This window comes from Pseudoliparis swirei, chromosome 8 (genome assembly GCF_029220125.1).
Source record: "Pseudoliparis swirei isolate HS2019 ecotype Mariana Trench chromosome 8, NWPU_hadal_v1, whole genome shotgun sequence".
Taxonomy (NCBI): domain Eukaryota; kingdom Metazoa; phylum Chordata; class Actinopteri; order Perciformes; family Liparidae; genus Pseudoliparis; species Pseudoliparis swirei.
Window position 1 is genome coordinate 11,034,755 of NC_079395.1, and position 54,040 is coordinate 11,088,794.

Below are 54,040 nucleotides of genomic sequence, written 5' to 3' on the forward strand. Positions count from 1 at the left end.
CCGAGCCGCGACGTCAGTCGCTGCGTGCTGCCGGTTGACGCTGCGTTCAGGACCAACCACAAAATGGAATTTTGAGCATTTGCTTAAAACACGGTTAACCTGCTTTCACCCCTAACTTTTAGGTCATGAATTAGTAGTACAATACGTATGCCAAATAGGATGCATTATCGTGTAACAAAAACAAGTATACAGGTATTTTAGTAAACTAGTGCACAACTAGATGCACCGTTTGAGTTTAATATTGGATTTGGGATTTCATATAGGACAGTGACTTAAATGTATTGATTCAATATTCAAGCAATTGTAGTGAAATAATAAAATGTGCCTACAAGTGCGGAATTTAAACAAATGCAAACACATCTCAAGACCTCCATCGTGTTTTATCTGACTGACCCTGAACGCATCTTTAGTCCGGACCAGGGGGCGTAGGTTTGACCGGCTTCTCCGAGGCTCAGACACAATGAACCGACAGACGGTGAGGGACACGCACGTTGGCCTGGAGGCATTGGCACGTTTTTAGCATATCATTCTTCTAATTTGTATCTTTTTTTTGATGAAATTAGTCTCTTTTAAACTACCGACACGGTGTATGGCTTTAACTAGGCTCGGCTGGAAACGGTTGGTTCGTCGAGTTTAATGAAAACGAGGTCAGTCTCAGACTACCGTTAGACCCTCCTGGCGGACTTTTTTTTCTCGTTTATTTTTTTTGTAGATAAAGCCACCGAACAAGACCGATAACAATGTCGTTGACTGCTTCGTCTGATTATTTTGCCGCCGAGTGTCTCGTGTCGATATCCAGCGGTCCTGTCCTCCACAGACCCACCCCGGTCGCCCCCGCCAGTCAGCGGGCCCCGATGGGCCTGCTCCCCGGGGAGCCCGAGGTGTCGTGTGAGGACAGGGAAGTGCGGGAGGCTCTGAGGCTGGAGGGGGCCAACATGATGGCGGTGGCCGGTATCCTCACCGACCTATACGGAAAGTTCCGCCCCATGTCGGCCTACTCGGAGAGCAGCAACTCCTCGTGTGGTGGGGAGAGCGGTTACACCACGTTGTCCGATCCCACCACCCCTACCATGACCCCCTCTGCCACCCCTGTCCCCGGACAGCAGCAGCTCAGGGGGGGAGGAGGCGTGGGGCCCCCGCGGTCCCCGGTGAAGCGACATCAGTGTACTTTTGATGGATGCGACAGAGTTTACGGGAAATCGTCCCACCTGAAGGCACATATCCGGACACACACAGGTATGGAGACACAATTACCCTTTGGTCGCATCAGCAGTTCACATGTTGTGGAGCTGCCTCCGTAAAGTAAGCTCGCGAACCCCGAAATACAAACGTTGTGCCCAACTTGTGCTATGTCGGTGGTAAGCGAGTTATTACAGGACTGTTCTGGAGAAATGTGGGAAGTGTTGTGCTCTTTTTTGGATTAGCTAATGGTAGTGTGGTGGTAGAAAATGTTTTTCGATTCCCCTCGACTTGGTAAAATAACGTGGCCAAACAAAGAGGGAAAGACAGAACAACTCCCCTCAGAGACTGACAAAGAAGTAAACTAACAAAAGAACTGGGCTGGACGTTAAAATCGGTGACGATGGTCTTCCTCCCGCCCGCATTTGCATATGAAATGAACGTAAGATGAAACCTTAACGTCGAGAGCGGAGAGTTTATTGTCGGGCAAAGTTGGCCCTGTTGACGCCAGCAGCAAGTTTAACTGCTGGCCGTTTGGGCTCTTGAGTTTTTTTTTCTTTGGGCATCAACTCCTTTTCCTCGCGTCTGCTAACGAGTTTAAATCGATTGTGTTCTCTGCGACGTGTAAATTATTGATAAATCGTCGGAAGAGAAGCTGCAGAGGGCGCGTCCGATATTGGTTGCGTCACCCCGATGTCTGGATGAACACGCGTTTTAATTTCTTTTTGAATGTTTAGCTGAGGGAAATCCCTGCGCGTGTGGTTGCACCGCACCACGATGCCCGACAGTGCGTTTGCCACGATGCACTAGTTAGGCGTTGTTGGAACTAGATCAACCTGTCCAGATTCAAACGGGTTGAAACGTTAATGTGAATTTCCACGAAAATAAATCGGTGTGTTCAGGGTCAGTGAGAAAGCGCAAACGGATTAAGGGCAGGAAACGGATCAGAGAAACGTTGGTGGGAACGCCCACAAAGAACTGCAACAACAACGTGGCTGGCTTTGTGATCTTGAAAATGGCACCGAGCATCCTCCTCGCTTATCCTGGTTGTGCTCATGTTGCCTGCAAGAGATTAAGGCTAGTAGTAGTTTAGCAAGACTAATCTGGAGAATCTAAAGCCTGGACATGTTTTGTCACGTATTTATTAACAATGTAGAGATTTTTTTGTCTCCACCACATTTTATAAAAGTAATGCCAGGCCTTAGATTTGTGAACCTAATTGGTATTACATAAACTCAGTTACACTTTACTCGTAGTCACACATTTCTGACTGATATTTTAATCACGGTACATTTATTAAAGGAAGAAAACAAACCTGTTTTGCTACACGTTGGGGGTAGAAAGAAAATTATGATTTGATCTTGAAGGAACAAAATATAACAATACAGTGACTATAAAAGCACAAATGTAATTTGTATTGAGTATATGATGTATTAAATAATACAAATAAATGCACAATTGAGAAATTAATTAGATGTGGAAAAAAATGTGTCAAATATTTATAATCGATTATAGTTTGATAATTTGCAATCATTCCTGTTTCATTGGGAGGATTTACTGCTTTTCTTATTTTTCTGTGTTAGTGAATTGAATAGTTTGTGGGTTTGAACTGTTGGTTCGACAATCATCTAATTGAAGACATTACCATGTGCTTTATGACATTGCAATGGGCCATTTCACTATCTTTTGAAATTTTAAAGACCCAATGATTTAATCAATGTTTGTAGAATTCTGCAGATTTCCGTTAATGGGAATGGGAATATATATATATATATATGTATATATGGCTGCTATTTCACCGATGAACTGCATTGGTGCGACACATGTTAGTTTTAACAGTTGTACAGAATGGGAATAGGTGATGGTCTCCCAACGGTTAGTAACATATCTTAGCAATCAAAAATACAATCTGATGCATTCTTGTGTTGTAAAGCTAAGCTAGCTATGATACATGATATGGTGGTAAATGGTTGTGCCCTCTCTTCTCTGCCTCCACGCTGCAGGTGAGAGGCCTTTCCCATGCTCCTGGCCCGACTGTGAAAAGAAGTTTGCCCGCTCTGATGAGCTCGCCCGCCACACCCGCACCCACACGGGGGAAAAACGCTTTCTGTGCCCACTATGCGATAAGCGCTTCATGCGCAGCGACCACCTGATCAAGCATGCCCGTCGCCATCCTGACTTCAAGCCCTCCATGTTGGGCCGTAACAAGGGCACGTCCTCCTCTCCCAGCTCGGTCCTGCACCATTAGAATGGCTTGCGTTGGGTTTCCAGAAGGTCACAGTGGTTTCATGTTAACCAGCTACAATCAGATCCACTGATTAGGCTTTAGCATCGCTGTGTTGTACTCAAAATTGCACATTACACACACATACACACCACACACACACACACGCACACAGACAGACAGAGGGCTGGATGCGAGGTTGAAGCCTTTTCCTCCCTCCATCAACATTGATGATTCATGTAACCACTATCCATCTGCTTAACAGAACGAGGGTTGGGTACCTGGAATGCTCCAAATCCATAGAGGTGGGGATTCGTTGAGAAATGTGCTTTTTGATTCCACTTATCGTTTCCTGAAAACTGAGTTTGGACCTAAGCTCTTCATTTACATTTCCGGTTACACGTGTCTCAAAGTACGTGTATAATGTTTACAAAATGACGGACTGGAGCTAGTTTATAAAAGTGCGGCTACGCTTCAGACAAGACCATAATTATGCACGGAAATTGAATCACTAAATGAAAATACATTCATGCGAGGGTAAACAGTCTGCCTAATATGACAACTCATTTATGACGGAATGGTTTGAGAATCAAACATTTTAGATGTCCTGTATCATGACAGTTAAACTAAATGAAACATTTTTTATTGATCACATAACCAGTCGTTTGTTTCCTTAGTCCACTCAGTTACTTACAGGAAAAATCAATTTACTTCATCACATTGATGCAAAACTCCTGTAAACCTAATTATACCATAAAGCCGTCGTGCTCATTGATTGCCTCACAATGTTTTCGGGCTTTATTGCTTCATAGAGCAAAATCAAATGGAAAACCATTAAACTTGGCTCAATTAAGATTATTTATAAATTTTCATTTTTTAACCAAGAACAAATTGCTAAAACGTTGTCATTTATTACTTGCATATGGCAGACTAGACCTACAAATAAATGTGTTTTCCACTTTCAACATTTTGGTTTCTTTTCTTACTCAGGATTCGATTAGAAAGGGAATCATTAAGCAGATTTGAATCGATGAACCCAACCCTAACAATAACTACATTTTCTCAAAAACTCACAACTTGCAGGGATTTTTCAAATTTTCTGTAACAATCTTCACACTCATCAAAAGCCAAAACTCCTCGGTTTTCATGTGGTTCATTTGTAGATTGTTGTTCTGCTCTTCAGTTCCATTTATTTACCATGAGTAGCACAATGTTGTGATGTTAGGTAGCGAGGCAGTGACTAGGAGCCTTTTAGATAATTTTTTTTAGCTTTGCTCATTCCATATAAAAGTTTTAGTTGTGACATATTCTTTCATTTCTTTCTTGCATTGGTAACCATCATTGAATGAATTTTATAATATTTTCTATACATCCAATTTAGTGATCAAATGTTGATTTTTGCCAGAAAGTGGATCAAACTACAGGAGCAGTTTGCACGCCATCCTTAAGTCTAGATCAGTTATCACTCATGAAAGGCTGGCACATAATACACAGTAGTATTATGTCTAATACTGATGCAAATGTACATAAGCTTTAAGCTTCTAAAGTAGATAAATGCTAATGCTACTAGCAGCAGAATTAACATGTGATGAATTGTAGTCCTTATATTAGGGGTAACGGTATACTCTTGATAGGATGGCATTGCCTGTGAGTGTCGGTGTGTATGTATTTTTTTATTTACATTTTTGTTAGCGACAGAACTGGGAAAAGTATACTATGATGTCAAACTATTTTTTGTGGGGAAAAAGATGACATGTTGAGCTTGACTTTCAGCCTGCTGCCTTCAAAGTAAAAGTCTTCATCCCACTCGTCAGGGATGTGAAGCCAGGCGGCAGAACGCATTTTAGGATCAGGTGTGCCAGGTTGTTCTCTATGGTTTAAGTTTCAGCAGCAAAATAACCAGAAGTCTAACCTGACCTTTATTAAAATGCACATTTTGACTTGTAGGTGTCATTGAGCCAGCAGGCACGTGTGTACGGAATATAGCCAATGTTGTTATTGGTTACGCCTGTGCTTGACAAGTCAAAATATCCAATGCAATAAAGACGCGTTTCACTGTTGGAAAAACAGTTGAAGATGTGTGGAGAACCTGTTCATTCTATTTTAGGGAAACTGACACCTAAATATTCCTATATGCCAAAAAAAGTCAATCAGCCATGTAATTCAGGAAAAATAACATTCATCAGCAGAACTCAAGTAATTTAGATATTTCAAATCTATTCAATGACTTCCAGTATCCTGGTCTGATTATAGAGGTAGAATCATTTATTTCTTTTTTTGGTGATGTTTCCACACTGTTTGTCCAGCGCATGGACATCTTCCTTTATCTCAGTGAACAACACTTAAAGCCTTAAACTGTCATAACTACTTCGCACCATGTTTACAGTTGGATCCTTGGAGAGGTATATATGCCCGCATGTGGGCTCATCACAGATACTCATTATGCAATATGGCACTTTTTTCTTACAGGTGTATTTGGCTGAATAGTGTAATGGCTTGCACTGTTACTATCTACGAGCAAGCGCTGTGGAACTCGTGTGTCGATAACCAATGGTTTGTAAAACCGCCTTTTTGTCCGAGTTCTTCAGAAAGCGTGATACAATAAGTTTGTGGTAGTTTTCATTTGTGTGGCGTAGTCATCCAGACCATCTCTTGTGATTGAATATGTCTTTTTTTATTTTCTATATACAGTAGATCTTTTGACTTGGACTCCTCCACATTCAGACTTCTGCCGTCTTCCTCATTCATGTGTCAAACCCTCTTTGCCGTTTCACTGTTGATCTCATTTCCATGGGAGCTGAACTCTGGAGTGAATGTGATGCTTTGAAGTTTTGTACACATTTCTTTTTCGGAAGTTTGATCTGTTGACAGTTTTCGGTTGCTGCTGGCAGTAACGACACATGGACTGTTTAAGGAACACACACAATATATTCAAAGCTATAATATCACAATAACAACATACCTCACTGATTATTTTTTTTCTATCGGTGTCTTTACAAAATCCATCCCGACTCTTTCAGAAAGTCCTGAATAGCCATCAAACCTTGGATTTCAGAAATGAGTTGGCATCAGCTCGATGGTGTGCTATGTACCGTGCCCTTATCTTGTCTTTATATGCAACATCACTACTACCTGTACAGCAGCAGAATTTCATTTTTCCTGCCTCAATGAACTTCTGTTGTTAAGTCAGTAGCAAATTAATCTCTGGGATAAATCAAGCCCAGCCGGAGTCTTGGTGGTCCAGGGAAAGACTCGCTGCTGCTGCTCAAAGGGTATTCAAATGTAGAGAACAAATATCTAAACTGTCACTTCACTGCAGATGGAAAAAGCTCAGTCCAAATCCTTTAGTTCATATCGCTGAATGTGGCTTGATGACAGACGAGCGTTGTCCACTTTGGATTTCATTTTTTGCTGATGGGCTGAGAAAGAAGATGCCATGATTTTGCTCGTCACCACACTAATTCAGATATGCACATTGTACAAAAATGGATGTTTTTTTAAATTGATGCCTACTTTTTACATTAATGTAATTTTTAATAACTTGTCAAAGCTTTAGTTAAGGTAAAGAGGAGGAACTGTGGAACTAAATAACTGCTGCAACAAGTCGTTTTGATATTTATATTCTCAGGTGTCTTACATTTTGAGCATTGGGAGTTTCAATATTTCCTGTGCAACACCTAAGTACAAGCATGTTTTACTTCTTTTGTTGTGCTGATTAATTTATTCCAAAAATGTGTGTGGTTTAAATATTCTTTTCATTAGTCATTTTGTGATTTGGAACAGTGCTAATATAAAATGTTCCATTGTTTGCTTGACATGATAATACCAGTGCTTTTTTAAGAATTAAAACATTTAAGTTGATTTCTGCTCATCTGTTTTTTCCCCCCTTCTGCTCAATGAGGTATAATATACTAAATCTATATTATTTATTTGCCTGATCAGACCAACACAGAATGGAGTTGTGTTCAGGAGTTTACGGTGTCAGCTGACTTGCTGTTCGGTCCTATTTTCTAAACAAATTGGTCACGTGGCGTCACCATCGTTGAAATGACATGTCGGTGACATATTGACCCAGATCTGCATTTAAGGCGGGTTTTGAACTTCAATATTAGTGGCAGCAGGGTTGTATTATTTTATCCAAGTGCTTTCCAAAGTTTGTATTCATACGTTATATTTGTGTATTTCTGCCACAATAGCAAGAAAAGTTCCCGGTTTCTTTTTACAATGTCCTCATTTTAACAAAATGTGCGACATGTTCAAACAACATTTTATTGGGTTTAGCAAATTATGTTTTTCCAGGGAGCCTTTCTTTCTCACAATATATACTTTTATGTAGTTATCTCACACAACCTAGATATTTATTCAGCCCATTATTAAACAAAATGTCCTGTTAAACACATCACACCGGACTCATTAGAACAAAACATGTATCACTTTATTAATAACATGATAACGTGATAACGATGGCCAAAGAGCAAAACCTCCTATCTGAAGAATTCACTTTTTTGAGAATACAAAAAAAGCTTGTTTTCTTGCAGAATGCTATTTATTAAAGATACCCAATACATAATACACAGAGTGCAGATAAGAGGTTTTTCCTGGATCATTTTGCAGACAGTAGGTTTTTTACTTTGCCCATGGATATGTTTTATGACTTCCATCTCATTAGTATGTCAGCAAGAGTTGTTAACATGAGAGACCGTCTTAACTGGGAACTAGATACACAAATGCAGATCAGAAACTGGTTTATTTTTAGCCTATCACCAAAACTACGTCTGATGTCAAAGAGTTAAATAGTTATTACATGTCAACTATTAACCTTGAATAGATTTTACTTTTGGAAAGACACTTTTATTTGCCTTGGTCTCGACAGGTGGTCCTGATGTGGGGAAGGCTGGGTAACCATCAGACGGCTCTCTGGGGCCCAGAAGCTCCAAACCAATTTGAATGAAAATTGGTTGAAATATACCACCATATAGTAATACCCAATATCAACTGAGAAGATTAGGGTCGGGCTTGAAAGGCAGTTTTTATACCATCATTTCAGTTTTGTACACAAGTTTTTCAGATGAACACAGAACATCTGCTCCATTTTAGAACAACTGTTCACATTGCATCGAGAAGGGGAGGAGTTGTGTTTAATAGGGGCGCAGTTGCTAATTTGTACCCCTGAGGATGTCCAAGTCCCCCCAGAGTCTGTCTTTGTTTCCACTGACAGGAGAGTCACAAGTAGAGAACCTTCTGTCTCCGTTTCACCGTCGGTTTCCTCAGCCACGTCGTCCAAGATGGTGGAGGTCTCTGTCGGCGAGCCGGTGTAGGTGTAGTGTGTCGGGAAGAGCACCAGATGCTCCACTGGAAAGGCTCTCAGGTCCCTCTGCTCATAATACTGCATGTATCGGTCTCTGAAGAGGCGGGAGGTTGACATAAAGACAGACTGAAGACAAAAGGCTCAAACTAGAATTCAAAGCATGACATTGTGATACACACACGGTGGCTGAGACTCACTTGGGGTGCTTGTTGAACATGACGGGTAGGAACTCATCAACAGGCAGCATTTTGTTCGGGGGCTTTCCTTTCAGGAGGATCTGGGCCCCATTCAGTGCAACATGCACAACGTCCCTGACATGAGGAGCCGCTCAAGGCCCAGCCTCTGTACGTTTCCCATGATAGTCACCAGCCTGCTGCAAAACCTGGGCTCAACTCTCACGTCACCCTCCAGCAGCAGTTCCTGCTGCACCACCTAGGGGGAGACACGGAGCAGCAATCTGCGCTGGAAGGCCGAAACCTCTTGTACTGTCACGCTTCATCAAACCGCCACACCAGCTTCCTGCGCTAAGCTAGGTCTGGCTTGACACGTCTACAGAGCTTCCTGTTTCCAGATGTTGTAGTGGCCGAGGAAACATGGGTCTCGGTACCCGTGCAGCATGGTGATACCCATGGCCTGCAGCTGGGAGGAGTTCAGAGCTCTGTGGACAACACAAGGAAACATATTTCCTCACTGTCAGTCAGCTGTAATGCCTTTAATATGTTCTGACGGGTGAAGCCTCATTTTAACTGTTCTACAACAATAAAACGAAAGACACTAATTCAAATGTCAGCATTAAAAGGTGCTTGAAGGTGTGGTTTTTAGTTTGGGTTACCTAATATCTTTGATAAGGTTGCCTATTATCAGCCATCAACTGGGCTCTCATTACAAAATGCATTCAGCTGTCCATTAATACTTGTATCACCTTATTTAGGTGTTTTCACAAGCTCCAGTACCTCATACCTTTGTTGACCCATCAGTGGTGTATCACTTCCTGCTGGTTGAGCTTCAGGGCCTTTTATTGCTGACCACATTAATCTGACCGGTTGTTGGTTGTCTTTTCTTGACAGTAACACCATGTTGTCAGCTGTGTGAATAACTTCCTGAAATCACTTTATTTTTCTAGAAAACCAAAAATTCAACGAAGCAACTGAACACAACAACATAACACTGGTGAGCGAGATGCACAATAAAACTTGTGATGTGGTGAAGCAGAGTCCACCCTGGAGGTTCATACTGTGTCTTGGAATGCAGGAAGTGTCCAACATGTTGACTCTTCAGGGAGGCATTTAAGAATGAAATAGTCAAAATAATGCAGATCTTCATAATCTTCATAATTGTGATTACCCGTCCCTTCCACTAGGGGTCTGGGTCCTGTTTGCTGATGAGCCACACCTGAGCCTGGAGGCTGCTATAAAAACACCTGAAGACAGAGGTCGCTCCCTTGATTGGCTACTTTTGTTTGTTCAAGCTAGTTGTGTTATTCTTTAAATAATTGTCTATCTATCGTTTATAACTTGTCTCAAATCCCATCCATGTTGCAGGTGAGCTGGGTTTTTAACATAATTCAGGCTACTAATACATCTGTATGTCCCAATATGCATTAGAAGGTATTTTGTTGTATCGAAAGAGCTTTATGTGAGTGGTAAAAAGTAATGTATCCGTTTAATATGGTCAAAAGCTACAGAACAAGCGGGTAACTAGGCCTTGAGTTACAATTGTTTTGTGTGCTGCTGTTACAACACAGACACGAGTGTTAATATAATCGAAAAATATGATATGAATAACTCCTTCAAAGGGATATCAGTATTTTGTATACTTTTTACATTTTGAGAATACCTTATGGCGCTAACAACTTTGATTGCTGGACCTTTACTTGTCATAGAGTATGGTTGCAGTTGGTGATGATATTCCACCATTGCCTAATGACAACTCTCACTGCATCATACTTGCCGTGCACGGCTTCTGTGGGTGTGGTGCTGATGCAGAGGACCGCCAACCAACTCAACAACTGGTCCCCGTGGCCTGAGCGGCGCTTCAGATTGATCAGAAAGATCTGGAAGTGGAGGAGAATGAAATATCCTTTCACTCTATCAGCTCTCCTTCACCAGAAGATATCTCTTTAGCTATAACACATGTATTTGTACCTCATCGAATCCCCTCTTTCCTGGCCCTTTAGCACAGTGTGCACACACTGAGACGGCTCCACACTGTAGGCAACTAGAAAGTAAAGTTACACATTCACATTTCACAGGAAGTTCAGCAAATGTGTCTTTTCCCATACAGACTTTTAGTTAAAAGGGGATTTGTTGGATCAGTTCAACATCGAACTGATATGAACGGTCAACTAAGAAGGAAGAACAGGAAGTGAGAGGCAGTGGGCTTTCACAGAGGAGTGTGGCATGTGTCAGCACTGTGAGACACAAAGACCAAAAGCAAAGTGAGCAAAGACAAAGAAAGAGAGGTTTGCAATTCCTCCTGTTATTTAGAATGAATGATCAATGATATAGTTACTACATGATATGCACATTTAGTGGAAGTGCCCTATGTCAGTGTGTGGGTAAAATTCTCTTCTTCTTCTTCTTCTTCTTCTTCTTCTTCTTCTTCTTCTTCTTCGTGAAGAAAACGAAGTAGTCACAACTGCATATTGTCTGTCTACACGTCATTAAGTTAAATTCCATTATTGTTAAGGAGAATGATAATAAAGTTCATCTTGTTTACGTTCTATAGTGATTCTAATTACCAAGAGTACCATGTTATATGGTACTTTAACTATCACTATGCTTTATTGAAGATGTCTAAGAAATGAGGTGTACTCCAATTAGATGGGAACAAAATTATCAAATGTTTCCTCTTTGTTGCACTTTGAAATACATCTCCCTAAATGTAGTGTAGTTTGTTTGATTTGTTTTAGGATTAACATAGGTGTAAACAGAGTATATAGTATATACTATGAATATACACAGACACTAAAACCAAACAATCAGAAACATTTTAGAAAAGAATAAAACGTGAAGAAATGCATAATTGTAATGCCACCTCTGGCCTTGCCCTTGTTTGTGTCAGGATACTTCCAAAAAGGGACTCTGGATCAGTAATATGTTAAATTGGCACAAAATAGGCTCCATCTTTAATATCATTTACATTGCCAATGATTTATATCTATTTGAGTAGGGATACATATAGTGTCTATCTATCTATTTATTTATCTATGTATCTATCTATTTATTTGGGTTGTATTTTATATACAAGCACACACGCACAATAAAAAAAACAATGACATCATAATCTATAAAAACGATATTATAACAAAATAATACCATAAAAGGAAAGCATTTGAATCAATTTACCATTAATGGAAACTAAATAATTGGTGTGCCCTTCCCCACTCTCGCTTAAAAATAAAAGAGTAATATTTTCCACCCGGACGATTTACACTGTAGCACAGCAGCAGACCTGAAAACACAGCTCTCTGCGGCTCGTGCCGGCGGCAGCACGTGTTTCATGAGACGCTCTTTGAGTCTTTTCGTTCACTAAATAAAATGTCGGGAGCGTCAAACAGAGCAGACGTGACGGAGAAACATCCGAACTGGATCCTCCAGCATCCGGCAGTGAGTGTTGGTGGATCCCGGGGCAGCGTTCAGAGTGCTGTTGCTAAATCATGCAAACACACACACACACACACACACACACACGCACGCACACACACACGCAACAAATCAATCTGTATTTTCTTCTTGTTTTAGTATCAACACATGAAGAGTCTGGAGCTCGAGGACAGTGCACAACTACACGCAGCTTTCCTCGTGCACATGGATCTGACTGAGGGTCAGTTTGACACGATGTTTGAAGAGTTTAGCAGGAGCTATTGTTTTGTTGTGTCAACAGAGAGGAACTCATCAACAGGGTGATATTATTTCTTGAATATGAATTTTTTTCTCACACATAAATCTACTGGGCTTTAACAAGTTGTGTGTTCACTGTAAATTGTATCTCCCATCATTGTGGTTAAAATGCTGCTTCAGCATAACACGACATAATCACGATGAATAAATGAAAAACCCATTCACTATATTTTTCCTTAATTCCTTTAATTTGTCTAAGACATTGAGGGAGAAGAAGCAGTGGAATAAGCCTCAATGTGTAGTAGATTGTGAACTCCTCGGGTTATTAACACGTCCCAATTTCCCCAAAACAATACTAAGTGGTGTCTTTGTGCTCTCACTCTAATCGTGTGGTTCTTGTCCTCCGCAGTGCGTCAGTGGAAAGAGGTGTCTTGTGTCAAGAGTCCCGAGCTGCAGCTGATTTTGCTGGAAGGGAGGGAGAAAGAAGGAGCACCCATGCAGACGGTTCTTCCACTGCCTGCTCACCGATCTCTGAGCCACAGAAGGTAACACGACACCGGGGAAGCTCTCCGGCGTACTGCCCCGTCCTCCTTTCGGTCTCGACACTTATACCATCCCAACGTGTCTCCTCTCTGCTGTGCAGCATCCGTCACGTGCTGGACCGAGGCTTCCCCATGCTGCTGTGTGCCGTGGCTTCTGACTCCACCCTGGTCTACCAGAGGATGACCGATGGGTTGGTAACACCCGACCCTCCCGCCGGCCCCTTCCAGGATTTGGGACGTCGGCAGCACCGGAAGAGACAGAAGAAGCACTGACCAGCTGGAGTGTGGCGGCATCTTGATGTTGTTGGTGAAACATGGGACAGCAGAGTGGACGGGCCGTCGGTCAGTTGGTCTGTCAGTCCGTCTGTGTAAGCTCCTCCTGAAGGTGGACAGAGAGCAACATGGCAGCAGGTGCAAATGGACCAAACCACAGGGCCCGTATAGGTGCTCTTAGTAAGAAACGGCTATTTTCAACCCGCGATGTCGAGTTCAGGGGTTTGCAACTTTTTGGTTTGTTATTTGTTAAAACCGTTGACCCATTGTCAGAGGTCAGATGTTGACTAATTGCAAACCTGTAACGTTTCAGAGACGTGTTGTTGATGTGCTCACACAACCGCCCACCGGGCAGCATGAGGTTACCTGCCTTCCTCAAAACATTCAGGTGGGACCTGATGAGTCTGAGCTCCACGAAACCTTTCAGAAAAAGACCCTTGACCGACGTGAAGAACCTAAATGGTGGTGTCTACGGTTACGGCTGTGACTAACACCAGAAAAGTGAACATTAAATAAATGCAGTAAGTGCCATTTAAGTTGTCTCTTGTCGACGGTGGCAACAAGTTTATTCTAAAGTTTATTTTCATGCATTCACTTTTTGTTGCCTTTAACTAGCTGACTGATCTAGAGTCATGGCCAATTTGATTTCTAATGTATTTCCTGTTTGTTGAACATACTCGTCTTCCTGGCTGGTGGTCCAGTGCTGGAGAGACACACGATGTCACGGTGGCACCCTGACTCAAGATATTCATGTTTACTGCCCATTTTCCAGAAGAGACTATATTCCTACTGTTTACATGCTCATGGACCTGAATACTCCTTGAGTTGTCCTCATAGTATGCCGTGTTAGATGATTCATTTAAATCACTCCGTCATAATGTTTGAGCAGGTGTGTTTGCCTGTCGACCAGAAATGTGGGCTTTTATTTTTGGCTTGCCTCTCTGCTCCAGACGTACAAACGAGTGAGTTTTTAATGTTGGTTTGTGGACAGTTTGTTTACAACAGACGACATTAACCCCCAATTAAGACGTAAGTTATATTCCAAATGTGTCATTTTAGTTCACGTCTTAATTAGAAAAGGCGTCATTCAAAATGATATCCTGAATTTTTCGGTCCTTTTCATTCGTGTTACTTATTATCTTTATGATAAAGTTGCCTGTTATCAGCCATCAACTGGGCTCTCATTACAAAATGCATTGAGCTGTCCATTAATACTTGTATCACCTTATTTAGGTGTTTTCACAAGCTCCAGTACCTCATCAGTGGTGTATCACTTCCTGCTGGTTGAGCTTCAGGGCCTTTTATTGCTGACCACATTAATCTGACCGGTTGTTGGTTGTCTTTTCTTGACAGTAACACCATGTTGTCAGCTGTGTGAATAACTTACTGAAATCACTTTATTTTTCTAGAAAACCAAAAATTCAACTGAACACAACAACATAACACTGGTGAGCGAGATGCACAATAAAACTTGTTATGTGGCGAAGCAGAGTCCACCCTGGAGGTGCAACACGGGACAGATAGTGGAGCAGTGGATGCCATGACCCCGCTGTGTGAGTGTGAGGACGTTAATGGTGCAACATGTCCGAACCAAAGGAGGGACTGGGCGACATGAGACGGATTACAACACTTCAACCCTGAGCCTTATTCAACATAATACTCTACGTCATAGCAGAAACAGACATGGACAGACAGGCGGACACTGGACTGGCCAGCGGACTGTAGAAAAGAGGTTCATACTGTGTCTTGGAATGCAGGAAGTGTCCAACATGTTGACTCTTCAGGGAGGCATTTAAGAATGAAAGTCAAAATAATGCAGATCTTCATAATCTTCACGTTGAGAGTCCACGAGAGCGCAGGTTGCTTCTGTTGTTGTAAATGTTTATGTGCAACAGTTTGAATGTTTCAAAGGTTTATAGGACGACTGGATAGCAGTCATGTCGACTGACCTTCCAGGACTTATCCAAAGAGGGAAAGAAACACACGTGTTACTCCCAACCCCAAACTCTGTCATCCTGTAATGGCTTCATTAAGGAAGTAAAACCTCAATAACTTAAAAATATTAAACCATCTTTGATTTGTGTTCCTTTCCCATTTGGTTGATGTTTTAGCAGGAACTACTGTGGTGAGCAGGAGGGCAAAAAGGTGCTTGATTCAAGTTGCTAATCCATTCTTCTCAGGCGCGTACAGACAAGGGGCGGTCCATCAGGAACACTGCGATGACACTTCTTTCACACCAGCGCCGATGGGTACTCGACCACGGAGCAGCGCCAGGTCCTCCTACTCAGAGCAGTAGTCCTGGCCCTGTAAACAAAACAGATGTCAGTCTACGTTAGATTTTCAGTCTTAGTTGATGTATTGCATATGCCGAAGGCTCACACACCCTACAAAACAATAAAAGTGAGAAAACTGTGTGTCTGGGAACAGAGGAGCGACTGAGGGTCAGCAATGTACTCAGCTGTGTTATCACTAGCAACTTCTACTGGCTGGGGGCCTTGAAGAGTAGTGAGTGAGCAGTCAGCTGGCAGATTAAAACACAATAAACGGGGCTTTGAGAACAGGTGGTAATGTATGCAGCAACCTGGATCATGTGATCAAAAGATAAGTATAATAGTGGAGGCCTTATACTCCGATAGCCATGATATCATTTTCCACTTAACATTTCTGCCACAAAACAACGTGACTCATTAAGAGGCCCAGTTTACCCAAACCAATCCTCCGGTTGACCAGATCCAATCGCAGAGCAGCACTCAGTGCAACATGTTTCCAACAACAGTGGAACAGGACACGACAGATTGAGGCTTTTAAAAAAAAAAAAATTTAAGTATGGCATCTGCTGTGTCCCCACTTGCTACAGATGTGATGCAGTGATAGGATTAATCTCCATTATGTAATTTAACAGAAGCTTTTTGTGAAAATATGGAAACTAAAAAAGGACTCCAATGATGGTTTGTCATTTCTTACTTTTTCTATTTTCTCATCCAACATCCTGAAGAATTCCTGCTGACTCTCTGAGGAATGGATGCTCCTGCAAAGCAAAACGGTACAGCGGGTTAGAGCCTTGCTGTATTACTAGAACAAAACAGACAAACCACTAATACACACCATATAAATACATTTAAATGATATTGTAACCGCGCCATCAGTCGGTGACACTTACAAAATCTTCCCATTTCCATTTGACCCCGTTTCATCCATATGTTGACCTTTACCAAGGAGAGCACTTTTCTCCTGCAAGCACACACACAATCAACCATAAGTTGTCTTATGATCCCATTATTCAGCAGAATAGAAAACAGCATGAGACACAGCACACAATTAACTAAATACATGTACAAATTAGTCATCAAAAAGGATTAACATGACAAATGTGTGGTGTTAATACAAAAGTTTTTCCTCAACATGCAGATGTGTGATTACAATGTTTATGCTATTAATTATTTAAATTAAAATGGTACTATTTTTACAGATGCACATCATTCTGTATAGTAGATGTCTCATTATAGACATGATAAAAGACATAAAAAGAGTAAGTTAGCACCACGCACTGTGCTGTCCTGGCCGCCCATGCTGCCCTCTTCTCCACTGATGTACTTAACTTTCTCCACTCCTTTCATCTTGTACTCATCTGTGGCAGAAAGGAGCACAACTCTTATTAATACGTGACAGCAGAGGACGACACATTCACAGGACAATCCTCCGGGCCAACAGTTCTCACACTTGGCAAAGTAATTCTGTGCTTGAGTTCTCACGCTGCAGACTAAATCCTCTCCTAACAATGGCTGGCAAACACACATGAGCTGGCAGCCGGATTCTCCTCTTTTCTCTTTTTCCTCACACATGCACGGCCCCCTCCTCTAGAAGGAAATGGAAATATGGTAACGATGCGTGGTGCCTGATGGACTGATACAGTTATAACACATTATTATTTTAGCTAACAGAAAGACAGCTCGCCAGTTAGTCGTTTGAAAGCTCTTTGAATCATGGCAAAGCATTGTGCAAGTCTTTGTCAAATTAAGTTTGCATTTACACTATTTTATTATTAACATGCACACTAACATTATTATCATTTTTAATATTATTATTATAAGGAGTAGTTGTAATATTAGATTTTTGAAATCGAAACTTTTCTTGACAGTTGAGTGTTTTACCAAAACATATACAATATATACTGTTTGTATAGTAATATAATTACAAGGAGAGCTGGAATAATTTGATGTGCTTAATAAACCAAAAAACAACTGAAAATGAAATGGCAATAACCTGTTGCAGCTTCTACAATGTGAGAATTAATAGCTTTTAAATATAATTGTAAACTGAATACCTATCCAACTAATCAATAGGCCCTCCATTATCTTGAGAGTATGAGAATCATTATTCAATACTGATAAAAAGGTCTTAACCCTTGTGTTGCCTTCGGGTCAATTTGACCCGATTCAATGTTTCACCCTCCTGTCGCCTTCGGGTCAATATGACCCGATTCAATGTTTAACCCTCCTGTTACCTTTATATTTACTAACATATTTTACCCTTGAGGTCAATATGACCCCAGCTATTGAAATCTCCAGAAAATTATTAGAATTAATATTGTTTTCCAAGTTTAAGTGTGAGGTACTTTATGTTTGTTTGTTGACTCCCGAAAGAACACCGACATTAAACATTGAATCGGGTCAAATTGACCCGAAGGCGACAGGAGGGTTAAATATTGAATCGGGTCAAAATGACCCGAAGGCAACACAAGGGTTAAACTATTGAAAGAAGAATCATCCACACAGTAGATTATTATCATTGTATTGAGCATAGCCATATCCATATCTATATATAAATGTGGCTGAATAATAAGGGAACATACATTTCATGATATTGATTAATTTTGGCAAATACCTCATATTCATCAAACAGTCATTCTGACTCCAAATTAAAGCAAGAATATCAAGGAAGTGGAATATCAAGTGTTAATGGCGGTGCATTGGAAATGTGATCAAAAGTGAACAGACTGACCCGAGAGGAGGTCCCCGTTGCTGTGGGCTCTATTCTGGCCCTCTTCTCCGTTGGGCACCGCAGACACTTGCTTGGTGGAGGTGCAGCCCATCTCCTCCTCCTCAGCTGCTCTCCTTCTCACCCCTGAGCATTACAGGCACACCTGGGGGACGCAGGTATGAGGCAGTGACACAGTGTGGTTGTGTGCGTGTGCGCGCGTGTGTGTGTGTGTGTGTGTGTGTGTGGGTGTAGATCAAGACCCCACAAGCTGACCAGCCTCTGATCACAGACAGGCCCCTTGATCACGGGTTGGTCCGTGGGGGGAATCATCTGAGGAGCATGTGTCCACACAGAGACATCCAGTGGAGAGTGGGCTCTCTAGAATTAGCATTAGCTCTCAAAGGACAAGAAGTAAACTAGTGTCCATTTCGCAGGAACTCCAGCTTGGGAATCATTCTTTTTACTTTCTTTTTTTTAACAATAAATTAGTTATGAAGAGCCCCACCCCAACGTTCAAACACGCAGGCATCCCCAACCTCTTCTGGGAAAGACCGTAAAATAGCCAGTGTAGTCGGGTGTGAATCACTCACACACACACGCACACACACTGGTCTGGGGAAACCAGTAATCAGAACGTGCGCGTGCTTCTGTCAGCTGCAGCGCAACAATGAGGCCTTTCAAGCTGGAAGGACACCACTGTGCCAAGCGAGCCGCCGGCTCATTTCTGCTCGTGAATAGGGGTTTCTGTGGCGCTCAAGTGGATTAAAGTGTGGTCCCATCTCCACCGGTATATGGACCTGGAAGAGCCGCAGCAATGGCTAACATTACGATGTCTTTAACCAAGTCACTAGGTAGTTATTTGCATCAGCTCTGGAAAATGCAGAGTGATTAAAATCCATATGATATGATCTTAAACGCACTTACTACTCAGCCGAGTCCAACCGAACCGCACACAGCACTACCTCCTCACATGTGAACATGGAGAGACACAGGCTGCACTATAAACGGTGTTTTACTGGGCTAACTCGTACAATGATAGGCAAGCCAATAAGACACGAGCGGGCAGAGGAAAATGCATTCCCTTTAAACTAAGTAATATAAACCTTCGTCTCATTTCACAACATCAGAGAGACGGGACAGCGATCAGGGTTCCTTAAACAATAATAACAAAAGAAGGTGCGAAAAGAGCAGCCATTCTACGGCCAGCAGGAAGCGCCGAGGCGGTCTTGGCATGTAGGGAACAAACGAACAATAGCTAAATGAAAGGGACAACAACGGGGCATAATTACCTCTCCGGTTTGTCCATGGTTCCTCTGGTGTTAGTTCAGAGAGGCTTCACTCCTGAGGCAGGACGCAGACCGCATCTGCACCTCTCGGCTCAATACAGACATCAGCAGTCGAGATGCAGTCAGTACGTCTGCCAGCTGTCTGGCCGGGGCTCATGGCCCGATACTCTGGTAAAGTGATACATTAGTGGCAACCTATTAGAAAATAGGGAAGCCAGTCAGATATTTCCCAAATAAAAAGAAATAGTTTTAATGCTATTATTTGTCGGTGCAAAAAACTGTTTTCATACGATTTTTGGAAGCATCCTACCTCCGGGCGATGGAAAATTGACTAAGAAGTTGAATTTCCCTTGTTGCCACACGGACCGAATTAACCGGCGCACCAGGAACTTCGTCCAGCTCATTCCTACGCATCATCAAAGTTGACAGCGGAAACACAGCAAGGTTTTTTCTCAAGTTTCAGTGTCTCAGAGAAGAACTGACAGTGGACGTCTGCGGTTATTGTCCTCCGTAAATATGACTTCACTCACGATCATCACGCGGCTCACGGACGGACTTCCGCTCGCGGCGTCCATACAGGAGGATGAAAAGGTTTGAAGCCTGTCTGGAGAGCACTCACCAGACTCCATTCAGAAAGAGGGATAACGACTGCTAGCTTCGTTGCATTGACTCAAAGAGAGTTAAGACGTTAATGTATTGGGGCGTTTGTCATATCATATGGTCATCGATGGAGCATTAAGAAATCAGCTAACAACGAAAGTTACATTTCTACCGTCCCTATGGAACAGTATTGAACTCAAAACAGCTGTTGAAGTCAAAAGAACCAATTCAAACTTTAGCTAAATATAACTAGAATGGGCACTCTGTAGAGCGCATACCTTCGCATATCACAAGATTGGGCATTGAATTATGAACATTTTGGCATTAGTTGCATGCCAATTGGATATAAATTGACCGCACTATGGTAAAAAGAAGATGTTGACCTTTTCATGACTTTGACCCGATCGATTCCAAAATCTAATCAGATTGTTCCCGGATAATAACCAATCATCCCACCAAATTTCATGCGATTCAAGAAGATGTTGACCTTTTCATGACCTTGACCTTTGACCCGATCGATTCCAAAATCTAATCAAATGGTCCCTGGATAATAACCAATCATCCCACCAAATTTCATGCGATTCGGTTTAATACTTTTTGAGTTATGCGAGGAACACGCATACAAATAAATAAATAAATACACGGTGATCAAAACATAACCTTCCGCATTTTCAATGCGAAGGTAATAAAAGTGTTTATAGTCTGTTTGGATTGGATTAAATGTATTGTCATTGCTAGAGTACAGGTACAGAGGCAACGAAATGGCAAGATTTGAATGTTGAGACGTGTATCCATGTATTGTAATTAATGTAATGTTGATTCTAACGTAATGTACAACTTTACTTAATCCAGTTCTGACTACAACCTGTTTTTCTTATCAGTCAGGAAGAGACCTCCAGCACTACCAGAGCCAGGCCAAGCAGCTGTGCCGCAAGCTGAATGCTCAGAGTCCGGACCGCTGCACCCTGGAGGCTGGAGACATGAACTTCCAGTGAGTTACCATAAGCTCAAAGTACTAATGATCGTGAGTGATATTGCATATCATAAAAAACAATAACCACTGAATTGGACTGAACTTGTTGTGCTTTCAGCTACTTAATAGCACAGGGTGTGTGCTACCTGTTCCTCTGTGAGGCTTCATTTCCCAAAAAAATGGCCTTTGCATACCTTGGAGAACTCCACAATGAATTCTATGAGCAGTATGGAAAGAAAGTAGCCACAGTGACAAGGCCATACTCTTTCATTGAGTTTGGTAAGACGATTTGAGATCCGGCACATTCAAGAAAATGTTTGGTCTTAAACTTTATGCAAAAAGAACAGAATCCTTAACTAAGCTTATGTCATGCATGTATTGTTCCAGACACGTACATCCAGAAAACAAAGAAGTCCTTCATCGACGGCAGGGCCAGGAGGAACTTTGGCAGTATCAACACAGAGCTGCAGGATGTCCAGAGAATTATGGTGGCAAATATTGAGGAAGTTCTGCAAAGAGGAGAATCTCTTTCTGGTAAGTAGAGTAATACAAAGTACACCTGCACGAAACACAACGGACAAATCACCAAGAACACAGAAATCAATAAATGTTGTTACCTCTTTGTGAAACATTTAGTTCAGTGTATCTCTGAGGTGTTGATTGTACTTAAGTCAATATGATTGACAATGTGTAAGTGTCCCTGTAAATCGTTCCCTACTTTACTCAGTGTTACATCAGCACTGTGACGTAACTCGATGTAATGTACATTATTTGCTTGGTAAATATCAAGTTCATCTTTATTTCCCTAAGCTCTAGATACAAAAGCCAGCAATCTGTCCAGCCTGTCGAAGAAGTACCGCAGCGATGCCAAATATCTCAACACCCGCTCCACGTACGCCAAGGTGGCTGCTGTGTCCGTGTTCTTCATCACACTCATCATCTATGTGCGTTTCTGGTGGCTCTGATGGACTATCAACGAGGACTTTGTGGGTGCTTCTTTTTGGAAAAGCAAGAGCATAAACTGATCCGGTTCAACTTGTTAAATACCCGGGTGCCTTAAAGGGTTCGAATACGGACGTTCCCCATTGAAGGTTAAAATGACTTCTATGCTTTACTCAGCTTTGACTCATGCCGTGTAGAGTATAAACTGAGCCACAGGTCTGTGATGGACATCTCTATGTATTGGAGCAAATGCTTCGTGGTGAGTTCATGTTTACTGGAATATTGAGACCAGGGCGTTGATAAATTAACAAACTGGAAATATGAGTTTCAGTATTTGGGGAAACAAATGTATGACTATGCAGAAGTTCTGTGAAAGTCTTAATACTGTGATAAAAGAATGTTTAATGTAAAAGTTTACATTGTAGCAAGTCTGTGGAAAATATTATTTATCAAATTGTATTTCACAGCTGTACTTATGACATGCTATGTTAATATCATGAAGAGGAAACGGTCCTCTTTATGCTATGAACCAGCATTTCCATGATCACAAACATACATACTATGTGAAGCCAGCTCATGTTCACACAAATAACACAATATGAAAAAAGGGTGTGTGTGTAGTCACCTACACAACACTGAAAGCTGCTCTGTACAGGGAGATGACTGACAATGCTCAAGTAAACTGAGACTTAAATAGAGAAAACTACTGTATGCAGGTGATGGTGTCAGTCACAAATGAGTCTTGGATGAATCCACATATTTTGGCTGGTTATTAGATCCGTACATTTTTACAACAAAGAGGTGTTTGGTGCCGAAAGTAAAGCCTTGAAGGTTCTTCAGATAAAACTCAAGTTATTGACAGGTATTTTCGTCTCAGTTTCCGAGTTGAACTGTTGCCTCTGAGTAATTCACTGTGAGCCTGACAGTGTGCAGAGCTCCTCTGTGCCCTGCAGCAAAGTTTTGTTGTTGTCTTGCACCCGAGTCTCTGACCCTGGATGTGCGCACACTTGGTCCATCCTCTTGTAATTATTCATGCCACCGCCACAGGAGCAAAGTGCGTGTCCCTTTCCTGACCTCCAGGGTGACGGATGGATGATAAACAGGCTTATGCCACCAGATCAAAGTCGTCCCTCTGCAAAAGAAACACAGTGGTTGCTAAACATCAGCTCAAGACACGTGGAGCTTTCATCACAGATTCAAACATGTTGGTAATTTGCATTGAAACAAAAGACGTGTAGCAGATGCCAGAGCAGGAAACTCACCTCCTCATTATAATTCATGACATGCTGCTTGATCTTGGAAGAGTCCACCCAAGTGACAAAATCTTCCATATTTCTGGAAAAGGTGGCAGTGTTTAGTTAGTATTTGACCACTTGAGACGCCTTGGCACATGCATCTATTCTGCTCTTTCGGTTTCTGCAGAATGCATTAAGTTCTGCATTAAGTTGTTCAGCACAAATTATGAGAAGACCAAACTAAATGTGGTCACTGACCTTGTGACGAGGAATGCTGGGTCTGTGACGATGTCTGTGCCAACACGCACATCTGAGACCGAGTCAAGGTCAAAACTAGTTTTCCCCTCGGACATAGACAAAACTAACCAATCATTCAAAGGAAATTCAAGACGTAAAACTTGACTTCCAAAATATAAACTCTTGCAACAAGGAAACAATGAAGGATACGTCCTTGTTCGATGAAGGTGACGGCGGTCTTTAGGTTCTGAGCCATACGGAGCTTCATCACGATGGTCGGCAGCCTCCTCCTGCAGGAGCCAGGAAGGTGAAGTGAATGACAGACCACCGCAGTAGAGATGAATGTTCTGGTTTTGTTGTTGTTGCTTGTACGACATTTTATGTTTTGATCCATATGTGTGTGTACTCTGTGTGCCTGTAGTAGTTGGGAGGGGGCGGGGTTAAAGGGTTAGGGGAGGGGCCGTCCAACTCCTCATCTCAGAGGAGCCTACAGACCTCGGTCTTTGGACGGTCCTCCATTCGTACATTTTTTCTGTTGTTAATGTCTGTCAGTATGTACACGTTATGTATGTACTTATGGAAAATAAATTACTTACTTACATTAAAAGGAATCTATTTAAATGTTCGTGGGATGATTTACCTGCAGAATGAAGACGCTGTGACTTTCTCTGTGAGGGACAGATTCTGTCTGGTGGGCAAGAGACCAACACCGTACCTTGTGTGAAGAAAGAAGAATATTATCAGGTTTGTTCTTGTGATTTTAAACACATAAAGACTGCCCCAAACAGCAAAGGAACACTAACACCACTGTGTGTCTGCTAGGAGCCCCGTTCCATGAAGCAGCATTAGTGATCCAGGAGGACTCACAAAGCTGATTATCAACTGGCTAATTCCACTCTGGGTCTTCCTGTTCATGGTGATCTCCACTCGTTAAAGTGACCCATCTTCTCGTTACAGGGAAAATCCAAGTGAAAGGGATCAAAGCCCAAAAGAGGAGATGGATAACCCACTGATTCTGCTTCCCGATTCAGACGCGGTAGGTGTCGACTGAAAAGTTAGAAGATGGATGATGTTGTCGTGGGTCACAATATCCCACCGGGAAACTCACAGTTTTTCTAGCAGTTGGTGTGTGCACTGAGCTCTGAAGCCATCTTTCTCGTCCATGTCTCTGATTTTCTTGGCCAGGTCTCTGATGTTTCGACTCAGCTTGTTGTACCTGAGACCGAGGAGAAGGAAAATTGGTACTGTACACGACTATAACATCCATCGTCAGCTGCTTCACTTAAAACAAATATAATGTCTTCACTCAAATAACAAAAGGTGTATACGCTCTGTTAACTGGTAACAGGACATGTCACGCGGCATGTACAATAAGAAGATATAACGTTACATGCGTCTTTAGAGTTTCCACCTCGCTATTCCGGCTACATTTAGTTTGACTTTAAACAGACACGTTAGTCTCGGTCGTTACTCAGCGGTCCGCAGCCTCTTCACACACACGTCGTTGCTTACTTGGTGTAGTCCTCTCTCTTCTCGATGTGGTACTTCCGCAACACTTTGACCTCGTGCAGGTTGTTGTCCACTTCCCAGTTGATGAAGTCAACCTTCTTCAACAGCTTCTGCTCATGGTACTTTAATTTACGAACCATTTTTACAAAAAAACTTCCGCTGGACTTAATATAATATATTTACAAGACGCTCCCACGAAGCAGGCTGAAGCGGAAACACGTGTCCTTCTTCTTCGACGATCGTATAACGTCGAACGTCGAGTCCACGCGCGCTGCAGCGCCACCTACCGCCGCGCAGCCGCATTACAGCGACATATTCACAGTGTTTCCTGTCTTTATCCACCAATTATATCTTCAATAAAAACAAATTTGGAGCGGTCTTTCAAAATGACGTTCAAATATTTTATACATTACATTATTTTGTTTGTTTTGTTGTTTGTTAAGGTGCTGAACGATACAAGGTAGAAATGGAAACCCATGCCTATTAAGATTCGTTGATGCGTAATTTTCTCAGCTGATTTATATATGATATTGTTCACCGCCATAAACTTCGAGGATATCAACATATCAGTCCAACCACATCAGTCTTAGCGCTCAATGTTATCTAAAGAAACTCATGTAGCCGGCCACAGATGTTGAGCTACTCTGATTCACTGGTTGCGTAGATGACATTTCTGTTGAGGATATTTTGTGAATGTTCATTTCGTTCCGATAGGAATTGTTATAATTAGCTGTTTTGTGTTTTTTTTATTTACTTTTTGTGTAATTGGATTAAACATTCAAAGTACCTCGTTTAAAACAAAATAAAAAAGTAACTTTTCCTCCAGAAGGAGTCGCTAAAGGTTTGGTGTGTGGTCGGCAGCCTACATGTCGATGCTCTGCTTCAGAACAGATGGCCATAGACTTAGTCCGGACTGGAGGCGACACACAGGGTTTACTGCAACCTTTTCCAGTTTACAGCAGTGAGATCGTTTTCTGTGTGTTGGCCATACTTTGGTTTACTCGGGGGTCGGTTAACTTTTTGAGTGTTATAATAAGAGTATAGAGGAGTAAAAAGGAGAAGACCATCCAGCGAGTGTTGGACACTCTCATCCACGTCCGGAGCTGAGGTCCAGTCCAACAGGTAAATTATTGTATGATGGAGAGTTTGGGAAGGGGCTCTTTTTGTCTTTAGTTTAATCTGGATGTCAAGGTGCCTTGACGACAGTTCGATCAAACGCTACTTATCAGCAACTAATAGCCTACGCCTTTAATTGGTGCCTGATTTCATTCACTTAGCCTACTCACTTTTCTCCTTAACACGTTTTGTTCTGCCGGATCCATATCCTGATGATTCATTCGCTCCATTGTGATTGTACATATTTGTTCAACTCAAACAAATGAATGTTCCATAGGGATGTCTTTATGATCAGCACTGCTCTTAGTAGGCTCCACAAGTCCTAACCAATAGCGCTCAGGTAAATAACGTGTTATACCTAATATCTTCTATTGGGCAGCACGGTGGCTCAGTGGTTAGCACTGTCGCCTCACAGCAAGAAGGCTCTGGATTCGAATCCCGGTCGTCCCGGTCATTCCAGGTCCTTTCTGTGTGGAGTTTGCATGTTCTCCTCGTGCCTGCGTGGGTTTACTCCGGGTACTCCGGTTCCCCCCACCATCATAAAGACATGCACCCCAGCCTCACCCCGGTTCGTATGGATGTGAATGTATGTTGGTGGTGGTCGGAGGGGCCGTAGGCGCTGATTGGCTGCCACGCAACTCACAGGTCTGACACCGACAGGGAACCTGGTTTGTGAAGACGCTGCGATACAAGTAAACCACTTTGGCTATTCAGAGGTCAATGTCTTGCAAATAATAGTTATAGTAGACATAATATACCGGAACAAAAGTTTTAGTGAATGACGTCTTTTCTCTTCTGATGTGTTCCATGCTCTCTGCTCAGCGGCTCACAATAACTGACTGGTCCTGAGGCTGCCAGAGCTTCAATGTGATCAATGATTTTTTATTATAAAGTACTTAAACTAAGCCAGGTGACACGTCGGGAAGAAAGCTCTGCAAAACATGTGTGTCAAAGTGGTGTAACATTTATCTGTGACTAGACTGAGGTTTTTTAGTCTGAGTTTTGTACGTATCGGAGGACGGTTCGGACTTCAAGATGGACGGGCTGGATTATTTCAGTAGGCAAAGAGACTTGACTCTAAAGGGCGGTCAATACGGAAGACCAGGGATTGCTGTATTTAAAGGTCAGGGGTCAGTGGATTTAAGTTAGTGTTGACATTAATGCTTGCAGCTCCCATCAGGGGGGTTTATGGTGGATTATGAACTGATCACCTGTAGGAGCAGGTGTTGTATTATTGCGGTGTTCTTTTGGCACTTCATGCGTGAAGTACTCTGTGCCAGTGTTTTAGAAGGTACTCAGAACATTTTACTTAATAAAGTACAGTATGAGTCTTGTTTTGTACACAATTACAAATAGTACTCCCAACAACAACTTGCTAAAACTCCACATGTTTGTTTTGGCCCTGAGCCTAAAGGATTAGCTGGAAGGCAAGAAGGCAAATTTCACAGATACTGAGGCTGCGCTGACAATCTGGACGGACAACGGACCGATCCCAGTGGAGTATTATTCAGCATCCAATGGGGATATTTGTTATCATCTTGTAGTTTTACCAATATATTATGTGAATACTACAAACAAAAGCAGAGTAATAGTACATTTCCCTCTGAAATGTAGTGGAGTAGTATAAAATGACCTGTTTTACTTCAAATGTACTTTGCACTATTCCTTTAGTCATTTCCTTTGGCAGCATGGGCTGGATGTAGGTCATTTAAAAGATTTGATATCAGGTAAATATGGGCGTCTCACAAATGAAGCCTGACGTATTTGGTATCTTTGGAAACTTTGGAAACTGCAAGAATGAACACAACACTGTAGGTTGGGTTTGTAATGACCCACCAGTGGGATGCTGCTTATTGGTTTTAAGTTTGCTGCTCCTGCGGCTTGGAATTTGCTGCAGACAGACCTGGGTCTCCGGGAACCGGTCTCCTTAGGTGTTTTTAAAAATAGATTGAAAATATTGGAGGGAAATTCATCTAGCTGTAGATGTTTTATATGACGGAGGTATGTGCTCCTGTGTGAGCTGGGTTGTGTTGGCTTGAGTCGTAGTTTTGGTTTTATTCATGCTGTGATTTTGTTTTTCGTTTTATATATTGTCTGTCACTGTTTTATGTTGTATTGTATGGAACTTTGTGTGACGTGCTGCTGCTGCTGTCTTGGCCAGGACACTCTTGTAAAGGAGATTTTTAATCTCAATGAGGCATTTCCTGGTTAAATAAATGTAAAATAAAATAAATTAAGAGGTTACATATTCTTTCAGCTGTCAAATCAATTTTGGAAAACTATTTTATGAAAAAGTGTGATGATGCTTGCATAGCTGGTGACTGCAAATGAAAGCTGATAGTGTTCTTACATTTTTTTAGAAAGAGAGAGGAGAGTTTGTTTGGTGGGTGTAGAAGGACACACACACACACACACATTGACACACACCAACAGAGAAGGATTGTGTAGCTGTGCCCCTTAGCCAAGCAGAGCTGCTACATAGGGCGTTCAGTGTGCTGAACGCACCACACCTCCTGTACTGTCAACACTTCCTTGGCTCTCGTGGCTTGTTGTACAGCCTCTTTCTACCAAAGGATTTACAAACCATAGTAGAAAACATTTTTTTAAATTACGCCACGGCTCAGTGGACTTTATCGCTCAGTAAAAGAGCAAACAGTTTACACAGTCCCCACTACGTTATCTTCACTAAAGAACTGGTTTGTGTGCTTGAAATAAGAAAATGATGATTTAACTGTGGGAGGGGAAAACTAGTGTTATGGTTAGTCAGATCCAAGTACACGTTAGCTAGAGCAAACCATCTCTTCAGTTTACCTTATACAACCCATTAAAGCTCCCTCACTTCCTCCCACCTCTTGAAGGGGGCTGTAGCAGACCGACTCTAGAAGGGACGTCGCCGCAGAAGTGGAGTACGGTGGGCCTCACATTCTGCCTCACATCTTTTTTTATTGAGGGGCAAATGGATGACAAAGAAAAGTGGAACTGGCAGTTCAGAGAAAAGATGCTTTCGTCAAGAAATGTAAGGCAAAAGAGTGAAGAATGTCTTCAAGCCTCCTGGATACCATAGTCACGAGACGGGTAATAATTACCTCATTACTCTCAGCCTAACCTTTAATGACTCAAAGGTTATGAATAACACCTAGGCTGAACACTCGGCCGCCTGCTTTGTAGCGACAAAAGAAAATGTTTAGTAAAAATTAGACCAAAATTGTAGATTACCAAAGTCCTGATACCTTGTAACACAGCATGCGTTTGTGTCCGTTTGTGGGTGTTCGTGTGTTTGTGTGTGTCTGTGTATGTGTGTGTGTGTGTGTGTGTCAATGAGGAAAGAAGTATTCAGACCCTCTTCTTAAGTAAAAGTACAAATACAACAGTATCAAAACAATCAATTACAGGTAAAAATTCCTGCATTCATCATCCTATGTAAAACGGTTTAAGTATTATCAGTAACAAGTATTTAAAGCATCAAAAAACACATTTGCGCTTCACCTATAATTCACCAATCCCCACTTCCTGAATCAGCAGTTGTCCATACTCAGTGGAGAGAAGATCACAGCTGTTCTGTACGTTGAGTTGTACTGTAAAATAACAGTCCCCCCCCCCTGACCCCGTAATTCTTATTTCTGGTCTGATGCTTGTTTGATGTGCTTCAGGTCTGCAGGCCGGTCACAGGAATGCCCCTCAGGCTCCACTTTCTGTCAAACTACTGACCAGCATTCCTGATTGTTCCTCACTCTCTCTCTCCCCTCTCAGACACCTCAGAGACACTCTCCACTATTCTCCTTTGCTTTTCACTGTCATGCTCCCTCTATTATATTTTTCAGCAGAAGCCAGTTTATTGCAGGGCTTTCAGACTCTCTCCATTACTCCCTGAGATTGGCAGCAGCTGCCGGGAATCCCTAATTTCGCGGACTGAACCAGACTCACTCATTCTTCCTTATTTCCATCCCAAAGACTCCTCTGTTGTCTGCTGACTCTGGCACCGAGTCCTCCATGATGCTGTTGTCCTCGCCACACTCCTTCAGGCTGAAGTATCTGTCTCTGGGGGTGCTGGTGTTGCAGACCACCTCGCTGGTGCTGACCATGCGCTACTCCCGCACCCTGAAGGAAGACGGCCCCCTTTACCTGGCCTCCTCCGCCGTGGTGTCGGCCGAGCTGCTCAAGATCCTCGTCTGCACCCTCCTCGTCTTCAAGGAGAACAGTGAGTTCAAAGTGTAGGGACGGTGACTGTATGCATTTCCCCTGTATAAAAACAAATCTCTTATTAGTCTATTTGTAGGCTCTTCAGGGCACAAGATCTCATACAAATGTCCTCCAATCTTTCTCTTAACACCAGGCTGACTGTCAGCTCCTCTCTGTCTCTTCTCACTGTCTATTCACTCCATGGGTGGTCCCTTGATTAAATTACTTGCAACCCACTCTCTGTTTCTGCCAGATTTCAGCATGCGGCTGCTGAAGGAGGAGATTGTGAACAAGCCTGTGGAGACCCTGAAGTTGGCCATTCCTGCAGGGATCTACACTCTGCAGAACAATCTGCTCTATGTTGCCCTATCCAACCTGGACGCAGCCACCTATCAGGTAGCACATGAATGTACTGGTTGACATTCACTGTGTGTGTGTGTGTGTGTGCGTGCGTGCGCTTGTGTGTGTGTGCATTTACAGAGCTTAGTACACAGCAAATTACCCAGTGTTAAAAATTCAGTGTGAAAGTATATTGACTCTTTCAGAGTTATTACAACACTAGCAAGAGAAAATAGCTCCAGGTGTTGTAACAACTAAAGCCAGAGTAAAACCCCACGTTAATGACAACGTTCACTTTTACTCTGGAAAGCCCCGCCCCCTCCATCTCTTTTTAAAATGAGTTTCATCACGCGCGTTTTGATTCTAGAAAGAATTTCTCTTAATCACTTTTTTATATAATATGTTGATATTTCAGCAGAAGCAACATTTTAGAATAACTTTACACTGAGTTCAACTTACACTAGAACTGCTTTTGTGTCTTGAAATACTAAATTGCAGAGCGCAGTTTCAATTCAACACCTAAAGAGTACATTAACACTAAGCCAGTAAACATATGGTCCCTATCTACAGAGTGTTAAGAGCCAATGTCGGTCAGTGGTCAGCAGCTCCGTCCTTCAATCAGGGGGTTTGCGGTTCAATCCCCGCCCTATAGTCCATGTGTCCTTGAGCAAGACACTTAACCCTGAGTTGCTTCCTGTAGCTGTGTCCATAGTGTATACATGTGACATGATTGTAAGTTGCTTTGGATAAAAGCGTCAGCAAAATGACATGTAATGTAAAGTAACACTGACCATAGTGATAACATTTCAGAGTTAACACAACTCTGGTAAGAGTTAATATTCTACACTGAGTGTAGAAATTGCACTACAAGTGTTATTTACATTTGACACTCGGACTAGTGTTAATCAAAATGAACACTTCTAAGTGTAGTGTAGAGTAGAATAATAACTCTTACCAGAGTTGCCTTAACTCTTAAATGTTAACACTATGTTTAGTGTTACTTTAACACTCTAAACCCTAAATTCTCGTGTTAAATTGACACTGACAATTTGACTGTGTATGTGTCAGGGGGAATGTAAACAAATATTTTCACAATTATTTGTGTGTCTGCTGACAATTTCCAAAAATAAGAACAACTTTTGTCTTTCTATAAGTGTAATTCAAGCGTCGGCAGACGGATTCATACCACAGTTACATGAATGAGAGCAGAGGGCAGAGGAGAAGCCAATGTGTTATACACCGGAAACTTCCGAGTACACGTTATCTTGTCCCGGTACAAAAACAAACTGACGAACAGAAGACTTGATCCAAGAGGCAATTACAGCTTTAGCACAAGGGATCACACAACATGTCAAGACTGCAAACAAGACAAAGGTCAACAAAGGCGTCAAAAGTTTCATATATGTGGCTTTCCATCCACCTGCTGTCAGTTAGGACCACATGATCGTGGACTACAGGAAGCGGAGAGGAGAGCACACCCCCATCTCCATAGACGGAGTTGCAGTAGAGAGGGTCAGCAGCTTCAAGTTCCTCGGCGTGCACATCTCCGAGGACCTCACATGGACCACGCACACCACTCACGTGGTGAAAAGGGCCCAACAACGCCTGTATTTCCTTAGGCGACTGAGGAAATTCAACATGGCCCCCCGCATCCTCAGAACATTCTACACCAGTTCCATCGAGAGTGTTCTGACAGGTTGCATCACCGTCTGGTACGGGAACTGCACCGCCCTGGAGCGTAGGGCACTACAGAGGGTGGTGCGGTCGGCACAGTACATCGTTGGAGGTGAGCTTCCCTCCATCCTGGACATATACACCAAGCGGTGCGTGGCCAGGGCCAAACGGATGATGAAAGACAATAACCACCCCGGCCACAAACTGTTCACCCTTCTACCGTCAGGCAGGCGATACCGCAGTATCAAGTGCCGCACAAACAGACTGAGGGACAGCTTCTTCAGTCAGGCCATCAGGCTGCTGAACAAGGACTGAGACCCTCATTAACACTACACACCAGAACATATTCTGTGAATATCTATGGCCATGGTGTATATTTTATTACATTGTTTATATATATATATATTGTATATATATATTGTATGTATACACATATATATATATATATTGTCTCAAAAAAGTGTATATTTTATTACATTGTTTTATATATATATATTGTCAGGATGTATATTCTATTACATTGTTTTATATATATATATTGTTAATACTTTCTTCTTTTTTTTGTGGATATTGTATAGTTTATTCCCATTCTTATTCTTTTTTTAGTCTGCTACTGCTGTCGGGTGTTTTGCACATAAGAATTTCACAAACCGATTATACTTGTATAAAAGGGGATGTGACAATAAAAACTTGAAACCTTGAAACCTTGAAACACGCCTCATCCTCCAGGTGTCTTTCTTTGGTCAGCAGGTCATTAAGGTGTGAAACAATATGAGTCATGTGATCTGAAATGTAGGCGCAACAGTCCATTCCAATGAAGCAGCAAACGGCTCCTCGGCTGGCCGACAGCGTGTCCAACGCCATTCTGTTTTACAGAGCCACATTTATGATGCCTTTTGGGGACAGTTGGGGAGAGGGCAGAGAAGTTGTCTTTACGCCGTCCCATGTCGAGCCACATGTGGCTGTTTGTTGACGTGGAGGTTGAGCGTCCCAGACTAGCTGGGGCCAGATTTCTTCTCACATCCTGCCAACAACGCCAAGTTTGTGGTGGCCTTTTCCTTCAAATGAAGAACAATGTGAACTTTTGTCTTTCTGTAAATGTAATTCAGGCGTCTGCAGCCGGACTCAGAGCACAGTGAAAGGAATGAAATGAGCCAAGGACAGAGGAGAAGCCAGTGTTTTAAACTCCGGAGACTGTCGAGTACACATTGTCTTCCTGCGACAAAAACTGCATCTCACACAACAGACAATAAAGGCCATCTTATCTTCTTATCTCTGTCCTCGGTCAATGCAAAAGGCACTAAGGCTTGCTGTTTGGAGAAACAGAAAGTCTCTCTTTAAAGAGAATGCATAAGATCCTGAAATGTCCATTCCATGTGGTCATTATACTTTTTTTGTTGCATCAGTTGGTACCCTACATTGCTCAGAGGTGTGTATGTTTGTGCTCCACACAGGTCACGTACCAGCTGAAGATCCTCACAACAGCACTGTTTTCTGTCTCCATGTTGGGGAAGAGGTTGGGCTTATACCAGTGGCTCTCCCTGCTCTTCCTGATGGCGGGAGTCACTCTAGTGCAGGTACCAGCAGACACTGAACCTGCAAAGTTCCTGAGCAATTTACATATGCGGCGTTTCATCTGCTCCATGAATGTGGAATATGACTTATCTTAACTCATCAGATGTTTTAGTCCTAAATGAGTTATATTACTCTAATTAATAGATTGTTCATCTGTGCCTGTCCATGCATGTGATGCTCAGTGTTGTCGCCTCCACAGTGGCCCACAGAGTCTGAAGGTGACACCGAGCAGCTGATCCTGTCGGCAGGCTCCCAGTTCGTGGGACTCATGGCTGTGCTGATGGCCTGTGTGTCCAGCGGCTTCGCTGGAGTCTACTTTGAGAAAATCCTCAAGGAGACTAAACAGAGTGTGTGGGTCCGTAACATACAGCTGGGTGAGTGACTATGTCCTCCGTCTGTTTGGGTCGGTGAGGCGATGTGTGTTGAGTGAAGAATGGTGTGCGCGTGTTTGATAGATAAACTAGAAAAGGACAAGATAACCAATCCTCCTCTCACGTCCATGTTCTGTGTGTCACTAACATGAACTGGAATAAAGGCTCATTATTTTCCAAATGACTTCGTAATTGTATCTCATGGTCTAAACTAAATAGTAGAAAAAGCATAACCATTGAGTAAACACTGTTGAAACATCTAATCGTGGCACACTCCACTCCCACTTTCATAAACAAGAAAAAAACTTTTAGGTGGTTGATTCTTTTAGCGGTCGCTCATCAATAGAAAATAGCAAAATACAGGAAACAAAGCAAATGTAATAGTAAACTTCCTCTCAAAACCTAAAGTAAAATAGTCTCAGGACAGGAAGGGAATTTGGTGGCATTTTTAATTGTAGGAACATCTATGATTTATGATATATTTAAGAGTGAGAATCAGATTCTCCCTTGAGAGAAGATGCTCTGAAAAGTTGGATCATTTTTATGGTTTGAAACATCCTCATTTTAAAACAGGTCGCCTGGCTTTATGACTGAACAGGCCGGAGGTTAAAACGTTACAGACAGACTCTCTTTTCCTCTCACTCTTCTTAACGTCTACATAAAGTTTTGCAGGAATTTTGTGTTTTTTTATTTCAGACATCTAATGAAAAATCCACAGATTTCCTGACGAGGGAATCAGAAGTGCAAAAATACAAACTCATTTCCTGGTTTTATAACTCGTTCCTGCCAGACTCTATTCATTCAATGAGCATTAGACATAAGCATCCAGAAACAAAGCAATCAGTTGATGTGAAATCGATGTACGTAGCCGATTGAATGACAGCATTTGTTTGTGGCCTTCTCCAGATGCTGTGCTTGTGTTACAACAATGCGATGATGCACAACACAAATGAGTGAATGATTGCTGGGAGGTTAAAGGAGTTACCTAATGGGCCGGACACTTCACGCTTGTTGTAGTCTTAATGTTTCCTGTTCAAGATCAGGGGAAACAGCCCTATACCTTGTAGTTTCAACCAAAACCTGACCTCGTTTCTCTCCTTGCCTCCTCCAGGTTTATTTAGCTTTGTGTTTGGCTTCGTAGGAATGATAGTGTATGACGGCGAGATGGTGAGAGAGTTGGGCATGTTTCAGGGCTACAACGCCGTCACCTGCACAGTTGTTGCTTTGCAGGTTTGATCATTATCTTTAATCTCGCATTCGTCAAAGTGTCATTCAAATGCATTCGGTGTACACAATCACATACTTGGACTTGTAAAGTGCTGTTTTCATGATTTGTGTTTCTGTCTGAACACCTTCTAACTGTCTGCAGGCTCTGGGCGGTTTGGTCATAGCAGTGGTCATTAAATATGCAGACAACATCCTCAAAGGGTTTGCCACCTCTCTGTCCATCATTGTGTCCACACTTATTTCATATTTCCTGTTGGAGGACTTTAACCCTACTGGGTAAATATATACAAGCTCATGAAAACCCACACGATTCTTAATTTTGTTTGCAAATAATTACTCATGACAAATAATTAGCTCACTATATGTTTGCCATGCTAGTTAGCTGCATGGCTTTATGGACAGGATGTCAGTCTGTTGGTCCACCACTTCAGTCCAGAATGCATTATTTCAACAACTGTTGAATTGAACTTGTATACAGACACTGTCTATCCCACTGACTCCATGCATGATCCCATGACATTAGCCTTTTGCGCCACTATGCAGTTGACATTTGTATTTTTGAATAAATATTCCCATGATAAGAATTGTAACAATTATGGTGACCTTCTGACTTTCAAGCTAACACAACAGTAGGTTGAAGTTTCAAGTTCTCCAATACTTTGGTTTACAGCTGTTAACCCATCAGCCTCAGCTGTACTTTGTGTCTTTGTTTGCACACTAACATGCTAAACTAAGGTTGTCAACATGGCAAACATAATCTTGCATGCTAAACTGCAAATAACTTGTATCATGTAAACATTGTCATTGTGAGCTTGTTAGCATGCTGCCAGTAGCATTAAGTTAAAAGTGTCCAAACACCGGTGTTTACTTGTTTAGATGACACAAGCCGAGTACACTGTAGTTTGTTCACTTTTTAATGCCTCATTATTTTCTCTCTTTTGTTCCATGTCCATGCCAGTGTATTTTTCCTCGGGGCAGTGCTGGTTATTGCTGCCACATTTCTCTACAGCAACGAATGCAAACCGGCCAGTGGAAGTACCATCAAAGTATAAACAGACACCTCTGTCAAGTGTGCTACCCGACAGAAGAGACGACGCACACACAGGACAAAGAGCCGAGTCGGACTTAATGATGGGATACAACCTGTTACTGCCAAATAATTACAGCTGAAGGCTGCCCATCCCTCCTGGCAAAATGCTGCTATATGCACAAAATATGTGGATCAATAATATATACTGGTTCTTTGTGTATTTATTTTTAAAGGTACTTCTCTTGAAATACTAACAGAGATTACAACAGAGATTGTTGCAGTAAAACTCACATGCTGTATGATAGAATTATCTCATGGAAACGTAGCTTTCTCTAAATGCAATGTATGGGGACCAGGAGGAAATTATGATAAAACCATGGCCTTGTGGATATTTGGAAACCATTATTATTTTTAAGTTTGATATACTGTAAGGAGTGTATTTGCTTAACAAAAAAGGCACTCTATTGATGGCGCTGACAGCGCCTGCCTTCAAGAGAGGAAACTCCTCGACAGAGCTTCCATCTAGTGGTGGAATGAAGAGCTGCAAAGAGGAGGGGTTACCTTTGGTCAGAGATGCTGAATGTCCTTTTTTATATGAGATGAGATGAGATGGGGTATGACTGCTTTGACCTTGCTGCTCACAGTCTGAGTATTCATATCAGAAGCACTCATTCTGCTGTTATTTAAATGCAAAAAAGGTATTTATGTGAAAACAAATGAATAAATTAAGGCATATTTCCATGCTGAAGCAACCAGCTCTGCCTTGATCTTTTTTTTTACTTCAAAGTGAAATGAATGGATATGTTGGAGCTGTGTGTGTGTGTGTGTGTGTGTGTGTAAGTGTGTGTGTGTGTGTGTGCACACTCCCTCCAACACACATGAATGCGGACACACAGAGTGAGGCCCACCCATGAATATGTTTTACTGTTTTTCTTTCAGTTCCAGTTGCAGTGCATTCTGGAAAAGCAAACCAGTCTCTATAGCAACAGATGGCTGAATGAGCTGCGACGACACACTGTAGACACACTGATTCAATATAACCTATTTTAATCTGTGAGTATTTTACATTTACAACAGCCATTTTTATTCAACAATGACCCTGACAAATAAGAAAGAGATTGAGGCAGATGCACAAAAATACACATCTTTGACCTTCTAGTTGTGTTTACAGTCACAGATAATATTTGCATAGTTTGGGATTTCAGAGCAAATGAGTATTTGGGTGGAGATAGTGAATGTGGTGAGGTGGACAGGCGGGAGAAAATGAGCAAACAGGCATACACCTGGAGAGAAGCACAGATGGAGGATGAGTCATGTGACTCCTGTGTGGAGTGGCAGGCAGGAACTTGGACTGAGCCCAAGATGAGCCACTGGACATGCCTTCATCAAGGATTATCTGCAGAACTACTGCACATATTATGCGTAAATGATGGAGGAAAATGAGCTATGACCTCATACGCCTGGTTTAATTCAACACCAAGGACACTGTTAAGAGTACATTTAGATTCCCTGATTGTAGGAAGATGTGTAACACTTGGTGGTGCAACATGGCCGGATCAGCGCCACATCAAATCTACCTTCAGCCTGAGTACAATTCAGCCCCATTCCAGCGATCACCCTCTTGTTTTAAATGAGTTTTTATGGCATTAATCCAAGTAACACTGCACTTATTGAAAGCATAGCTGGCACTAGTTATCTAATGTGGTAACAGGTCCAACTCCCCTCACTGATAGTTTGTCACCCATCTGAATAAAATATCAGCTGCAGGACAGAGGCGAGGGAGTTGATATGTTGGTGCATAAGTTTGGTGTATTAGAAAAGCTCCAGTGAAAACTACAGCATATTGTTTTTTCTTCCAGACTTTTATGCAAGGTGGGTGCTCTTAATACAATCTGATTGATGCATGAGTTAATATTAACCTAAAAAGATTCATATAATACTTTCTCTCTTTTAAATTCTCTGAATACATCCTTTAACTCTGAGTGTGCTGAAGGCCGTTGTTGGCACTGACGAGGTTTAACCAGCCCACAGGGTTTTTTTGGCTGACTTTTCAATCAAAATGTCTTCAGGTATCAAGTTATACAAAACAAATGCTATTCTTAAACTTCTCAAGGACAGTTCTTCTTGTCACTCTCACTCTCTCATGCAATAAGATCTACATAAGGATGCAGGGTGCAGTTCTTGTTGTGGTCTAATACCTCTGTGGTACGTCTAAAAACAGCGCTCCTTCTTCACTAAAAAGCAGCCAAAACTCTTTAATGCAGTCCAAAACTTGTCGTTGACCAAAAAAGCTGTGATGCAACCCAGGCCCTTGACATGAGTTAATTGTAGACTTCCATTCGGACACCAAGCTGATGTAATATTCACTCTGGCTTGTTATACTGGTCCACTCAAATCTTTCAGGGAGAATGAGCAACTGGCATCTTGAGCGCAGTGAAACCGTCACTTCTCTCTTCTCACATAGGCTTCGTGACTTCATCACCTTCCTCGTGCCTCCTTTTCTGCAGGAGGGAACAATTATTCTTTTGTCTGTGGAACAATTTCCCCCTCTTATTTTGGCGGTATGACCACGAGTGGCGCTCCTCTCCGTGGCCTCCACATTAGCACTTGGGCGTCGTTGGCATTCGGTCTCCCCAGCGCGTTGGGTGGGATGGGCTCCTGGTAGTTAAGGATGTTCGGCTGCTCCTGATAGGGACGACCCACCAAAGAGGCTCGAGAGCCCAGAGGCATGTCGGGGTCCACAGCAATGTCCACCCGCATCCGCCACCGCACCGTCTGCAACACAATACGCTCCTGAAGGAGGGGATCAGCCTCATGTTATATTGGTCAATCCTGTATACAATATCAAGTATTTGTGCATACAGTCTAAGTACAGTGTTTTTTAAAAGCCAAAGTTGATTGTGCATCATGTCTTCTACTGCTAGTAGATCTGTATGTACATCTTAATAAATGGTGTATTACTTCAGCTTTGTTCAACATCATTTTATCTTAAATGACAGAGAAGAAAAAATGGCTAAAATGCTGAATTTGAACACCAGTTGTCTGTCCATAGATACATAATCTTCTTCTGCTCTTAACTTATTGACCGACAATGAAGCAAACAAGCCTGACAACCTTCTCCTTAAAAAGAATAAAACTAAAGAAAGACATTACATGAATACTGTAAGTGTTTTGATACACACTTTAAGCTAGACTTACTCCTATTTGGCCATAACGGGGCTTTATTCAGCCGAGTTGAAGGCCACGATGAGGTACTTTGTAACTTCACACCAGAAAGGGAAAGTGCAGGGGGAGATGATTAAATCACAGTCAGTCTATGTGTGCAATGCAAGAGTAATCTCTGAAGATGTATAGCCCGTCTTATTTATGTAAACTACTCAGGACAGAAATCAGCAAAAAACTGGGAAAAAAACGCAACATTACGAAAATATGAGTCGGAACAAATTTATATGTCTCAAACGACAAGCTGCTCTCTGAGGTGTATTCCTACCTTGGTGATGGAGTTCATGGCCACCAGCCAGGTGATGAAGCTCTGGTCCCTGGTGATGTGGGTGAGCATGGGCGTGTTGCTGTTGCTGATGGGCACAGCCCAGGTCACGCTGGGGTAGAAGTTGTCGTTCATGCTGACGGTCAGACGTGACGGTTTGGACGTGGGTCCGGTCAGGGTGACGGTCTCCGTGGTGTTGCCATACCAGGGGTAGCTGACGCCATCGGAGTCGCTGATGGCCTTGACCCGACATTCTCGCAGCTCTGGTAACTCCCAGCTGGACCTGCGGCAGTGGACGGAGGAGGACAACGTTTAGCAGGTGCAGGTTTGTGGTCTAGACGTTCTGAGTGTGATATAAGTGGAGACAGCTGTGCACATCCAAACTGCACTCACATAAACACAAACACGGAGCACATTGAGTGGCAACAAGTTTGTCTCACAGGGCATGTTGTACACTTACATGCCAATATCACCATAGGTGTTGTAGAACTCCATCTGGGTACACGCCTGGATCCAGCCCACCACCCAGGTTTCGTTGCGCGGCACTGGTGGCATCACAACCCCTGCTGAGGCCCTGAAGTAAGGCGTCTTGTAACGGAGCACAATCGGTGAGTTCTCCTCAATGATGGTGGGACACTGGTCGATAGAGGCTGATACCTCATACACCACAATGTTCTCCCGTCTGATGCGGGGCTTGCATGCAATGCTCTGAATACAGCCCATAGTGCAGGCGACAAGCAAAATGAGCAAAACCAGAGAAGAAGGGAACAAATGATACCTGGCCAGTATGCACATTAGTCCCCTCCGGGGTCCACCCTTGCCTGAAGAGCAGATCTAATATTTTAATTGCCCATCACCACTGATTGGTTGGGAAGGAGAAAAAAGAAAAGAGAAATAACGGGGAGTATCAGAGTCACCATTGCTCAGACATTAAAGCGTCCACCATCATATTTTCGGGATGATGTGGAGGTGAGAGCGCAGCGGGGCCTGGGGGGGAAGTATCACAGATCTCCGCAGCCTCCTCCCCCCGTTCTGCCTGCCGACTGCCGCACTGCCCTTGGCGCTCGTCCCCAGAAATCGCAATCCGGCCTCCCCTGGGCAGCTGCTGCTTCTCCGCCGTGCGTCCGGATGCTCCTCTCTTCCTTGTCGAGTCCACGCGTCCGGCTGCACGTCGGTGCCCCTTGATCCTGCTGCTCTCCTCCCGGCTCTGCGCTGTCATGTCAAGCGGCGACAGGGCAGCCAGGTGCGTCAGAGGAGGGGGGCTGGATGCCTTTTGATTTCTTGGCTTTTCTGTATTAGCCCTATATTCGCGCGGCGTCCTCAAAAGACAAAATTGAGCTCTTCATCACCTTGACCTACATGAAAATATAAGCTTCATCAAAAAAGCAAGAATGTGTCTTACAAAGGCGAGAAAACAGGGCTATGAAAGGCTATTTTATGTTTTCCTCGCAATGTGCTTCCATTCTTGGGGATGCATGAATGGTGCATCATGAATGGGGGCAGCGAGGCAGCAGAAACGTGCAGAAACAGAGACTATACCCCGTCGCTCGAGCGTCTCTCCGCGTGTCGCCTCATCGTTACGTCTCCTCGAGCTGCGGAGCATCGTGGACCGGAGAGCATCCTTTTCCAGCGGTCTTGTTCAATTTGGAGGTGCTGATGCTAGAAAGGCAGGGGAGGGGCGTCACCCGACCTCTGCGTTGAAAAAAACAAAACAAGTGCAGGTGGGCGTGGCTACATCCCTGCGTCACTCTCCTATGTGAAATCTCATTGGTCGCTGAGGGTCAACAGCGGAAGTGGTGTCGTTCGTGCCCGGCGACTTCCTTCTCACTAAAGCTGACACGCATTCACCGGGCAGCTTGGCTCGTTTCATGTGTCCTCACCCCGCCGCTTCACTTGTGTAGCTGCTGGTGCTGGTTTATGATCGGCTCTTTGCTCGGTAACGTGTCTCAGAGGGCGAAGAGCTTGTTGTACCGGGTGTCACTCGTGATGAAGCCGCAGGTTGTGTTCGTGCTGGGCGGGCCCGGAGCCGGCAAAGGGACCCAATGCTCCAAAATCGTGGAGGTAACTTACGAGAGATGGCGAGAGAAAGGACAGTGGAAACTACCGGCTTTGTTGGCTGTGATTTAGCATGTCGTAACGAAAATGTAATTAAGCGGACTTCAGGCTGCTTGTGCCTTTTTAATCGTGCCTTTTTAATGAGGTAATGTCGAGATTGAATTGACTTCCGGGTGTCCTCTATAATGAACCTGTGTTAGCCAGCTAGCCAGTTAGCCACACACGTTGGTAGGTTACTACACATTATGCACTCGTAAACCACCATGTGCACCTGAACACAGAAGATACAGAATACAGTGTTAATGTATTCATTCTTCTGAAACTCCACTCTTCATTTCTGGTATGTGAGTCAACGTGTTGTGCTGCCAGCCGCCTTCATGAAGCTGCTCAATTAAGTGACGGGTCGTCAGCAGGCGATGCCTTGTTGCCTGTGTTCTTACCTCATCATTCACTGGGTCACGCCACCACCGGCTTTAAACACACGGGAGCAGTTGTTGACATAGACATGTACTGGCAATGGGACGTTTTATGTAACCACCCTGTACAGGTGTAAGGGATGGCGAGTCATATGTCAACATAATTCACCTCAACTGTCAACTCAAGACATTGTTATTACAGTTTCCATCCATGACGGTTCTATTTGATTTAGTCTTACATTTCTGCACTCGCTCCACCCTCTGTGGATTATTGTCTGTGTGTGTTTGAGTGAGCGAGAGCGTCTTTAAGAGACGGTATAAGTGTTTCTGGTCACGGGTGGTGTTGGGTGTTGGCTGTGGTGCTTCATGTGAGGTGGTTCAGCCTGAATGGCAGCTATGCATAGAGGCTCCTTTCATTCACTGCACTTCTTTCTTCCTGGCCTGTGAAACTGGCCTCTCTGAAAACTTTAGCCTGCCAGTAAAGGCAGTCTTGTCAAACACAGATCTTTAGTGTTAATAGAAATCTAAATGACCATCCATCACTTTCTCCTCACCAGAATAATTGATTATTGATAGCTAGTTATTTGCTATGAGACACCATTTCCATCACCTGAAATCAACTTAACATTAAAAAACAACGTTTGTCCCTTCCAGAATTACAACTATACCCATTTGTCGGCTGGGGACTTGCTGAGGGCAGAGCGATCCCGAGAGGAGTCAGAGTTTGGACAGCTCATTGACAACTACATCAAGGAGGGCAAAATTGTCCCTGTGGAGATCACCATCAACTTACTCAGGAAGGTATGCACCAAATACAAGACTCAACTTCTAACCCATCTGCCTGCCTGGGCGCAGTCCCTTTTGTTCAGGACCTGTTTGTAGCTATTTGTTGAGTCATAGAGGAAACTAACTTGAACTCTGAACACAGACTTTGACATTTCAGTCTAATCTCTTGGCCAATCATGGCAATATATGGGCAGAACCTTTTTTCTTCAGTGCTAAAAACAAGCTAATTACTATTTATAGGCTGTGACGATCAATACATTTATTCCATTTATACATGAAGTAAATTATTTAAAGTGCAACATACAGGATTCAGAGCATTAATATAGCAGCAAACAATGTTCTATACAAAGATACAGTGGCCTAGTGTCTACCTCAGCAGAGAAAGTTGCTCTACCTTTGTGTGTGTTGTTATATGCAGGTGTCAGCTAATAACACTGTAACGACTGGCAGAGCCACGGAGAAAGCACAGCACCCATCCTGTGGTTCCCCCTCAGGTCAACACTGTCAGCTGTCAGTACTTTTGATGTAGTTCGACTGTTAGCGCTGTTAGCACCGTTAGCCACAAACTGCCGGCTCAGCTGTCGCCATGTTGAGAGCTGTCGTATAGAGCAGCTGTAAGTAAATGCACAAAACATTTCCCTCTCCTATCCTCATGAATGTGAGGATTTAGTGTTTCTTCTGGTTTCATATAATGAGGATTACAATGTTTTGGTTTTTGGACTGTTGGTTAGATATAATGAATAAATTTAAGACTGTTTATGTGACACGGTTCATTTGTTTGGCATTTACAAAAGGACATGTAAGTTGTAGCCCCTTCATGCTATAAATATGGAATAATAAAAAAAGTTACTTATATACAAACGATACTTACTATGTACCTTGAGATACTTTGGTTTAGTGGGAATTAGGGTAGTGCAAAAGGTAGTCATCAAAAAGTAACTGGTACATTTGATTTTCTGTTTTATTGCTTTTTACTTGAAAGACTCCAAAATGAAACTTGCATAACATGATAATAGTTGCTGGTCTATTTTTGTTCTTGATTAAATGATATGGTTTCCAACCCAACACATCATCTGACATGGATGTGGATCATTCCTAATGTTTGAATGTCGAGAATCACAGATGCACTTTTGTCAGAACATGATACCATTTTTTTTTTCTTCATGAAGACGTACACAGAGCACACTGGGTAGAAATTGTATGTCCATGTCAGTTGAATAAACTAAATTAATTCTCATTACAAGCGTAAAGTACGTATGCATTGTTGTTTTCTGTTTTGTAAGGCAATGGAAGAGACCATGCAGAAAGACGATAAAAAGTTCCGTTTCCTCATAGATGGTTTCCCCCGTAACGAGGACAACCTTACGGGGTGGGACACGGTTATGGTTGACAAAGCAGATGTCAAATTTGTGCTTTTCTTTGACTGCAGCAATGAGGTGAGTTCTAGAAACTACAAGGCTAAAACTCTTCCAGCTTTTAAAAATTGTTTTTATTTAATTTATTTTTGTATAAAAGATAATGACAGAGAACTGAGGAGATCTCCTCATCGATAGACATCTTACACTGAGCTCAAGATGTTTTGAATTTTTGTCCACAGGTTTGCATCGACAGGTGTCTAGAAAGAGGGAAGAGCAGCGGACGCACAGATGACAACAGAGAAAGCTTGGAGAAAAGGTATAATTGTGAAATCCAAACAAAATACATCACTTCAGACTTTAATAGTACTGAACCCCAGAAGTTTGTACTGCTGCCTTTAACATTTCTTGAACTGATTTTATTTCTGTCTGTAACGCGTTACATCCAGCAGATCTGATTGGTATAGATTTGTCTGTCCCATTTAGCTGAGTGTTGGATTCCTGCATGTGTGTTTTTGACCTAATTTGCATCTCCTTTGAGTCCCCTGTGTCATCTGGCCCTAATAACCAGGCTTTTTTTTGGGTGCAGAATCCAAACTTACCAGCAGTCTACGCGACCAATCATTGAACTGTACGAGAAGCACGGCAAAGTGCGCACTGTAGACGCCTCTCGCTCCTTGGAAAAGGTGAGGAAAAGGCGTCGCCTGTCGGAAAACATCCATGAGCGCCTTGTGCCATACAACGATTTCTCAAGGGACATTTTGTGGGTGGAGCCAATGAAGAGGTAGCACCCAGTGCAAAGAAGCACTTAAAAATACATGAGAGTGGTTTCACACTAATATCCTCAGTCTAATTTATTTATTTTGTATTCCATCTGCTTCTGGTAATTTGAAGAAATGCAACTTAAAGGCAGTTCCACATTAGCTTGAACATCAGGATGTAAGACTGTTATGTTACATGTACTGAATGTTATTGAGGTTGGACCAAATAATATACAATGAAAAGAAAGGCAGCAATACTTACCAGATTAAGTTCCGTCCCACATTACTGACCAAATTGTGGGCCAGTAGTGTTTTCTATTTGTCAGCAAAGTCCATCAAAGGCGTTAGGGGAAAACATCTGTGTAAACAGAGAACTGACCCGTAATTCAGGCTTCGAGGTGTCATTGTTTCACATACATGGTCGAACAGGAAAAGCCTCCAGTCAGGCAGAAGGGAAAACTTCCCCAAATGTATAAACCAATGGCGCAATGTCTTAATATGTAATTCATCTGCTGGCCACTAGATGCTCTTCAACACTCACGCAAGAAAAGAAAATTCTGTATCTGTAAAGTCAAAAGTTTCAATAGTTTATCAAAAAAAGAAACAAAGCTGACATCATAGACTCTAAGTTCAAGATGTTGCATGAGCTCAATGGGGCACTGACAACAGTTTGGTTTAGTTTGTTATGGATTTATTTTCAGCTGGATATTATTTTATTTGGCATTAATTGCTAAGATCTGGAGATTGAGTGCCTCTATCTAAAGTGGGAAACAACATCAAGACAGATTTTAAAGCCGCCCTCTAATCAAACATATGTTTTGCCTCTAGTTTCTTCCCTTGGATGGACCTTTGTTCGCCGAATGGGGAAAGTTACTCTGCTCACCTTAGATCTGAGTTTAAGATGTGAATGTACCAGCTGACTTTGACATCTTAGTAACTATTTACTCGCGGTGGAATCTAACCGCTCTACCTCTCTGCCACAACCGCCTCAATAAGGCATAATGAAAATAATCCTCAATTGCAGTTCGACCTTCAGATAATATTCTTCTGAGGGAGTTTGTTAAAACCCGTCTGATAATCTGGACCTCTTTTATGACCTCCAGTGAAGTTGATGAATGAAATGCTAAAATGCTTTCCTCTGTATTTTACTTGTGATCTGAGTTCAGAAATGGTCAGTATTTCAGGCTACTCTTGTTAGTTTGAGTTTTGTAATAACTTGTACAGTTCAGTCTTTTTATGGATGAACTCTCACCGTCTTTTTCTCTTTCAGGTCTTCGCAGATGTGAAAGTTGTCCTAGACAAAGAGGGTTGAGGTTCCCCAGCTGCCAACAACATTCACTTATCTACTTTTTTTGTTTTCTTTGTATCAACTGCAAGTGCACTATAATAAGTTGATATGTCCATTCATATAACTTTGTTCCTGTTTGTTACATATTTCCATCTATTTTGTGTGTGTGTACAATATGTGTTGGTATGAATGAGAAGTAGCGTTACCGAACATCTACTTATGATCAACTAGTTCATGCTCATCATAGTTTGAGGCCTTTGCCTAAGAACTAAGTGTATACTTAACTTAGACACTTCTTTTGTCAAAGCTCTAGCAGTTAAAGTCTGCACAAAAATGTTATCCTCAGATCATGTCATTGGAAGCAGCCATAATGCTTCAGACCAAATAGTTTGATCTGCTGACGACCGACTGGAAATGATGTCAGACGAAACATCCGATGGCCTCCAAATAAAATGCATGACACGTCCGTCTCGTGTTGAATGGGCAAGACTGCAGAGCAGGTGCTTTTCTGCCATGTAGTTATCAGGTAGATGTTTGTACCACAACGCCTCGATGTGCTTCATCACAGCTGGGACACTTGTGACTAATCAGAGAGAAAACATGAAGAGGAAAATGTACTATTTGTTAAATCTGTACTGTATCTGCTTGATAGAAAAAGTAAAAACGATTGCTTTCTCCCCTTGTTTTGCTCAATTAATCTAGTTAATGTCTCGTACATACTAAGTGTTTTTGTTTTTTTCTCTATATATGTTAATATATAAGTAGAGCTGTAATCCATTAATTAAAAATATTTTTGAAGAACTTATTAATGGTTGCACAAGGTTTTACAAATTCACAAAACCTAATAGCTTTCAACCTTAGCCAGCAAGGGGCGCTAGACCTCACATTTTAGCAGTTATTTTTTTCTTCTTTCAATTGTCAGTTGAAATTTCACAAGGGAAAAATACTCATTCATCATTAAATAGTAAATGTATGCTGAAATACAAAAATGTTTACTTTTAAGTATAAAAGTGCTAAATATAGGTAATTAAATGATAAATCTATTATGTCTTATCTATATTCTATTTACATTTTCTTTGTTTTCAGTATTTATATACATCACTAAGAATTGTAAAGCATTTTTGTATTTCAGCATGCATTTATATATATATTTAGAAAGATTTACTAATAATTCTTCAAGTTTCATGTTATTGATAGTCATATTTTTTTCCTCTAAGTTTACTGTTCCCCACACAAATAAGTTAATTGATTGGCTCACTGAACCTGTGCTCTTCCAAATGCTCACTGCAGTGATGGTTCTTGAACACCAGGTCAGCCAGAGAGAAGCAAGTATACTTTACTTATACCTACAAAACTATACTCGAAAATATTATGAAATACTTCAATGTTTACTTACATCTCACTTGAAATTAATGACAAATTATTGCACCCACTGCTACATTAAACATTTTTATTATATGACATGTCATATATATAATCTGCAGTTATAAAGTAATTTGCTTACATATATCAAATATTCCTGAGCATTTTTTAGCTTGAGGCCTGGTGCATCTGCATTTTAAAAACCATACTCAACAGATAATCAGCTTCCAAAACAACAGTACCAGACTTGCATACACATTACAACAGGGATGTACCAAATGTAAAATGCATCACAACAGCAGTTTATGACTACCTTTCATATACTCAAAAGTTATAACACATTATTGGTTAGTCAGGGTAGGTAGCAAATATATAAGTGTGAATGTAAGGCACTATTCAAACTGGTTTGTACGAGAGCACTACAATACATATGGAGACAATACAATCAGACCTAAATCATCCTGCTGAGGAACAAGAATCATTGCACAACCAAAACTTGATAAAATACATCAAATAAAACTTTGAATATAAATAATAAAATTGCAAGTGCTGGGCACGGTCTAAGCAAATTTAAACATTACATTTTTACATTAAGAAATATTTTAATGAAAATATAAGAATTACAGCATTATCAGTAAGTGCAAAATAAAAGGCTAGAAATTATTGGAAAGGAAATATGTACAAAGCAATTTTAAAAAATGAATACGCATTCCATCAACTATGAAATGGCAAGAACAACAAACCCTTTTGTTAACAACAAACTTAAAGTAAATATATTTGTACTCTTCCAGCAGATGGCAATCTGAAAATATATTATCTTATTTACATAAATTAACCAAATGGTAAATAACTGCATGAACTGTGACCACATTGCTGGGAAGATTCATACCAATACCTACAGAAAAACTGTAACAGTGATTCTCAGTGTGAAGGAGGAAGAGGACTGTCCTTCAACACTGACATTCTGTTGAGTGACTTGCAAAATAGAGAGAAGACTTTAAATTTACATAATAAAAAGTACATTCTGTTAGACACTCACAACCAAAGCATACACTTGTACAATCTTTGAAATACCAAAGAGCTTAAGTATGTGCATAATTTACAAATGCATAAAGGAGAGATATATATATCTTTGTAAAAATAAAAACCTCTGAACAACATGGCGGGCAAAGCAAAAGGAAAACTAAAATGACCCATGGGGACTGCAGCGGGCTCAGCAGGACTTCACCAGGCCTGTGAGCATGTTGCTCGGGGCCCGGCGGTACTGAGCCTTGGTGTTGGTGACCGCGCCGTGCTTCTGCCGCAGATGAAGCCTCAGCTGACTCTTGTGTCTGAAGTGGAGGTCACATTTCTCACACTGAGAAAAAGAGAGCAATCATTTAGAATCACTCGTTATCTACATAAAAAAAAGACAGTTTCATCCCCCATAGCTACAGTTCATAGCACTCTAGGATTACCACTGAGGATTTCTAACTATTGATAGGCACATGGATCATGTGGGAGATGGGATTACTCTCTTTTTCGCCAGTGGACACGTGGATAAGGAGGAAGGGACTGACGAGGAGGCTTACATGATAAGGCTTTTCTCCTGTGTGAATGCGCATGTGGCTCTTGAGCGTCTGAAGGTGGCGGAAGTGAGTCCCACAGATCTCACAGGGGTACGGCTTCTCTCCTGTGTGAATTAACACATGGGCGCGAAGATGGGCCACCTGGAGGACAATAAAACATATATTAATATATGCACAGTTAAAAGCAGTGGTTTTGCATGCGCACTGCTGTAGTTTTCTTTTCTCTCACCTGGACAAATCTGGAACCGCATGTCTCGCACTTATATGGCTTTTCTCCAGAGTGGATGCGCGTATGCGTCTTGAGGTTGGCTGGCCGGTTAAACTGAGCGCCGCATATGTTGCAGTGGTAGGGTTTTGAACCTGGAAGAAAAGATCAGCAGATTGTGCAATGAATGAAACAGTCACATCCATCCAGTCAGCTTGATGGTACTTTAAAAAGAAATTAATCGTACCGCTGTGAACCGTCTTGTGGCTGGCCAGGTTGCCCTTGTAGCGGAAGGCGGCCTGGCAGCAGTCACACTTGTATGGCTTGTCACTGTGAACCTGGGCCATGTGTTCCTTCAGGGAGTCTTGTTCTGTGAACTTGGAGTCACATTCGTTGCAGAAGTAGACGTTGCCTTCTGCACAAAGAAAGCAACAAAATCAATGTCAGCTCAACACACCTCTGGTTTTGGTTACAGTAGTCGTGTTAATAGAGTGACACTTGCGGAGTCCACTCACCACAGCTGGAGGAGGAACACTCAGAGTGCAGTTTTGTGGTGTCGTCTCGGCTGTATGAGTCCAGAGAAAGGTGACCCATGTCCATGCACTGGGGGCTTTCACAGCCACATGAGGAGCATCTACGATAGCTGAGCAAAGAAATTAGTTGAGTTATTTTCTTAATTATTGCATTATCATCATGATGTTGATATGTTCTCAAAATGAGTTTGAGTTTTACCTGATGCTGCTACAGGTGCTGCTGCTGCAGCTGTCCACACTCTGAGACATGAGGATTTCTTCTCTGTGATCGTCGGCTCCGTCTTCTGCCTGGAGCTCACCGTGTCCACTGGATGCACCGCTCCCACAGTGGCCCAGTGTCGGGGACATGGCTACAGCTTCCCCACCGCCTCCCTGAGCCTCCTTTTCATTCTCATCAGGAGATCGGTTCATCACGATGAACTTGTACTTCTTCCAGTTGCGGGCCTTGGTGTCTTTGGGGCAGTCGGAGGGCTGTCTGAGGCTCAGCGTGGCGTTTTTGCTGCTGTTGGACTCTGTGGGCGAGTTGGGCTGGCAGTCAGACCTGAGGGGGCTTTGAGGGCTGCAGATCACACCTTTGCTAAAACCTGGGGACAATCTTAGGCAGCTGGTCTGTGGATACTGAATGTCGTCTTCCCCCACGTGAGAGACAGGCCTTTGAAGGCTCTCGTGGGCTCCAGCAGGTTGGATGATAGTGGTGGGGTTACCGGGGTGGGATACCACAGGGTGGGAGATGAGGGTGGTGGTGGTCTCGTTGTGAGCCATGTTGGCGCTGGGTACCTGCAAGCATTGTTTCTGGGACAAAGTCCCTCCTCTAGGAAGGTCGCTGATCTTATAGGTACCGTTCAACATCCCAGCAGGGACAGGAAGGTCACCGTAGACGTGATTGGAACCAGAAGTGTTGATTCCCCTAAAAACATTAGGGATGAAGCCCCTGCACTCCTGGAGAGGGTATGAGGTTGACATGCGGTTGCTTTTATAGTCTGGCTCTTTCTCGTCAACAGGCGTCAAAGCAGCGATCTCCTCAACCAGGTGTGATGAGTTGATCTGTACCTCTTCGATCTGATGCCTGTCGAAACACATTCAATGAGAGGTTATGAACTCCAACTCACATCTCATCCATTTTACCGAGACATTAGAGTGTGTCTTGTCACATTTTATTTTACCTGGACTTGATGAACCTGTGGCAGGTGTCGGCCACATGTTCCATCTGGAGGTAGATGGCTGTGTTCATCGTGTCCAGGACCAGACTGTCCTTAATATCCAGACAGGACGTGTACATGAAGTCCAGCAGGATGGAGAAACCCTTGGAGTCCACTTTGGGGTCTAAGCTGATGGCACCAAGGTCTGCGTTCTTGGGGTCCATGAACACAGAATAAAAGAAACCACTACGAGAGAGGGGGGGGGGGGGATACAATGTTATTGAAAATTGTTCATTTGGGATTAAAACTAAAACAAGTACTCTGCTGAACTCATGATGGTGAATACCTGCAGGCCACCAAGATGGCCTTGTGAGCATGAAAATGCTGTCCGTCCACCTGGATGGTGACATCCGTCAGGATGTTCCTGCTGCGGAGGCGGTTAAAGTTGAGCAGGACGTCGCCTGCATGGCGTGTGAATTGAATGCAGCCGTCTGCAGTCGTGGCCATGCTGTCACAATCTGAGCGGGGCAAAAAATAACAAATACGTTGGTCATTATTGGAAACTCTAAAAGAGATCCAATGTCAAATACAGAGACAGCCCGGAGCAAAGAGAGGTGCACATAGCTGAGAAAAACATAGAGTACATATTAACACCAATATGAGCAGAACCGGTTTTCAGAAAAAAATATTGCTTCACTACTTAATAATAATATATGCACCATTTAAACAATGGTATCATTACAATGCGGTTGTTTTGTTCATCTTAAAGCTAAACAATCTTCACTAAAGGAAATTCTTAAGGAAGCTTAAGTCAATTGTAATAAATGATGAGTAAATTGTCCATTAATGAACACTTATGAGATAATAAAACACACCCACGTCATCATGCTTCTCGATGACGAGCCACCTGCCGCCCGAGATCAAAACAGTGAACGTGACCAGTGTCCTGCTCGTGTTTCATCAAGCAGCGGCGCCATTGCAAACAGAAAAGTAAAAAGGGAGTTTCACTGAGCCCTCTCGGCCATGGCGGTGTTATCATAACATGTGTTAGCATGTCACTGTGTAACATGGAGATATGCGAGTCGTGAACAACGCGGGTCATATTTCTGAGGCGACAGCACATGTCCGCAGTGTGCGGACATTGAACGGCGCGCAATGCTTCGTGCTGACTTCTGGTGTCTGCGGCTCGGCCGCGGCGTGCAGCGGCTGCACGCCGAGACGCTGCCGCCTGCAGCCCGGAGGTCGACAGCGGGCTGGACGTCGAGCACATTCCGTCCCCGCTGCTCAGATTAAGTTGCCAGAAACGTTGCACAGAGAGGTTTCCTGTTCCCCAAAGCTCAACTCACTCATCTCATGCAGCACATTAACACGTACTCTCCCCTGCTCGACTAATATCTCGAGATATCAGACATATTATTAGACTGAACCGAGACAGCGTGATTTCGTAGGATGTTATTTCCAAGGAGTGGCTAGTTGTAGCCGCGTAACTTCGGCTGAGAACCAGCGAGCAGGCGACAAGTCGGTTCAAGTTTACAAACAGTGTTTAGCTGTCAACACTGGAGATGTACTGCAGATTAGTGTGGTGTGTTTTTTTCTTATTTAAAAAAAGTAAAACTACTATAAAGTCACCGGCTCTGCGTTGGAGACATTTAGTTAAGTGAAGATTGTTTTCTCGACAGAAGAAATGTGCAGAGCAAACGCGGTGTGACAGAACCAGATCGACTCGTCCTGTTGCGCCACTTTTAACGCCTTGTACTTGCCAAATGCTGTAACAAATTTAACTATAAACGGTCTAAATAATACTGAGCTTGCTATTAATACAAAGGTCTGTCCAAGCTAAAAGGTTAACGTCGCCAATAAAACATCTACTTGTTTTTCAGGCAGCGATTAAAGTACAAATGGTCCAATTAAATCCGCACACAGCCTGAAAAGTCTGACTTCCGTCTCACGTTCAAACCCAATCAGACAGCGCAGCTTTCAAAGTCAACTATCAAACTCCAAATCTGTAAGTTCACTTGTCGCTAAACGGAACCACAACATATTAAAAATATTGAAACGATTCCAGCCCCGGAGAATCACACGAGCATCTGCTACTTCACTACACGTCTGACCTAATGCTGGGAAAATAGGAAGAAAAAAAAGTCACCTTGTAAAAGTTTCCTCGAAACTCTGTGCATCACCAGTTCTGAGAATCCAGTTCTAAGAAACACAACAGCCCAATTCTCGGAATTTCAACAGAGGACCGTACCATTATCTGCGAGGCGGGGGAGCTGCTCCCCCCTATCTGCGTCATGTCCACCCTCTACCCTCAGTACGGTGCGGTGTAACACATGCGATCAGCCGCCACTATGAATTAATCCTTTGTGTTAGGTCAGGGCGGTGTGAGTAGTTGTATCAGTTAATAACTCTGTTTGCTCGTGGGTTTAGCTGCCTGGGTAGTGGAC

General features: G+C 42.6%; 9 protein-coding genes across 14 annotated transcripts; 5 read left to right on the top strand and 4 right to left on the bottom strand.

Annotated features, from left to right (window-relative positions):
- Window positions 1–491: 491 nt before the first annotated feature.
- Window positions 492–7,264, top strand: zgc:153115 (uncharacterized protein LOC768186 homolog). The gene is made up of 2 exons (XM_056421553.1): window positions 492–1,236; window positions 3,183–7,264. Exons 1-2 carry the CDS (start codon window positions 741–743, stop codon window positions 3,425–3,427), a joined length of 741 nt encoding a protein of 246 aa, XP_056277528.1. The 5' UTR covers window positions 492–740; the 3' UTR covers window positions 3,428–7,264.
- Window positions 7,265–12,167: 4,903 nt separating this feature from the next.
- On the top strand, window positions 12,168–13,899 carry tsen15 (TSEN15 tRNA splicing endonuclease subunit). The gene is made up of 4 exons (XM_056421063.1): window positions 12,168–12,319; window positions 12,455–12,536; window positions 12,963–13,098; window positions 13,197–13,899. Exons 1-4 carry the CDS (start codon window positions 12,251–12,253, stop codon window positions 13,366–13,368), a joined length of 459 nt encoding a protein of 152 aa, XP_056277038.1. The 5' UTR covers window positions 12,168–12,250; the 3' UTR covers window positions 13,369–13,899.
- Window positions 13,900–14,743: 844 nt separating this feature from the next.
- On the bottom strand, window positions 14,744–19,948 carry zgc:55943 (uncharacterized protein LOC406337 homolog). Its single transcript, XM_056421064.1, has 6 exons — window positions 19,638–19,948; window positions 18,370–18,511; window positions 16,917–16,996; window positions 16,529–16,599; window positions 16,333–16,396; window positions 14,744–15,672 (listed from the first exon to the last, which is right to left on the bottom strand). Exons 2-6 carry the CDS (start codon window positions 18,458–18,460, stop codon window positions 15,649–15,651), a joined length of 330 nt encoding a protein of 109 aa, XP_056277039.1. The 5' UTR covers window positions 18,461–18,511; window positions 19,638–19,948; the 3' UTR covers window positions 14,744–15,648.
- A 96-nt stretch (window positions 19,949–20,044) lies between these two features.
- On the top strand, window positions 20,045–22,566 carry sec22ba (SEC22 homolog B, vesicle trafficking protein a). The gene is made up of 5 exons (XM_056421060.1): window positions 20,045–20,225; window positions 21,116–21,225; window positions 21,326–21,486; window positions 21,595–21,741; window positions 22,018–22,566. The coding sequence occupies exons 1-5, from the start codon at window positions 20,151–20,153 to the stop codon at window positions 22,170–22,172; spliced, it is 648 nt and encodes a 215-aa protein (XP_056277035.1). The 5' UTR covers window positions 20,045–20,150; the 3' UTR covers window positions 22,173–22,566.
- On the bottom strand, window positions 22,532–25,337 carry imp3 (IMP U3 small nucleolar ribonucleoprotein 3). The gene is made up of 7 exons (XM_056421061.1): window positions 25,134–25,337; window positions 24,730–24,837; window positions 24,262–24,336; window positions 23,832–23,911; window positions 23,643–23,694; window positions 23,412–23,484; window positions 22,532–23,281 (listed from the first exon to the last, which is right to left on the bottom strand). Exons 1-7 carry the CDS (start codon window positions 25,268–25,270, stop codon window positions 23,255–23,257), a joined length of 552 nt encoding a protein of 183 aa, XP_056277036.1. The 5' UTR covers window positions 25,271–25,337; the 3' UTR covers window positions 22,532–23,254.
- Window positions 25,338–26,057: 720 nt separating this feature from the next.
- On the top strand, window positions 26,058–37,396 carry slc35a3b (solute carrier family 35 member A3b). 4 transcript variants are annotated; one of them, XM_056421630.1, is made up of 8 exons: window positions 26,058–26,252; window positions 30,198–30,444; window positions 30,679–30,821; window positions 33,893–34,015; window positions 34,213–34,387; window positions 35,496–35,614; window positions 35,754–35,887; window positions 36,570–37,396. In XM_056421630.1, exons 2-8 carry the CDS (start codon window positions 30,237–30,239, stop codon window positions 36,661–36,663), a joined length of 996 nt encoding a protein of 331 aa, XP_056277605.1. In that variant the 5' UTR covers window positions 26,058–26,252; window positions 30,198–30,236; the 3' UTR covers window positions 36,664–37,396. The 4 variants fall into 4 exon arrangements, with proteins under 4 accessions (XP_056277605.1, XP_056277606.1, XP_056277607.1 ...); XM_056421631.1 differs by having other exon boundaries at window positions 30,269–30,444; XM_056421632.1 differs by lacking the exon at window positions 26,058–26,252 and adding an exon at window positions 26,611–26,814 and having other exon boundaries at window positions 30,269–30,444.
- A 349-nt stretch (window positions 37,397–37,745) lies between these two features.
- On the bottom strand, window positions 37,746–40,866 carry fam78ba (family with sequence similarity 78 member Ba). The gene is made up of 3 exons (XM_056421633.1): window positions 40,589–40,866; window positions 40,132–40,411; window positions 37,746–39,434 (listed from the first exon to the last, which is right to left on the bottom strand). The coding sequence occupies exons 1-3, from the start codon at window positions 40,849–40,851 to the stop codon at window positions 39,192–39,194; spliced, it is 786 nt and encodes a 261-aa protein (XP_056277608.1). The 5' UTR covers window positions 40,852–40,866; the 3' UTR covers window positions 37,746–39,191.
- Window positions 40,867–41,944: 1,078 nt separating this feature from the next.
- Window positions 41,945–47,466, top strand: cmpk (cytidylate kinase). The gene is made up of 6 exons (XM_056421635.1): window positions 41,945–42,189; window positions 43,254–43,400; window positions 44,669–44,821; window positions 44,983–45,059; window positions 45,330–45,426; window positions 46,772–47,466. The coding sequence occupies exons 1-6, from the start codon at window positions 42,046–42,048 to the stop codon at window positions 46,811–46,813; spliced, it is 660 nt and encodes a 219-aa protein (XP_056277610.1). The 5' UTR covers window positions 41,945–42,045; the 3' UTR covers window positions 46,814–47,466.
- Window positions 47,467–48,225: 759 nt separating this feature from the next.
- On the bottom strand, window positions 48,226–53,809 carry bcl6ab (BCL6A transcription repressor b). Of its 3 annotated transcripts, none has more exons than XM_056421625.1 (9): window positions 53,743–53,809; window positions 51,943–52,114; window positions 51,621–51,842; window positions 50,657–51,523; window positions 50,440–50,567; window positions 50,172–50,339; window positions 49,949–50,079; window positions 49,723–49,860; window positions 48,226–49,508 (listed from the first exon to the last, which is right to left on the bottom strand). In XM_056421625.1, exons 1-9 carry the CDS (start codon window positions 53,771–53,773, stop codon window positions 49,365–49,367), a joined length of 2,001 nt encoding a protein of 666 aa, XP_056277600.1. In that variant the 5' UTR covers window positions 53,774–53,809; the 3' UTR covers window positions 48,226–49,364. The 3 variants fall into 3 exon arrangements, with proteins under 3 accessions (XP_056277600.1, XP_056277601.1, XP_056277602.1); XM_056421626.1 differs by lacking the exon at window positions 53,743–53,809 and adding an exon at window positions 52,476–53,679; XM_056421627.1 differs by lacking the exon at window positions 53,743–53,809 and adding an exon at window positions 52,472–53,679.
- Between the last annotated feature and the right edge of the window lie 231 nt (window positions 53,810–54,040).

Coding starts and splice junctions, on each gene's coding strand:
- bcl6ab (XM_056421625.1), bottom strand. CDS start 53,773: ATGCACAGAGTTTCGAGGAAACTTTTACAAG. Junction 51,843..51,942: donor GCCATCTTGGTGGCCTGCAG/GTATTCACCATC, acceptor CCTCTCTCGTAG/TGGTTTCTTTTATTCTGTGT. Junction 49,861..49,948: donor GCGGTTCCAGATTTGTCCAG/GTGAGAGAAAAG, acceptor ATTGTCCTCCAG/GTGGCCCATCTTCGCGCCCA.
- cmpk (XM_056421635.1), top strand. CDS start 42,046: ATGATCGGCTCTTTGCTCGGTAACGTGTCTCAGAGGGCGAAGAGCTTG. Junction 44,822..44,982: donor TCTTTGACTGCAGCAATGAG/GTGAGTTCTAGA, acceptor TTTTGTCCACAG/GTTTGCATCGACAGGTGTCT. Junction 45,060..45,329: donor AGAGAAAGCTTGGAGAAAAG/GTATAATTGTGA, acceptor TTTTGGGTGCAG/AATCCAAACTTACCAGCAGT.
- sec22ba (XM_056421060.1), top strand. CDS start 20,151: ATGACTTCACTCACGATCATCACGCGGCTCACGGACGGACTTCCGCTC. Junction 20,226..21,115: donor CCATACAGGAGGATGAAAAG/GTTTGAAGCCTG, acceptor TTTTCTTATCAG/TCAGGAAGAGACCTCCAGCA. Junction 21,226..21,325: donor GCTGGAGACATGAACTTCCA/GTGAGTTACCAT, acceptor TTGTGCTTTCAG/CTACTTAATAGCACAGGGTG.
- zgc:55943 (XM_056421064.1), bottom strand. CDS start 18,460: ATGGGCTGCACCTCCACCAAGCAAGTGTCTGCGGTGCCCAACGGAGAA. Junction 16,997..18,369: donor CAACGGGGACCTCCTCTCGG/GTCAGTCTGTTC, acceptor TTTCTGCCACAG/ATGAGTACAAGATGAAAGGA. Junction 16,397..16,528: donor AATGGAAATGGGAAGATTTT/GTAAGTGTCACC, acceptor TTTGCTTTGCAG/GAGCATCCATTCCTCAGAGA.
- tsen15 (XM_056421063.1), top strand. CDS start 12,251: ATGTCGGGAGCGTCAAACAGAGCAGACGTGACGGAGAAACATCCGAAC. Junction 12,320..12,454: donor GGATCCTCCAGCATCCGGCA/GTGAGTGTTGGT, acceptor TTCTTGTTTTAG/TATCAACACATGAAGAGTCT. Junction 12,537..12,962: donor GCACATGGATCTGACTGAGG/GTCAGTTTGACA, acceptor TGTCCTCCGCAG/TGCGTCAGTGGAAAGAGGTG.
- zgc:153115 (XM_056421553.1), top strand. CDS start 741: ATGTCGTTGACTGCTTCGTCTGATTATTTTGCCGCCGAGTGTCTCGTG. Junction 1,237..3,182: donor ACATATCCGGACACACACAG/GTATGGAGACAC, acceptor TCCACGCTGCAG/GTGAGAGGCCTTTCCCATGC.
- fam78ba (XM_056421633.1), bottom strand. CDS start 40,851: ATGGGCTGTATTCAGAGCATTGCATGCAAGCCCCGCATCAGACGGGAG. Junction 40,412..40,588: donor ACCTATGGTGATATTGGCAT/GTAAGTGTACAA, acceptor CCACTGCCGCAG/GTCCAGCTGGGAGTTACCAG. Junction 39,435..40,131: donor CCATGAACTCCATCACCAAG/GTAGGAATACAC, acceptor CCCCTCCTTCAG/GAGCGTATTGTGTTGCAGAC.
- slc35a3b (XM_056421629.1), top strand. CDS start 26,794: ATGCACCCCAGCCTCACCCCG. Junction 30,822..33,892: donor TGGACGCAGCCACCTATCAG/GTAGCACATGAA, acceptor TGCTCCACACAG/GTCACGTACCAGCTGAAGAT. Junction 34,016..34,212: donor CGGGAGTCACTCTAGTGCAG/GTACCAGCAGAC, acceptor TCGCCTCCACAG/TGGCCCACAGAGTCTGAAGG.
- imp3 (XM_056421061.1), bottom strand. CDS start 25,270: ATGGTTCGTAAATTAAAGTACCATGAGCAGAAGCTGTTGAAGAAGGTT. Junction 23,912..24,261: donor ACAGCGTCTTCATTCTGCAG/GTAAATCATCCC, acceptor TGGCTCCTGCAG/GAGGAGGCTGCCGACCATCG. Junction 23,485..23,642: donor CCAGCATTCCTCGTCACAAG/GTCAGTGACCAC, acceptor CACCTTTTCCAG/AAATATGGAAGATTTTGTCA.